The sequence below is a fragment of the Coregonus lavaretus genome, assembly GCF_964263955.1.
Source record: "Coregonus lavaretus genome assembly, chromosome: 19".
Lineage (NCBI taxonomy): Eukaryota > Metazoa > Chordata > Actinopteri > Salmoniformes > Salmonidae > Coregonus > Coregonus lavaretus.
In genome coordinates this window covers 38,663,411-38,734,248 of record NC_140006.1, presented here as the reverse complement: position 1 = coordinate 38,734,248, position 70,838 = coordinate 38,663,411, and the positions used below count along the sequence as shown (strand labels likewise).

Sequence of the window (70,838 nt, the reverse complement as noted above, 5' to 3'; positions counted from 1 at the left end):
TGGGGAGCCAGAAGTGTCGAACGAGGACAGGGAGGTGCTCGAGACGCTGAGACTCGAAGGGGCCAACATGATCACGGTGGCCGGGATCCTCACGGACCTCCACGGCAAGTTCCGGTCCATGTCGGCCTACTCGGAGAGCAGCAACTCCTCATGTGGGGAGAGCGGCTACACCACGTTGTCTGACTCAACTACCCCAACCATGACCCCCTCTGCTACTCCAATTCCTGGACAGTTCAATGCCACTCAACAGCAGTGGGGAGGAGGGGCGCCTCGGTCCCCAGTAAAGCGACATCAGTGCATTTACGACGGCTGTGACAGAGTTTATGGAAAATCGTCTCATCTGAAAGCCCATATCAGAACCCATACAGGTACAATTATATAGCTGGCTGTTATACTGCTTTAACTTTATAAATTGTTTGGGAATTAGCTATAGTATCAACAAATGTCATTTTATTAAGCAAGTTGTTCCAGAACTTCAAGTTTGTCCATACTAACTAAGCACTCCCCCCTTTGTGAGTCACTCCTAGCTACAATTATCATATTTTTGCCTGAAGAAATGTGTTTTTCTTCACAGGGATACACTGTCGATTGGGTGGGCGAGACAAGTCGTTTACCCGCGCGTTAGTAACGTTACAATACTCCCCGAACAAAAGGGGGAAAAACTCAGGGCTCATAACAAAGAAGTAAACGAACAAAAGAATGGGGCTGGACGAAAAAGCCTAGTGACGAACATGCTACATCTAGGTTGGATTTGCATACGAAGTAAGTTCGAGATTAAATGTAACGTTCGGGGCGTTTGCGCAGATTCGGTAGTTCGTTTAGCTCAAACTGCCAAATCTTTTAATCCCAGCTCGCATAAATGTGGCCATCATGTAACAGTCACGTCTTTCTCGAAAAACTCAATTTTCTTGAAATCAGCCATAGCTGTCATAGTTTTCCCAGTCAAAATTGTATGTTTAGCGCTGCTACTTTGTATACATGCATCAGGTGTCCATTGCCCAGGTGTCCGCAGAGTCGGGGGGGGGGTGTTCAGGGTCAGTGAACAACAGGCGCGGTTGGGTTAGAACAGGAAAGCGTGCTGAATAGAACAAATCGTTAGGGAACGCCCACAAAACGGGAGTGAGTGGGTCATTGCTAGAAGGCATACCGGTTTTGTAAAAGTTACGTCATAGTCACGTTCACTACAACGAGAGTTTGCGTCTTAACAGCGTCGAGTTCTACAGCAGACTGGACTTGATTTGCTTTCCACAGAATCACTTACTAGCTAAAGTCGGTATCCCTTCTAGACATGACCAGTGAGTGGGAGTGTGGCGTGTTGCAAAACGCAGATCCGCTTTGCGGTCTTGAATATAGCTCCTGGCACCCTCTCGCCTGTACTGGGTTGACTCCTATTAGCTATGTTACTGTATTGTACTAGGGCCACAAAATAGGCGTAGGAGGCTGCACATTGTGGATACCCTCATGAATAAAAGTCGAGTCAACATAAAGGTTGTCCTCAACGGTGGAAAATCCTTTATGCGCAAAAATGTATATAATAACATCACATCGATGTGAGCTTGTAGTCCCACTACGACTCGGGAAAGCATGCAGTTTATTTGTCTACATATTAAATCAATTATGATTAACTTCACAGGGTGGTGAAAGTGCCAGGTGTTGAGCTTGATGTTCCGTCCCAATAAATAACGAGGGTCTTATTCTGTTAACATGATGATCGATGCTTGGCTATTGCTCTTATCCATATCATCATCTAGGTAGCGTATCTGCGAGGTGTTGGCTAGAGCGCATGTGCCAAGACCAGAGTGGGCACATTTGCTATATAAAGCAACAGTTTTTGTGACAAAACCATAAGTAGAACTGAAAATGCGATGGAAACCCATTGACCTTGTATTTTTTATTTGGTGCACCACAAGTTATTTTTATGTGCACTACCTCATCACGCACAGACTTTTATCCGTAATAAATCAGTTTGTTGGAAACATCTCTGGTGAGAAAATGTTTTATGCCGATTTTAGAATATTCACATGAAAACCGGTAATTGGATGGAAACCTAGCTTGGGAGCTCCATTTATCCTTTGTAGCTCAATAGTGTATGGTGCTTGTAAAGCCAGGGTAGTGGGTTCGATTCCTGGGACCACCCATAAGTAAAATGTATGCACGCATGACTTTGGATAAAAGTGTCTGCTTTATTGAGGCCATCTCCATTTTGAAGTAGTCAATTTTCTTCTTCTACCACTTCTGAGTTGGCAAACAAACTCAAAGGGTGCACACTGCCACCTGGAGTGTGTTGTTTGACCAGGTGTAAAGCCAAGGTTGGCGATTTACTGCCACCTACAGTTATGGAATGTTTCCTCACAAGTATAATTCATAGGCTGATCTCTCCTGGTGACCTGGATGGAATTATGTGATTCTTCCTTGACCCATAGGAAGTCCTACCCAGTTGACTACTTGTACCCCCCCTCAATGACTCGGTACCAGTACCCCCTGTATATAGCCTCGTTATTTTATTGTGTAACTTATTGTACAGAAATACAATTTTATTTGATACTTCAAAATGGTGAAAGTCCTCAATGGCGCTGCCCATGCTAAAATAGGCTTTTGGGCACTAGAGTCCTCTATCTATCTCTATGCGATGTGTTGAGGGCGCCTCTCTAAGATGGCCTTATTCTGCCCTACGAGTGTCAATATCTATTGCCGTCTACGTTTTGCATTCACTTTTCAAAATGTCTCTCTTCAATACCCATATGAACCATGACCGGAGTATAATTTTCTTTTTAACATAGGTTGTTTTTGGTGCATTAAATAGAGCAGAGGAGTGGATGAACTTTTTGAGTTATAAAAAAAATGGCTGCTGATAATATTATACACTTTCTACTAACTTGATGGGTATACAGGGGTCTGCCAAGAATCTAGCTTACTACCGATGTCTGTATATCTTTTACAGGGGTCTGCCAAGAATCTAGCTTACTACCGATGTCTGTATATCTTTTACAGGGGTCTGCCAAGAATCTAGCTTACTACCGATGTCTATATATATGGTGTTAGTGACTGGAACGAGCAGGGCGATACTTGCCAGTCTGACATTTGTGCCATACTCAGTATGTTCAGTTGAATGTCTCTCTTTCTGTCTCCCTTCATCAGGTGAACGACCCTTTCCCTGTACCTGGCCCGACTGCCAGAAGAAATTTGCCCGTTCGGACGAACTGGCTCGCCACACGCGCACCCACACTGGCGAGAAGCGCTTCCTGTGCCCGCTGTGCGACAAGCGCTTCATGCGCAGCGACCACCTGATCAAGCACGCCCGCCGCCACCCTGACTTCCAGCCGTCCATGTTGGGCCGCAAGGCCTCGTCCCCAGGGGGACAGGGGGCGTTAAGCCCCACCATGGGCCAGTAGAGTGCAGGGGTCAGTGGGTTCACTCCCACGTCTAGGGCTGGGGTCAGCAAGGGTCACAGGGAGTGGTTCTAACCAGAGGTCCTAACCAATCAGATCCACTAGCCAGGCCTCAGCCTGTCCGTCACAACTCACCACACAACAGGATCTGGGTGGGGGCACATTCACCACCCACCCACCCCGATGGATGAAGACGACACCAGTCTCAACACAACCTAACCTCCAAACCTTTAACTGAAAAACACTCACACATGCAGGGAATTCTCAACGTCTTCACTCCGCAGTCTCAGCACACGCATCAGCCAAATGTTTTCCTCCTTTCTCTGCTTTTTTTAGAGAGATGGTGCTCCATGCTTTTTTACTGTGGCTGTTTCCTTTCTTGCTAGCGCCATTTAGTGATATTTAGCTAGAGGTGTAGAGAGGCTGAGGTCAACTAGAAGTGTAGCAGCTTTGCTGATGACATGTTCTCCGTTTCTAGAGGTTGCACATTCCATGCATTTTTGTCATTTGAATTTAGTTGGCTTAGTTTTATGTATATATTTTTTGCAATATCGTATTTGCTGCATTATTATAATTTGAAATGCAGGTCAACTTCACTTTCAGTACTGATGATGAATGGTTTAAACCGCTAAAGACAAGCAGGTTGCACACCATCCTTATTCATTGTAGATCAACTTTTCTTTTTACCATCCATTAAACGTTGACGCATGATACACGTAGTATTATGGCCGATACGGATGCAAATGTATATAACTTTTAAGCTTCTATTGTAGAGAATATCGTAAAAAAAAATATTATTAGAGGAAGTAATACTTGTGATGAATTGTAGTCCTTATATTAGGGGTGACAGAGTATACGCTTGGATAGGATAGCGCTGCTTGTGAGTATGCGCGTGTCTCTAATGACATTTTTGTTAGAGAGAGAGAAGAAACTTTCTACTGTTTCCACTGTCTGTCCAGCTAAATGGACACAATTACTTTATTATCTCAGTGAACGACACTTCAGGAAATTCAGAAAGCCTTAAACTATTTCATACTTATTTTTGCACCATGTTTACAGTTTGAATCATTTCTACAGGTTTACGCCGACTCGTCGGCACATTACAAATACACATATGTAATATGGCACTTTTTCTTAGAGGTTGTTTTTAATGCTAGCTACTTGGCAAATTTTTGTGATAGGTATTCACTGTATTAATATGCTTCTACAGTTGAACACTGTGGAATTTGATAAAGATACATGTGATCTCATTATACTTATTATAACCAATGGTTAGGTTAGTAAGCCAGATTTGTCCAAGTGCTTTAGGAAAGTGCGATAAAGGATAGATTGGGGTTATTACGTGTTTGTTTTTTAATTGCTTCTTTGCTGGTCATAATGTCTTGGTTCTATGTTATCGTGTCTTAGAAAAGCCACATACAACATACTCTATGCTCTCAGACCCTTGTTATAATTGTCATTGCTTCCACAGAATGATTGAATTGCATGACTAAGGCACCTCCCTCGTCATACAGTCCCTCCAATATCTTCCTTCTCTCATGTCTTTACTAACAAACTGACTTTAATTGACCATTCTTGCTGCATCATTTGATCACTGATAGTTCCATTGTAATGGGATGTACCTGTATTCAACTTTTACATTGAAACGCTTTTTCCATTTGTACACATTTTCACAAGTTCTTATAATCTGTTGACAGCTCTTGGTAACTGCTGGCAGTTATCGAACAAAAATGGACTATTTCAAACAAAGCCACAATATGACTTAGTAAGAGTATTTGCTATGTTTTCAAATGAATTGAAAATGTCTCCATGGATCTCATCATTCTCCAAATGTATTTGTTTAATTTTTTGACAGCAAGTCTGCTCGCGCCAAAAGTATGATTATTTCACAAAGGGTAACAATTTACCTCACCATTTTTGTGTAATATTTGTCTTCCCTTGGAAACTCACCCTTTCTCATGAACTGCTTCTAAACACAATCAAGCCTTAGGTTTGAACTTCTTCTGTTCTTCAACTGAAAACTACACTCTGCCAGGGAAACATCTCTAGTTGTCTTGTCTATATTCCCATGTTTGCTCTGTGTACAGAGTTTTGACTGTGCTTAACACTTTTTCATAGTATATTATGTACCCGTGGTGTTCAGTAGTGCTGATCGTCAGTTTTGGCATCTCACAAGTGTGCAGTTTGTATCACTACCCTTCATGTTGCACAATGCTACTGATATCAGTTTAGTTTGGACCTACTGCGTTAGAGATGTATCAATAGATACATTTTGTAACACTTCATTTCAGTGATACCTACATAAGGACTTAAACACATTCATAAGCAGTACATGAACATTGCATAAATGCTTATGTTAACAAGTTGATATTTCAGTTATGTCACTATTTGCAGTTGTTAACAAACATAAGCATTTGTGCAATGTTCATTAACTGCTTATAAATGTGTACTGTATGGGTTATAAAGTCTGTATGTAGGTACCCTTCAGATAAAGTTACCAATCAACCAATATACATTTTACAAAGCAGAAATTCTGGCTTGGAGGGGGGCACAACCATATCTCAAACAATTTAATTCATTACGCTGAACACCTTATAGGGTATGCTATGCTAATTGTTACCCACTGTACACTAATTAAACAAATATACACAGCTGCATTGTTTGTATAGAACCAATGTTTTTAGAATTTTTTAAGCCACATTTTTACATCAATAACTCTTTAAGAAACCTCTTATTCGAGCTTTGGTTAGGTCGATAAGAGGAACTGTGGAACTAATTTAATAAATGCTGCGACATGCTCTTTGATATTTATACTCAGGTGTCTTTTAAAAATTGAGCGGTGGAACTTCCATATTTCCTGTGCAACACCCAAGTGTAATCATGTATTGTTTCTATTATTTAATGGATTAATTTATTACGATTTATAATTTCCGTGGTTTAATTCTTTATTTTTTCATAGCTTATTATTTTGTGATATGGAACATATACTAATAATTTGGTTCCATTGTTTGCTTGATACAAAACTGCCAGTGCTTTTTAGTAATAAATAAAAACCTTAAGTTGAATGTTTTGTGTGTGGCATTTTCTTGTTAACAGGTGACATTCATTTGTATCTGTATTTAAATGTTGAGTTATACTTGATATATCCACTTTTTTGTGAATATTGTTAAGTTAAAGGGAAGGTTGTCTGTAGATGGCTTTCAAAGTAAGGACAATTTGATCAATCCCTTGAAAATAATATTTCACCCAAATTACAAAATGGCATTGATTTCCTTACCCTGTAAACAGGTTATGGACAAGGTATGACCACAATCCATGATTTGGTTTGTTTACTTGGCCACTGCTTACAGTTTTTAGCATCTGTGGCACAAATCCAATGCAAGTCAATGGTACCTATGTAAGCATTTTATCGCGCCTCATGTCCAAATGATCTATAAGTAAATTCATTGAGAGTTTTAGATACTTTAGGATGATTTGGACATTCAGCTAGAAAAATGCTAATATCAGTACCATTGACTTGCACTGGATTTGTGCCACAGATGCAAAATAGTTAGCATTTGGAAACAGTGGCCAGGTAAACAAAACCAAAACATGGATTGCTGTCATACCTTGTCCATAGACTGCTTACATGGTAAGGAATCCAATATGTAATTTGGGTGAACTATCCCTATAAAATATTGAATATGTGTGTATCCCATAAACTAATACAATCAGCTGGAATGTTTGCAGACAGCTAAAAGGCATCATTCTTTAATCCCAATTATACAACGGGTGTGTCTAATCCTGAATGCTGATTGGTTAAAAGCGCATTCCAGCCGGTGTCTATTCCACGAGTTACCTCCGCTAAATCTATGACGTTAAAATGCCTATTTACTCTGTTCCATCTGACTGCGCAATTCACTGTCACATCAGCCCAGCCAGGCAAGTTATAAACTTGATATCCACTATAAAAAGCATCTAGATAATATCTCACATTACTTTTAGACTAACATTTCGTTTTCAACAGCGGAGATTTGTATAAACCTTGCTGTCTGTCTCCGACATTTGCAACATTGTTTCAATATTCAAATTCGATCTCCAGCTGTCCCATAGTAATGAACGTGTAGGGGTCGGGACCAGACAGACAGGCAGGCAGCGTTTCTCAGCCAGTCGAAATCATGAATCAGCTGGCATCATTTTTATGGATACATACAAAGAAATGTCCATTGAAAAACGAAACGAAGTGCAGCTAGTTTGCAGTCTTTCCAGCTTCCGTTTGAAGTGACTGTGTTAGCTGTGCTGTTGGCTAGCTCATCTGAACAACAGTGTCCTCTATGAGAGAGCACAATCTCATTTTATATGCCAGGCGAAATCGCGCCTCATTAGCTCATTGTTATGGATGTATCACTATAAATGTCACTATAAAAACTGCTTAAACAAATGCAAATGCAGGTACTGTTGTTATTCTGTCTGCACTGTTTGACGTGACTGTAAGTTAGCTGTAGTTGGCTAGCTAGCAAGCAAGGGATAAGAACGTTGCCAGCCAGTATGGCAATGGAAGATTTAGAACGGACGACTGGGTCATGTCCATAGATACAAAACAAAAAGACTGAACGACTGGGTCGCATCTCTGCAACCCAATAGAACGAACGTCCAGCCGGCTTTGTATCGGGACTATATCTTGTGGAAGGATGAAATAGTATGAATAAATTCATCAAAATAAAGTTTTTAATGAAAATATGTCAATCATTATTTGAATATGTTGGTAACCCGTTGTATAAAAGTGATAATGCCCTCGAAGCCGGTGTTTGGAGGATATATTGGCATGGTTTGCCGGCCCTCAACTTCGTCTCGGGCCTAACAACACCCGTGCCAATTTATCCTCCAAACACCGGCTTCTCGGGTATTATCACTTAATTAACTTGCAGTATACTTTCACATTCCATTTGTAGCTTTCTTTCAAATCCAAACATTCTATAAAATAAAATACAAACATTCTTGCCTTTTTCACCACAAGCTTCCCCTCCTCAATAATTTAGGAAATGCCAATCGGCACTGTGGGGAGAAAAGCATGGTACAAATAACATGACCAAGAATTGAGACAAGTGGGCCATGTGTGTCTGCATGGGAGAGAAAATACAGTGAAACATTTTTCTTCTCTTGGCTCTATACTCAAAAAGTTTGGATTTGAAATCAAACAATGACTATGAGGTTAAAGTGAATACTGTCAGCTTTAATTTGATAGTATCATAGTATCATCCATATCAGGTGAACGGTTTAGAAATTACAGCACTTTTTGTACATATTCCCCCCATTTTAGGGCACCAAAAGTATTGTGTATTAAAAAGTGAAGTATGTAGCACGCAATGACTACATCAAGTTTTTGGCTCTACAAATTTGTTACATTTTAGTCATTTAGCAGACGCTCTTATCCAGAACGACTTACAGTTAGTGAATGCATACATGTTTTTTTTTTGTTTTGTTTTTTTCATACTGGCCCCCCGTGGGAAACGAACCCACATCCCTGCCGGCCAAACCCTCCCCTACCTTGGACGACGCTGGACCAATTGTGCGCCGCCCATGGGTCTCCCGGTCGCAGCGACAGAGCCTGGACTCGAACCAGGATCTCTAGTGGCACAGCTAGCACTGCGATGCAGTGCCTTAGACCACTGCGCCACTCGGATGTTAGATGCATTTGCTGTTGGTTTTGGTTGTGTTTCAGATTATTTTGTGCCCAATAGAAATGAATGGTAAATTATGTATTGTGCCAATTTGGAGTCACTTTTATTGTAAATAAGAATATAATATGTTTCTAAACTCTTCTACATTAATGTGGATGCTACCATGATTACGGATAATCCTGAATGAATCGTGAATAATGATGAGTGAGAAAGTTAGACGCACAAGTATCATATTTGATTTCAAATCCAAACTTTTGAAATATAGAGCCCAATAATTACGTCTTTCAGAGAGAGGGTGATGTAGAATATATTAGCCTGTTCCTGGTTCAGTTTGTGCTGTATTGCCAACTTCTATGATCGTTGTCATACAATAATCATAGGAGTAACGTGTGTGTTTGTGTGAACTCAACTCATCAGAGTTCATCTCTTTGTTTGCTGGCAGACGAGGGTGGGGGCACGCCTCCTCCTTCCTTGACGATGCCTGGGGGCATAGGCCGTCCCTGGCCGTCCTGCTTGCTGCTTCGCTGGGTGTTCTGCCGGTCCCAGTCGGTGGTTGTGGCCTCATCGTCCCAGATGGTGGAGGTCTCTGTGTCGCTGAAGTAGCCCGGCTCGCCAGTATAGTGGGTGGGGAAGAGGAGCAGCGGCTCCACAGAGAACGCCAGCAGGTCCCTCTGCTCAAACTGGGCCATGTACTCCTCCCTGAGGGCAAGGAGAGTTGAGGAGAGTTAAGAAACAACAACACATGCCCGGTCTGAAAACAACCCCTTCCCTTAGATCTGCCTGGAACCATCACCATATTGTTTGCACTGTTTTGGTCGCTACCTGGTCTCTTCAGATCAGCAAACACTGGGTTTGCAGGGACAAATGTCACTCAACAAGCATGTGCTTGCTAAATAAGGTGCTTGCGGGAGAGAGATAGCGTGAGAGAGTGGACACTGCAGTTAAAAGAGCAAAAGCCTGTATGCAAATTCACTTTGACCATTGGAACTCACCTTGGGTGCTTGTTGAACATGACAGGCAGGTACTCATCCACAGGTAGCATCTTGCCCAGGGGCCGGGCTCCCAGGAGCCTCTTGGCCCCCTGCAGGGAGAGGGCGTAACCCAGGGTCCAGTAGGAATAGTCAGGGTGTACCAGGTTACTGACCCCCTCCACCCAGCGCTCCGGCTGCTTCACCTGCAGCCGTTTACGCCCCACGTAGCTGAGAGAGAGAGGGAGAAGGAGAGAGAAACATCAACCTCTTTCCGTTCGTTTTATAAAGCATTCCTAGAAAAATAAGCTATTTTAGACTATTAAGCTGCATCCTAAGATCAGACACACGTTGGCATCCTGTCTGTCTGTCTGTCTGTCTGTCTGTCTGTCTGTCTGTCTGTCTGTCTGTCTGTCTGTCTGTCTGTCTGTCTGTCTGTCTGTCTGTCTGTCTGTCTGTCTGTCTGTCTGTCTACCAGCCTGCCTGCCTGCCTGCCTGCCTATGTTCAAGTGTGTGTGTGTGTGCAGCCAATCAGCCCTCACATCAGATCCCAGTCCAGTCCCACTCGGTCCACGTTCTCCATGATGGTCACCAGTCTGCTGCGGAACCGTGGCTCAAACCTCACATCGTCCTCCAGCACCAGCACAAGCTGCAGTCCCTGTTCCACCACCTAGGGGGAGCCAGGGTTTGAATCTCCAAATACTTGATACATTAAAACAAATGACATTGCCTTCTATCTTCTATCTTTACATCTATCAAGCAACAAACTAGTTGTAGTAAAATAGTTTGAGCACTGTTACAGATCGTTAACCTTTTACGGCAGTGGGCTAAATCAGGGTCACACAGAGTGATTTTTGGTAGTCTTAAACAAATCTACTTTGAAACAAAAGTATACACCTCACACACATGGTTATGGGCTTTAAAAGAAGAAGACACATGTACCATGTCAGATATAGAGTTGTAATGTATTAAGTTTTCAGTTTATATCCCAATATTAAACTTTATATACATCAAAGAAGACTTAAATGCAACAAAACCGTTTCACATAAAAACACTGGATTTTCGTCCAAAAAATAAAAACTTTTATTAATTATGAAATTATGAAAAATATTACTAACATTCCACCCATGAGGCCACTAGAGGGCGATTTGGTCATTTGACTGCAGGAAAGGATATACCATTATCAATAAAAGTGGCAGCTATCAAGATTTATTAGGATTTTTATGCAACGTTTTGCAGGTGTATAGAATCGATTTTCATGTATAGACTAGATGTGCACCTGTTTCCAGATGTTGTAGTGACTGAGGAAGCAGCCGATCTCCCCTCGCGTCAGTACGCGCCCCGAATACGGGTCTTTGTACCCAGGCAACATGTCTATGCCCATCGCTTGCAGCTGGGAGGAGTTCAGGGCTCTGAAGAAAAGAGAAGAAAAGAAAAGATGAATAAAACATAATTAAATGTTCAACCCCAGCCCAGGTGCTTAGGGCTAGATTAACTACAAGTTTGCACCTGTGCAGTGTTGGAACCTGTTCTTTTTCGGACTAAATTCAGAACGGTAGAACAAAATATCAAAGGAAAATTAAGATACAGATAATATATAGAAGTTTCATGTTTGATGAATCCATGCTCACTAAGTGGAACAATAGTGGAGTGGAGTGAGGATTCAGTTTGGATAACAGGCATTGTATTTTATACCCTTCTGAAATAACAGGTGCAGACGTTATGTAAAGTGCTTTTGGATTGTTGTGTCGTACTTGCCATCCACCGCCTCTGTCAGTGTGATATCGATTCCCAGAACGGAAAGGGTGCTCAGCATTCGATCCCGCCGGTCAATGCGATGCTTCAGATTAATCAGAAAGATCTAGAATGAAGGTGGGGAGAACAAGTTACTAAAATCAGACTATTCCATCCATTATCAACTTTCTCATGATTTGTATGAAATCTGTGATTTCTTTCAAACAATGACAGTGGATGACTAAAGATATACTGTAGATATACTGTAGATTTACTGTAAGTGCATTCTCAGTACCTCATCAAATCCCATCTTTTCCAGAGGTTTAGGTGTATGGTGCATGTATTTGGACGGCTTCATGAGGTAATCGACTGAAGACAAATACCTGTATTAGACTCTTATTACTAGATAAAAGATAAAAGCAGATCACACTGTGTTAAGACATTTGCCATCTATGATTTGTAAGGGAATTCCTCAGTCATTAATGACCAGTTTGGGGATACTCTAAAGAGAGAGGGAGTGATGGAGGAGCGAAAGAGATAGCGAGTGAGCTATCACGGAGAAGTGAGAATTCTGACAAGGCTGTGAAAGTGAAAGTCTAACGGCATCACAGAGACTGGTCTGTAGGAGAGGGAACAGCAGGAAAGAAAGTCAAGGGTGTGTGGGTGTGTTGGTGTGGGTGGGTGTGTGGGTGTGTGGGTGTGGGTGGGTGTGTTTGTATGTGGGTGTGGGTGTGTGGGTGTGTGTGTGTGTTTGTAGGTGTGGGTGTGTGTGGGTGGGTGTGGGTGTGTGTGGGTGTGTGTATGTGGGTGTGGGGGTGTGGGTGTGTGTGTGTTTGTAGGTGTGTGTGGGTGTGTGTGGGTGGGTGTGTGTGTTTGTAGGTAGGTGTGCGTGGGTGTGTGTGTGTGTGTGTGTGTGGGGGTGTGTGTTTGTAGGTAGGTGTGTGTGGGTGTGTGTGTGTGTGTGTGTGTGTGGGTGTGTGTTTGTAGGTGTGTGTGGGTGTGTGTGTTTGTAGGTGTGTGTGGGTGTGTGTGTTTGTAGGTGTGTGTGGGTGTGTGTGTTTGTAGGTAGGTGTGTGTGGGTGTGTGTGTGTGCATCAGAGTACTCACTCAGAGCCTCAGTCATGGTGTGACTAAAGCTCTCCACCTCCTCCTCCAGACTCTGCTCTTGCTTCAGGGGCAGTGGCAGATACCCATAATGCTCTCTGTTACATATGTACATCTGCACATCTGTATGGAGTCACAGGTTTAACATTAGACACATAAAACATAATACATATAAATAATAATTGAGTGTTTGATTGAACCTGCCTGGAGTGCCACATAGCCTGGCTATTCCACTGGTTCCATTGCGCCAGGCAAGCTCAATCAAGCGCAACTAAAGTATTTGAAAGAAAACAAATACTATTTGAACCCAGATCTGACACCCATTCAATACACAGTAAGGAAACTGCGCATTTAAACACAATTCATTATGACTCTATGTCTGACCTGCCCGCCGTGCAGAGAAGGCGAAGACCATGATGTCATCCAGGGGGAAGGTGTAATCGTGGTGTGGAGGATGGAAGACCAGCGCCCGGGTGGCGCTCCGCCTCAGGTCCACCAGGAAGGTAGAGTGCACCATGGGAACAGCAAAGCAGCCCTGGCGTTTCCAGTTCCTGATGGGGATGTACTCAGGGGTGCGCTTGTAGTAACCCTAAGAGGGCAGGGAGAGACACAGTGGATCAGGGTAACTTAAATAGAGTCCCCAGGGACAGCTGGTGGCGGTGGAAGACTTGAATTATTTAAGTCTTCAAATACAATGGTGAGCGAACACAAAAGCAAGATGGTATAATACAATTAATGAACAAAAGAAAACACATTTAATAAGCATTAATTGTATAAATCATCATGGGTTACAAAGATTCTTGACATCTACACTCTGTGGCCAGTTTATTAGGTATGCCCATCTAGTAGCGGGTCAGAAACATTGCTTAATTGGTATCAAAGGACCTAACGTGTGGCAGGAAAACATTTCCCACACCATTACACCACTGCCACCAGCCTGTACCGTTGACACCAGGCAGGATTCTTGCCATTCTCCTTCGACCTCTCATCAACGAGCTGTTTTTGCCCACAGGACTGCCACTGACTGGATGTTTTTTGTTTTTCGCACCATTCTCGGTAAACCCTAGACACTGTCGTGCGTGAAAAGTCCAGGAGGCCGGCCGTTTCTGAGATACTGGAACTGGCTAGCCTGGCTCCAACGATCATACCACGCTCAAAGTCACTTAGGTCACTCATTTTGCCCATTCTAACGTTCAACCAAACAGTCTCTGAATGCCTCGATGCCTTTCTGCCTGCTTTATATAGCAAGCCAAGGCCACGTGACTCACTGTCTGTAGGAGCGATCAATTTTCATGAACAGGGTGGTGTACCTAATAAACTGGCCTATATCTAATAAAGACACACTCGCTAATTAAATTGACTGTCAATGCCATAGAAAACTGTGAATGCTAATTGAATTGACTATCAATGCCATAGAAAAATGTGAATGCTAATTGAATTGACTATCAATGCCATAGAAAAATGTGAATGCTAATTGAATTGACTATCAATGCCATAGAAAAATGTGAATGCAAATGACACTGAAGTGGCAGACAAACCAGAAGAAAAAAATGGGAAAGAACAGAAGGGCCAATCATACGGTCATATATCACTAAGGGAAAGTGGCTAGGGGAGTGGTGGTGCGAAGCAACAAGATGGCAGAAGGCAAATCATCACAGAGGAATGGCTCCATCTGTTTCCCTGCCCCTACCAAAACCCTTTTCACCATGACACTGACAGAGCCAGGCAGCCAGACAGACAAACTTGGCAGACAGGAAGACAGACTGACAAGCTTGGCAGACAGACAGAGAGATGAGCTTGGCAGACAGGCAGACAGACAGACAAGCTTGACAGACAGGCAGACAGACAAACAAGCTTGGCATGGCAGACAGACAGACAAGCTTGACAGACAGGCAGACAGACAGGCAGACAAGCATGGCATGGCAGACAGACAAGCTTGGCAGACAGACAGAAGGACAGACAGACAAGCTTGGCAGACAGACAGACAGACAAGCTTGGCAGACAAACAGACAGACAGGCAGACAGACAGGCAGACAAGCTTGGCATGGCAGACAGACAGACAAGCTTGGCAGACAGACAGACAGACAGACAGACAAGCTTGGCAGACAGACAGACAAGCAGACAGACAAGTGCAATGCTTCAGATTGAATAAACATTCGGATGGGAACTAAACAATAAAGTTGTCTTCTGAGAAGGGGGCCAGTTGTGGGCCAAATAAAGTTGGAGAAGTTTCACAATGTGTGAAATAAATAGAAATGAAGGAAGGGTGTACCTGTGGGGTCACGCCACACCAGAAGTTGGAGTAGAGGACGCGGGACTCCAACATGGGCGCTACCACCGTTAGATTCTCTGCCATCATCTCAGTCAGCACCCGCCGGTTGGTCAGCAAGTTGTCAGTGTCCACAAACTGGGTGAAGAAGAAATCATCTCAGTGGAAATTCTGTAGTTCTGGGGGCTGGCTCAAGTGAAGTGAGGTGAATTCACATTCGGCTATTTGTGGTACTTTCGTCCAGTTACAGCTTGTGAAGAAAATGAAGGTGTCGTTACTGTAACAGTAAACAGTGCCTAAACAAAACAGTTTGCCATCTCAGAATTTGACGCCTCTGCACCTAATACCACCTCCTACTGAGTGTTGTTATCCCACTGGGTTGAGTTGTGGGTGACCTCACCAGTATGTAGTCAGCCCAGAGAGCCCTGGCTGATCTGAGAGCAGCCTGTTTTAGCTTCATCACGTGGGTGAACCGAGAGTTAGGCCAGTGCTTCGGCCCCAACTCACCCACATGCGAGCTAGGGGAGAGGGGGAGATGGAAGGAGAGAGATGAGTGGAGAGGCCTTTATTCTTGACTTTTGTTGACATAGATATTGAATGACAAGAGTGCACAATATGGGTCCTTGATAGCTATGGACCCCATCTTTACAGGGAAAGGGTGGTCGTCTGAGAAGAAAACATGTAAAGTGAATGTGGAGAAAATGGAAGCATGTATTTCAGAGTGTGCTCACCTTGGTTCCTCCACGGGTGTCCACTTCACAGAGTGGTACTGGCTCTGCACCCCTCTGATCCACTCCTGCAGCATGGCTGTGGTGTTGTCCACACTGTGGTCTGCAGCAGCACTGTAACAAAGTGGCTAGAGCATCAGCCCACTAGAGCAACTGGCTGGATCAGATAGCTCAGTTGGTTGGAGCATGGTGCTTTCCACACCATGGTTTTAAGTTTGATTCCCACATGAGCCTTGGGCCGGTTTCCCGGACACAGATTAAACCTAGATTTAAGCATGACGAACAGAGATTCTCTGTGTCCAGGACACCAGACTTCTACATAGCATGTAGATAAAACCTGACTGTATTACATCAGCATATACTTCTTTATTCTCTTATTCTCTCTCTCTGCCTGGTCGCTGTCATTCACAGTGCTGTGCCACTCCACCTCACATCTCACCCTCTCTCTCTGCTCCAAGACCACTATTTGCTCTTCTCACATCTCTGAATATTTCGGTAGAGAGGTAGAACTCAGGTCACTTAATCCACTGACAGCAACTGGTTTTGAATAGGTTTTGCCCAAATGAAAGTGCCCTCCATTCAGGGATTGATACATATTTTATTAATTTATTATGGTAAAATGCAGTTACCATTAGCCTATAGGGCTGGGTAATAAATAATCTATCGAACTCCAGCTCAGTAACATCCTTAGTGGAACTGAGGAATTTTTCAGTTCAAAATTAAAATCTGGTGTCTTCTGGAACTGATGGGCACCAATGTGACAATATGTGACTGCTTTAGTTTACATCACTTAATGAGCTAGCCATAGATATGATAAATAATTTAAAGGGTTTTCAAAAGGTTAAATATCTAAAAGTAAGAAACAATGTGGAACAAAATATTAAATTGCACGTGTTTTACCAGATGGCGATACGATCCTTAGGATACTCCAGCCTGTCGATGCACCCCAAAAAGTAGGGAAGACTGTGCTCCGCATTGCGCGCAAGGATACTGATCAATACTTTGGGCTTCAGCAACGAAGACTCAGGCAGGACAGGTTCTAGGGGTTCAGTTATCAAGTCTTCTGTACAGGTGTTGTATGGGAGTATCCCGGTCAAAATCACGAAAAGCAATCCGAAACCCACAATTTCAAACGGCATTATTTCCTTAAGTGTGCTCTATCTCCCTCCTGAACTCCACGTACTGCAGCTGAGAATGGGTAAATGGTGCAAGTCGAGTATGTGGCACTGATCTGGTAGGTGAGATGCAGACAGTGTGAAGACAACCGGTGAACGGCTGGTAAACCGACTATCCATCCACCCAAATATTTGAATTATTTATGTTTTCTGGGGGGTTTCTTTGCAGGGTAGGGCTATCAAATTAGGCATATTCCAGCTAACAACAAATGTTCCCACAACTTTAGAGAACGTTCCCTAAAGAGTCTCATTAGGTCATTACCTAACGTTTTCATAGGACATTTCCAGTGATGTGCAAGGACCATTTCCAAGAGACCATTCCCTCAATGTCAAATAGAATATACCTAGAACGTGGTTACCATGTTCTCAGAATATAATATATTAATGTTCTAGACATGTTTCATGGGAACATTGCAAGAACAGTCCTGTGTTCATGATGTTGAAAAAGTAGGATGTTCGGTTATGGTCCTCTGGAGGTTTTTGTCTAGTTCCCAGCATGTTCCTGCAACGTCCCTAAATACATTTTTACAATGTTTCCAGATGGTCCCAAAGAAACATTCTCACCCCCCCAAAAAAAATCTCTTCACATGCCACCCCTTGTTACTGTTGCCAAGCCGATCAAGGCCCTGATTGGTGAACCACTGATCCACCCACAGCTTGTAATTTACAATGTTTTCAACTTACATATTTAACACACTTTAACATACATGATTACATTGTGCATGTTCATGTGTACACAGTAATTTTTATTCAACATGTCCTCACCTGGGATTTGAACTCAGAACCTCTTGGTTCACGGTATTCCGATCTTCCTGCTACACCACCATGTCTGGGTCAGTTATCAGTTAATCTCACTATTATCTAATTGATTATATATACTTATTTCAGCAATTTTAGGGTTGTCTAATGTTGGTGGGCTATTGTAAAGTGGATTTTCAGTTGAATAAAAGAGAAGAGCAGTCGTGGATATTGTTAATCATAAATCACGTTTAATAACAAGTTGCAAGAGGGAGACACCTCCAGCACAGAAGCAGAGAAAATGTCTAACGGTCCTTCTCTGAGAAGGCACTTTATATTTTAATCAGACAGTAACAAATGTTCTGTAAACACCAACTCGGGAGGCTGGGAGGAAGACACAACATCAGCGGCTACAGAATCACACAGTGTCACATTATCAGTGTGCCCTCGGCTCAGTGTGGCGTCAAACTTTAACCATAACATTCAACACTGGCTGATATTTGATACTGACAGTTTAACAGGTCAAAAGTACCAACATCAGTACTTAGTTATAGTACATCAAATACAGGAGAGGAATTAATCAAATAATTCCCCATTACAGGCATATTACTATGTTTTAAAGGGATAGTTCATTAATTACAAAATGGCACATTGGTTTCCTTACCCTGTAAGCAGTCTATGGACAAGGTATGACAGCAATCCATGCTTTGGTTTAGTTTCCCTGGAACTGTTTCCACATGCTAACATTTTAGCATGTGTGGCACAAATCCCATTCAAGTCATGGGACCGATATTAGCTTTTTCGTGCATCATGTCCAAATCATCCGAAAGTATCTACAATTGATTGTGAAGCTCAACAAAGTCACTTATACAGTGAGGGAAAAAAGTATTTGATCCCCTGCTGATTTTGTACGTTTGCCCACTGACAAAGACATGATCAGTATATAATTTTAATGGTAGGTTTATTTGAACAGTGAGAGACAGAATAACAACAAAAAAATCCAGAAAAATGCATGTCAAAAATGTTATAAATGTATTTGCATTTTAATGAGGGAAATAAGTATTTGACCCCTATGCAAAACATGACTTAGTACTTGGTGGCAAAACCCTTGTTGGCAATCACAGAGGTCAGACGTTTCTTGTAGTTGACCACCAGGTTTGTACACATCTCAGGAGTGATTTTGTCCCACTCCTCTTTGCAGATCTTCTCCAAGTCAGACGTTTGGCAACGCAAACCTTCAGCTCCCTCCACAGATTCTCTATGGGATTAAGGTCTGGAGACTGGCTAGGCCATTCCAGGACCTTAATGTTCTTCTTCTTGAGCCACTCCTTTGTTGCCTTGGCCGTGTGTTTTGGGTCATTGTCATGCTGGAATACCCATTCATGACCCATTTTCAATGCCCTGGCTGAGGGAAGAAGGTTCTCACCCAAGATTTGACGGTACATGGCCCCGTCATCATCCCTTTGATGCGGTGAAGTTGTCCTGTCCCCTTAGCAGAAAAACACCCCCAAAGCATAATGTTTCTACCTCCATGTTTGACGGTGGGGATGGTGTTCTTGGGGTCATAGGCAGCATTCCTCCTCCTCCAAACACGGCGAGTTGAGTTGATGCCAAAGAGCTCGATTTTGGTCTCATCTGACCATAACACTTTCACCCAGTTCTCCTCTGAATCATTCAGATGTTCATTGGCAAACTTCAGACAGGCCTGTATATGTGCTTTCTTGAGCAGGGGAACTTGCGGGCGCTGCAGGATTTCAGTCCTTCACGGCGTAGTGTGTTACCAATAGTTTTCTTGGTGACTATGGTCCCAGCTGCCTTGAGATCATTGATAAGATCCTCCCGTGTAGTTCTGGGCTGATTCCTCACCGTTCTCATGATCATTGCAACTCCACAAGGTGAGATCTTGCATGGAGCCCCAGGCCAAAGGAGATCGACAGTTCTTTTGTGTTTCTTCCATTTGCGAATAATCGCACCAACTGTTGTCACCTTCTCACCAAGCTGCTTGGCGATGGTCTTGTAGCCCATTCCAGCCTTGTGTAGGTCTACAATCTTGACCCTGACATCCTTGGAGAGCTCTTTGGTCTTGGCCATGGTGGAGAGTTTGGAATCTGATTGATTGATTGCTTCTGTGGACAGGTGTCTTTTATACAGGTAACAAGCTGAGATTAGGAGCACTCCCTTTAAGAGTGTGCTCCTAATCTCAGCTCGTACCTGTATAAAAGACACCTGGGAGCCAGAAATCTTTCTGATTGAGAGGGGGTCAAATACTTATTTCCTTAATTAAAATGCAAATCAATTTATAAAATTTTTGACATGCGTTTTTCTGGATTTTGTTGTTGTTATTCTGTCTCTCACTGTTCAAATAAACCTACCATTAAAATTATAGACTGATCATGTCTTTGTCAGTGGGCAAACGTACAAAATCAGCAGGGGATCAAATACTTTTTTCCCTCACTGTAGGTGATTTGAACGGTTCCCTCCATCTCCCCTGGAGAGCTGCCAGTGGGCCCTCAGGATGGCACACTTCTGGCTGTGAACAACGGTACCCCTAGTAAGCTGCCTATCAGTAATGAGGTGCTGACCACCAGAAACACTTTGCTTCTTTAAGTAGAGTCCTCCACCAGCCTCTCCACTGCTACAGGTGGGAGGAAGAAGGCTGGAGGAACCGGCTGCTTCCAGGGATTCTGGAGAGCACTGAGAGGGGGGCAGAGGAAAGGAGAAGGAGCCTGTAAGGAGCCTGTATTACTAGTCACTTTTACAGTTCCCTAATATTGTAGCAAGACATCCTGTAAACACAATGTTGAAAAGACAAAGTTGTGAATAACTGTTTTATCCTCTTCTTTTTTTGTATTTCTTTTTCAGGCTCACTGAGTTGCTCAGGCAGATGAAAAACAGATACCCCTTCCAAGCAAAAGTTTATTTACTTTTTATCATTGTTTCTAGCATGTTTTGAACATTAAATGTGTCATTTCTTTGCAAATGTGTTCTGTTTTTCACTGAAACCATAAGTATTGACTATCTAATAAGAGAAAGCACACTTACTACAATAAATAAATTGGCAAGTAGAATAGCAATGCAGGTTTTCAGTAAGAAGTTACTCTCCCAAGGCATAGATTGAACTAAAGAGACTCAGATCTATGAGAAGAAGCACCTGCCTGTCTGGTGCTGCAGACCAGGGCCATGATTAGGTTGTCCATACTAACCGCTTACTGAAGTTTTACAGCTAATCAAATATTTGATTTAGTTAGTTTAACTTTTTTTCTTCACACAGTTTATCATAATTTAAACACATCTCCATATCTACCTAAAGAAAGGGAGTTAGAAGTGCCCCGGAACTTATAATACCGGCAAAAAACATTTCCCCGGACACTTTACATTGCAGTACCATAGCGTTCTAAATGACAGTGAGGCATTTTCACGTTGTCAAACCCACAGTGGGTGTGTGGGATTTAAAGTGATTTACAAAATATAGACGAGGAAATATGTCGGAGTTGACGAAGAAAACAGACGAGGATGTAATTGAGAAACCACTTCCCCCTAACTGGATTTTACAGCATCCAATGGTAAGTGCCAAATGCGATCAACAAACATAATGACCTAGCTAACGTTAGGCATGAGCAACAATAATAACTGATGCAGTACTAGCTAACGTTTTAAACTTTTACCCTCATGCTCATAGTACCAGCATCTGATAAACCTAGATGTTGGAGACAGTGCTCAAGTGCATGCAGCTTTCTTGGTGTACCTGGATCTTGCTGAAGGTGAGTTAACCATGAATTGGATGCACAATCTCTGTTTTGCATCATCACAAGCTAGCTACTAGACCTTTCAGGTGAGTGCTACCGTAGCTCTCGAGAACCCAAGGGGGCTTACAGCCGGCCCCACTTTTGGGTTCTCAGCTGAAGGTATGGAGGACAGCTGGCTCAATGTGAACTACAATCCCGACGCTCTGTTTTAACGTTTCAAAATGCTTGCAATACGGTTTTGGAAACATTTGTAACTTAACTTTCATACCACCAAGAAATAATCTTTCAAATACAAAAGATACACATACTGTACGGAGTTTAGCAAAGTGACACCCGGCTGTAAGAGCCTCCAGCCGATATACGACACATCCTCTCCCCTTGCGCTCACATTTCCATTGGACCATTCCATTCCACATTTCCGGCCAGAAGTAGGTGTTACTCCTTGATCACACCGACAGTCGATTTTGCAACCAAAGTTCAACATTCACCTTCTGCTACCATTTCTGTCAAGCACTCTACGCATACAGTTTGACATAGGTTCGATAAATCCAACGTATGCACCACACAGAACACACTGCAATTGCCTCTACAACGCAACACTGCAGTGTAAACGCAAAGTTCCATTGGAAATGAATGTACTTCTGGTGTACCAAAATGCAATAATGCGGTCAGTGTGATCGAGGCGTTACTCAAAGCACAGTCGGGTGCAACTTTGCTAAACTGTGTGCAGTAAGTGTATCTTTTGCATTAAAATAAAAATATTTCTCACTCATATGAAAGTTAAGTTCCACATGTTTACAAAATCATACTGTGGGCGAGGTGTATTTGCGTTTAGTCAGAGCATTTGGGTAGCGTCGGGGCGTTTCCCTCACAAGGCAAAAGGGGACATGCAATGACCCAATGCAATGGAATCAGGGTCATGATAAGGGCTAGTGCTACAGATGACATCAGTTGGATAAACCTACCTAGGCTACATAAAATGTCAACTAAGTTCTTTACAATGACAACCTATTATTCGCCAGGTGTACCAAGTGTATAGCTAGCTACGTATCATGCTCCTGACTGTGCCCACATTAGCTAGCCAGAAAGTAATCTCTGTCCTTTCCACTCCAGTGCGTCAATGGAAGGAGGTGAGTGGAGTGGGGTGCTCTGAGCTGCGACTGGTGTTGCTGGAGGGACGGGAGAAGGAGGGAGAGCCCGCTCAGACGGTGCTCCCACTACCTGTACACAGAGGCCTGAGCCACAGAAGGTGAGAGAAGACTGGGTCTCCTTATTGAATACCCACTCCGCTATAAGACCTCCAGATGCATTTAAAGGAATTAATTTAATGTACAAAAAGACAACAGACTGATGCTATGCTACGCTACAGGGTTGCGTTCAATTCCATTTAAATTCCAGTCAGTTCAGGAAGTACCCTACTTTTTAATGAGGAATATTTGGAATTTGTTTTACTGTCCGAATTGACTGTCATTGAAATGGAATTGACCCAACATTAGATTACGCCACAAATCAACATTTTGCAACACTTGCGGATAATGAACGCAGCCGGCTCCAAAGAATGTAGGCGAACTGAAACTGGAGTGTGATTACTGTGTATTTTCTTCAATGTAAGATAATTTCTTTACACATATCTATGATTTGGTCCATCTCGGACCTCTTCTCCTCCCTCTCCCAGTGTGCGGTCAGTGCTGGCCAGAGGCTCACCCATGCTGCTGTGTGTGGTGGCGTCTGACTCCAGCCTGGTCTACCAGAGGATGTGTGACGGCCTGCTGACCCCTGACCCCCCCGTGGGCATCCAGGACCAGGGCCGCCGGCAGCACCGCAAAAGACGCCAGCAACGTTGAACCGCAGAAGAACCACAGTGAACGTTAGTAGACCACTATGGTCTGAACTCTGCAGTGACCAGGAGACAACCACAGACTGAATGGCAGGCTGTTGTGGTCTCGTAATGATGAACCAAAGTGCACCCGGGATACTATTTATTTAGAATTTGCCAGTGTCTTCCTACCTTAAAATTGGCAGGGCGTGCCTATCTTCGTTGCTCCCTTCCCGAACTGTTTTTGGGAACCTGGGCATAGTGACTTTCATATGGCTCAACAGCTAGCCTACATTAAGTATGACAGACACTGAGAGACTGCGTAAAGAGAAATGACAAATATTACGATGGCTGTAACTACCTTTACAAGGTGCTACAGTCTCTGTGGGCCAGAGGGTTTGTGTTATAGCTTCTCGGACAATTGACAGACAATCGATCATCAGACACTGGTTTGCAATTGGACATAAACTTGCCAGAGAGGATACATAAGTTGCATTGAATTAAATGTCCATACAGTACATCCATGAAGCAATACATGTTTATGTAGCAGACTGCAGTAGGCTACTTACATATGGCACCACTCAGAACTCGTTCAGCTGGTTATTGTTAATGTAACACTGTTTTGTTTCGTGATGACTCCATACCCATTTACTTTAAATGCAGTTGTGATTTTTTTACTGTAGAGGGCAGCACGAAAGCTACCATGAATGCCTCATTGATATCATTGCTACGCCATCATTTGACATTGACAGATAAAGACTACAGTAAACACAATGTTGGCTGTGCCTGTGCATTGTTAGGTAATAGTAACAACACAAGGACTGTATGAGCAACCATTTTGTTTTGACAAATTATATTAGTGACCTGAAAACACGTATTATTTTACTAGAAAAACTAAAATTGAAAATGAAAAACAAACAAGCAAAAATGAGCATGACAACAAATGCGAAGAGCACTACATAATCTGGCTATGCTCCTTATACAGTATATTGTCTTTAGATTTAACACTGATGTGGTCTTACTAACAGGTAAGAACAGATACTGACAGCAGGGTGCTGTGTGTGTGTGTACAACAAAGCCTAATGAAGAGGTAGGCTCGACTACAAAACGACAATGACTAGAACACTTCAACCCTGAGCATTGACATTAAACAAGAATACCCTACATGGTAAAGTAAGGAGACGTAGGCCAACTATGAGTCACATACAGTGCATTCGGAAAGTATTCAGACCCCTTGACTTTTTCCACATTTTGTTACGTTACAGCCTTATTCTAAAATTGATTACATTGTTTCCCCCCCCTCATCAATCTAGACACAATACCCCATAATGACAAAGCAAAAACAGGTTTTTAGAAATTGGTTGCAAATTTATACAAAATAAAAAACGGAAATATCACCTTTATATAAGTATTTAGACCCTTTACTCAGTACTTTGTTGAGGCACATTTGGCAGTGATTACAGCCTCGAGTCTTCTTAGGTATGACGCTATAAGCTTGGCACACTTGTATTTTGGGAGTTTCTCCCATTCTTCTCTGCAGATCTAATCAAGTTCTGTCAGGTTGGATGGGGAGCGTCGCTGTACAGCTATTTTCAGGTCTCCAGAGATGTTAGATCGGGTTCAAGTCTGGGCTCTTTGGCCAGGTGATGAGTGGTGCCTGGTTTCCTCCAGACGTGACGCTTGGCATTCAAGCCAAAGAGTTCAATCTTGGTTTCATCAGATCAGAGAATCTTGTTTCTCATGGTCTGAGAGTCCTTTAGATGCCTTTTGGCAAACTCCAAGCGGGCTGTCGTGCCTTTTACTGAGGAGTGGCTTCCGTCTGGCCACTCTACCATAAAGGCCTGATTGGTGGAGTGCTGCAGAGATGGTTGTCCTTCTGGAAGGTTCTCCCATCTCTACAGAGGAACTCTGGGAGCTCTGTCAGAGTGACCATTGGGTTCTTGGTCACCTCCCTGACCAAGGCCCTTCTCCCCCGATTGCTCAGTTTGGCCGGGCGGCCAGCTCTAGGAAGAGTCTTGGTGGTTCCAAACTAATTCCATTTAAAGAATGATGGAGCCCACTGCGTTCTTGGGGACCTTCAATGCTACAGAAATGTTTCGGTAACCTTCCCCAGGTCTGTGCCTCGACACAATCCTGTCTCGGAGCTCTACGGACAATTCTTTCGACCTCATGGCTTGGATTTTGCTCTGACATGCACTGTCAACTGTGTGGGACCTTATTTAGACAGGTGTATGCCTTTCCAAATCATGTCCAATCAATTGAATTTGCCACAGGTGGACTCCAACCACGTTGTAGAAACATCTCAAGGATGATCAGTGGAAACAGGATGCATCTGAGCTCAATTTCAAATCTCATAGCAAAGGGTCTGAATACTTATGTAAATAAGGTATCCGTTTTTTATTTTCAATACATTTGGTAAAATGTCAAAAAACCTGTTTTCGCTTTGTCATTATGGGGTATTGTGTGTTGATTGATGAGGAACATGTTTTACTTAATCAATTTTAGAAGAAGGCTGTAACGTAACAAAATGTGGAAAAGAAGATTCAAAAAGTGTCTTGGAATGCAGGAAGTAAGTAACCGCGGTTTCCCGTCCAGGGTGTGTTCATTGGAGTGACACGCACGCTCATAACATTGCAGATAGAAATACGCTACATAGAGAGAACTGATAAGAGAATCAATGATAGAAATACGCTACATAGAGAGAACTGATAAGAGAATCAATGATACAATACATTGATGGGAGAATCCCCAGCTCTATTACTTAAAAGTTTCTATCTGCAATGCGCAGAACGTTTGAGCCACCTGGATTGCATTCATTAAGGCACACCGTAGCAAAATGTTTACAATGGAAAACGTCAACTAGCGTTTCTTATTGGAAGTTCTTCCCTGTTTCAGTCTGTTTTCTTCCATTTGATGCCTAATGAATACCACCCAGGAATAATTCCCAGATTCATTTTCCTCTGCCCCCCAATGACCTCCACTGTTCATCATCCAATCAGATGAGGAATGACAAATGTTCCTTTAAGCCACTACGAATAACCATGATGGACTGGTGGTACTGGTCTCAGTCAATCCATGAGTTCAAAATGACTGGACCGCCAGTGTCTTTTAATAGACCACAGTCACAGAGTCGAGCGGCCGCTGTACTTATTGTCCATGGTAACCATGGCGACATACTTGGAGAGCCGTTCCGTATTATAGGCCTGGTGCTGGAAGAAGTCCCGGCCATGTCTTGTAACATGCTCCTTTGGGGGAAAAACATTGTCGCATTGGACTCGTACATCTGTTACGGGGAGACAGGGTTGTAGATATAGACATGGGCTAGGCAAATGTGCTTGGTTTGGGTCAATGTGTCTCCCCCTCCATCCTCGAAATAGTCCAAAAGGAAGAGGGCCCTTGGGTAAGGGTTATGTGGTACAGTCCGTCCATGCCATTGGACAAATCCAGTAGAGGGAGATTTTAATGGATGGAATGGCTCATTGTAATGGTTGGAATGACACCAGCCTCCACTGGACAAATCCTTCCTCTCAGGGGAGCAGATAGAGGACCTCAGTGCTATGTCATATCCTCTTCCTCTGAGCAGTAGTCCTGCCCCTGAAAAAGCAAAGCAGAAGATCGAGTAGAATGAAGTCATCCCCAGACACTGATCTAACCCCCCCCCACACACACAATGATTTCAGCTCTGAAAATAGCTAAAATCACAGATCCAGGCTATCTCTCCTCACCTTCTCTATCTTCTCATCCAGCATCCTGAAGAACTCTTGCTGGCTCTCTGAAGAACGGATCCTGTGGAGAAAGAAACAAGTCAGTCCCATTTCAACTCTGTTATTTCAGGGGTGGAAGGGGAAAGAACACTGCATTGCGTGTGACACAATGACAACAAAAATAGTTTTGTTGAGCTCACTGTGTCTTCCCATTTGATCCTGCGTCGTCTGTTTGTTGGACCGTGGTGAGCAGGGCAGTCTTCTCCTGAAGCACACACAGGGTTATCACTGATACATGCGTTTTGGCCGATTTTATATCAAGTATGCAAAGTTTGTAATGGAACACATCTCCTTTGAGCTTACCCCACCCTTTATCGGACAATTTTTGTTAAAACGATTTGAAAAAGTGTGTGTCAAAACTGTATGATGAATGAGTCTCTTAACATCACTCTTTCTCACCGTACTGTCCTGGTTGCAGTTGTTTAGTCTGTCCTCTTCTCCATTTATATACTTCACACTTTCCACGCCTTTCTTGTACTCATCTGTAAGAAATAGTGGGGGATATGAGGGATTTGGGTTAAAAAACACATGCGTGCATTTATATTTTTGCCATTGTTAACACTACCAGCAACATCAACTTATTTTTGCTTGTGACGATACATTTTTATTTGATATCTACACGCTTCAGATTGGAGCATGACTGATTAGAGAACCCATTCATGACAGTCCCCATCAATTAGATTGATCAGGAATCGACTGTTCATCCAGATATGAGGAGAGGAGCTGCAGTAATCAGCTGAATAATCAGTAGAATCCAGGTCAATAGTTATTTCAGTCCAATGCTTCACAAAAATAATGACATGCTCAAATTAACAGTTCAAAGAAGATCCTCTTTTCACAATGGTTGGAAAGCAGGACAGCTCCTAAAAAATGTTGGTCCTTTCCACTGTTCCGACCAGCAAAATAAAGTTCTGAACCGGTTCGAACCTCAAAAAAGTAACGGTTTATATCATTCCTTTCTGTTGCTTCTTCTTTTTTTTCTCTTTTTTTTTAAAAACATTTAGCTCATTAAGCTGCTGCTACTCTGTTTATCTTATATCCTGATGCCTAGTCACCTTACCCCTATACATATATACCTCCATCACTCCAGTATCCCTGCACATTGTAAATATGGTATTGGGACTGTACAGTGCATTCGGAAATTATTCAGACCCCTTGACTTTTTCCACATTTTGTTACGTTACAGCTTTATTCTAAAATAAAAAAAATGTCCTCATCAATCTACCCACAATACCCCATAATGACAAAGGATTTTGACGGGACATAAGTATTCAGGCCCTTTACTCAGTACTTTGTTGAAGCACCTTCGGCAGCGATTACAGCCTCAAGTCTTTTTTGGTTATGACGCTACAAGCTTGGCACACCTGTATTTGGGGAGTTTCTCCCATTCTTCTCTGCAGATCCTCTCAAGCTCTGTCAGGTTGGATGGGGAGCGTCGCTTCACAGCTATTTTCAGGTCTCTCCAGAGATGTTCGATCGGGTTCAAGTCCGGGGTCTGGCTGGGCCACTCAAGGACATTCAGAGACTTGTCCCGAAGCCACTCCTGCGTTTACTTGGCTGTGTGCTTAGGGTCGTTGTCCTGTTGGAAGGTGAATCTTCGCCCCAGTCTGAGGTCCTGAGCGCTCTGGAGCAGGCTTTCATCAAAGATCTCTCTGTACTTTGCTCCGTTCATCTTTCCCTCAATCCTAACTAGTCTCCCAGTCCCTGCCGCTGAAAAACATCTCCACAGCATGATGCTGCCACCACCATGCTTCACCATAGGGATGGTGCCAGGTTTCCTCCAGACGTGACGCTTGGCATTCAGGCCAAAGAGTTCAATCTTTGTTTCATCAGACCAGAGAATGTTGTTTCTCATGGTCTGAGAGTCCTTTAAGTGTCTTTTGGCAAACTCCAAGCGGGCTGTCATGTGCCTTTTACTGAGGAGTGTCTTCCATCTGGCCACTCTACTATAAAGGCCTGATTGGTGGAGTGCTGCAGAGATGGTTGTCCTTCTGGAAGGTTCTCCCATCTCCACAGAGAAACTCTGGAGCTCTGTCAGAGTGACCATTGGGTTCTTGGCCAAGGCCCTTCTACCCCAATTGCTCTGACCAGGCGGCCAGCTCTAGGAAGAGTCTTGGTGGTTCCAAACTTCTTCCATTTAAGAATGATGGAGGCCACTGTGTTCTTGGGGACCTTCAATGCTGCAGACATTTTGGTACCCTTACCCAGATCTGTGCCCCGACACAATCCTGTCTCGGAGCTCAACGGACAATTCCTTCGACCTTGTGGCTTGGTTTTTGCTCTGACATGCACTGTCAACTGTGGTACCTTATATAGACAGGTGTGTGCCTTTCCAAATCATGTCCAATCAATTGAATTTACCACAGGTGGACTCCAATCAAGGATGATCAATGGAAACAGGATGCACCTGATCTAAATTTTGAGTCTCATAGCAAAGGGTCTGAATACTTATGTAAATAAGGTATTTCGGTTTTTTATTTGTAATGACTTTGCAAAAGTTTCTAAAAACCTGTTTTCGCTTTGTCATTATGGGGTATTGTGTGTAGATTGATGAGGGGAAAAAAATATTTTATCCATTTTAGAATAAGGCTGTAACGTAACAAAATGTGGAAAAAGGGAAAGGGTCTGAATACTTTCCGAATGCACTGTATATAGTATGCTTATTTACTTATTATGTTCTTAATATTTCTTCTTTCTCGTGTTTCTTTTTATTATTGCAATGTTGGGTTTTGAGTTTGCAAGAAAGGCATTTCACTGTACTTCTGCATGTGACATTAAAACCTGAAACTAAATGACTTCACCAATCAGTGGGGATAGAGCAGGCAAGCTAGTTGTTACATGTGTGATGGACAGACAAGTGTAGCCTATGATGAAAGAAAATGTTGCAGGTGGGGAGAGAGTGAGAGAGGGTTGAGGAGGAGGCGTGAAGCGCTGGGCATCTTGTTATGACATGAATTACCTGAATTAGGCCCACATAATTATACACAGAGGAGCTGCTTCTATGGGGGAACTTTTAATGTACTTTGAGCTAGCTAGCTAGCTAAACACGTCATACCTTTTTGTAGTTAATAAATCCAATGTGAAACGTGATAACTAGGCCTATATTATCCTTAACTAGCATTGAAAAAGTGAATCCATTCTTCTCTAGCTAATAAAGAATCTCTCTCCCTATCTTCTGAATCACGCTTGTAAAGTCAGTACAGTAGCCTATGCTTCGGAGGGGGAAAGGGCAGGTAGCCTAAACATGCACACACACTGGCAAAGATTTTCAGCTTGCAGGCAGACAATGGAATACGTTTCCGAGTGACAGAGTGAGGGCTTTGCATAGGCGCTTTGTTGCAGAAAAAAATGCCTAGAACGTTATTAACCAGTTCCCATGCTTTTAAAATAACGGTTCTGTTCCAGAACAGTATGGATCACTTTCGTTCCCGGTTCCGTTCCTTGAAAATGTTCTTTATTTTCCGGGTTTCTGTTCCCGGAACCAGTTCCAACCCCTGTTAGGAACTCCTCCTGGTTTGAATAATTTACTTGAACTGCTGTTTCATTGTAATGACCCAAGCCAAGTGAACCCTATTGGGACTGTGTGGATAGCGTGCTTGGGACCGAATGGTTGAAGGTTTGACTCTCCTCAGACTACTCCCTGAGGTTGCTGCAGCACCAATAGAAACGATTTGGTTAAAGTAGGAGTAGGGTGAAGTTGCTCCTGGACGCTGATCTTGGGTCAGTTTTTCATTTTACCCACTAATGGTTAGGTTATGATTGGGGGAGGGGAAGCTGATCCTAGATCTGTACATAGGCGAAACTTCACCTCGGAGCGGTAAAGCACGTTGGCACAGTATGCTGTCTGTAAATCAGGGGTGTATTCAGTGAGGCGAAACGTTCCTAACGTTGCAGAGAGAATTGTAACAAATGAAACTAACATACAATTCCATATTCTACTGACACGCATATTTGTTTTACAGCATGTTCCGAATATGAATGCATTGTCTAAGCCTCCTGAACGCAACCCAGGTGAATGTGTTTCCAGCACTGACCAGAGAGAACATCCCCATTGCTGTAGGCTTTACTGCGGCCCTCCTCACCACTGGCCACGGCCAACACCTGCTTGGCCGAGGTGCAGCCCATCTCCTCACCCACACACATCACAGGCTGACCTAGGGGGAGAAGGAGACCAAGATATGAATAATTCGTTGATTGGACTTCATATAGCGCTTTTCTAGACACCCAAAGTGCTTCACATACTATAGTAAGGAGGAAGCTCACCTCATCCACCACCAATGTGTAGCACCCACTTGGGTGATGGACGGCAAACAATTTGCACCAGGACGCTCATCACACATCAGCTATCAGTTGGAAAGGTGAGGAGTGACATATGCCTATTAGGAATGAGGGTGATGATTAGGTGCCCATTATGGAAATATGGCCAGGTTGGGAATTTAGCCAGGACACTGGGGTTAACACCCCTACTCTTACGATAAGTACCATAGGATTTTTTGTGACCACAGAGAGGCAGGACACCCGTTTAACGTCCCATCCGAAAGACGGCACCAGAGACAGAAGAGGGAGCTGTTTCAATGGAAGTCAATGAACTAAGTAGACCAGACCCAGCTGCTATTGCATGGGTGTCTATGGGAGAGCCACCCCCTTAAGTAGACAGGAACTGACACTTTTTTTTCCAATGGTAAACCCCTGAGTTGAACTATCTTCATTTATCCACCATCTTTGACAGCACCCTACGCAGGGCGATGTCCCCATCACTGCCCTGGGGCATTGGGATTTGATCTTTAGACCAGAGAGAAGACTTTCCCCCTACTGGCCCTGTAACACCACCTCAGCGGCATTTGGGACTGACCAGGACCGACCCTGCTTAGCTTCAGAGGCAAACAAAGAGGCGTAATGGCTTCGCACTCAAAAGTATGTCACATAAAGCTTACTTCATTATTCAGTGTTTATTTGTATTTTTTTTACAGCATCAGGGATAGCGTACACAGACGTTTCGGCTTTACAGCCTTCTTCAGTGTGTAGGTCAAAGGCAAGCCAGAAGTGGGATGCAGGCCTGGGTGGTATGCTGCTGGAAGGGTGGTGGGGAAGAGTATAAATTCCAGATAGAATTGGCCCATATCCACAGATCTGAACATAACCATTAGGAGGATGGGAGAATATCTGACCTTGTGTCAGTGGCTAGGCAATTAACTTGCCTATTAGCAGTCCACGCAAATGAACACTCCACCATGATTAAGTAAACATATACATTACCAGTCAAAAGTTTGGACACACCTACTCATTGAAGGGTTTTTCTTTATATTTAAAATTTTTGACATTGTAGAATACTAGTGAAGACATCAAAACTATGAAATAACACATATGGAATCATGTAGTAACCAAAAAAGTGTTAAACAAATCAGAATATATTTTATATTTGAGATTCTTCAAATAGCCACCCTTTTCCTTGATGACAGCTTTGCACACTCTTGGCATTCTCTCAACCAGCTTCATGAGGTAGTCACCTGGAATGCATTTCAATTAACAGGTGTGCCTTCTTAAAAGTTAATTTGTGGAATTTCTTTCCTTCTTAATGCATTTGAGCCAATCAGTTGTGTTGTGACAAGGTAGGTGTCACGACTTCCTCCGAGGCTGCCTCCTCTCCTTGTTCAGGCAGTCTTCGGCGTTCGTTGTCACAGGCCTTCTAGCCACTAACACTCCTCATCTCATCATTCCATTTGTTTTGTCTTGTTTATTACACACACCTGGTTCATATCCCCTCATCAGTACCTGTATAAGTGTTCCCTATGCCCCCTTGTCTTTGTGTGTGATTGTTTACTGTGGAGGAGAGAGAAGCTTGGTGGAGCTCCGTGTATTTTGTATCGCCGGGAATATTCCCTCTGTGCCTTGTTTTTCCAGTGCGCCTGTTTTGCGCACTGGAGTGTTTTTAAGCATTACTGCGTAACTCTGTCGTTCAGAATAAATCCTGTTATTCTGTGATTTACCCTCTTGCGCCTGACTCCTTAGGGCGGCAGGTAGCTTAGTGGGTAAGAGCGTTGTGCCAGTAACCGAAAGGTCGCTGGTTCTAATCCCCGAGCCGACTAGGTGAAAAATCTGTCGATGTGCCCTTAAGCAAGGCACTTAACCCTAATTGCTCCTGTAAGTCGCTCTGGATAAGAGCGTCTGCTAAATGACTAAAATGTAAAATGTAAAAATGTTAAAAATCACCTCATCACAGTAGGGGGTATACAGAAGTCCATATTATGGCAAGAACAGCTCAAATAAACAGAGAAATGACAGTCCATCATTACTTTAAGACATGAAGGTCAGTCAATACTGAAAATGTCAAGAACTTTGAAAATTTCTTCAAGTGCAGTTGCAAAAACCATCAAGCGCTATGATGAAACTGGCTCTCATGAGGACTGCCACAGGAATGGAAGACCCAGAGTTACCTCTGCTGCAGAGGATACGTTTATTAGAGTTACCAGCCTCAGAAATTGCAGCCCAAATAAATGGTTCACAGAGTTCAAGTCACAGACAAATCTCAACATCAACTTTTCAGAGGGGACTGTGTGAATCAGGCCTTCATGGTGGAATTGCTGCAAAGAAACCACAACTAAAGGACACCAATAAGAAGAAGAGACCCGCTTGGGCCAAGAAACACGAGCAATGGACATTTTTGGTTCAAACCGCCGTGTCTTTGTGAGACGCGGTGTGGGTGAACGGATGATCTCCACATGTGTAGTTCCCACCGTAAAGCATGGAGGAGGAGGTGTTATGGTGTGGGGGTCCTTTGCTGGTGACACTGTTTGTGATTTATTTAGAATTCAAGGCACACTTAACCAGCATGGCTACCACAGCATTCTGCAGCGATACGCCATCCCATCTGGTTTGGTCTTAGAGGGACTATCATTTGTTTTTCAACAGGACAATGACCCAACACACCACCAGGCTACGTAAGGGCTATTTTACCAAGAAGGAGAGTGATGGAGTGCTGTATCAGATGACCTGGCCTCCACAATCCCCCGACCTCAACCCAATTGAGATGATTTGGGATGAGTCAGATGGCAGAGTGAAGGATAAGCAGCCAACAAGTGCTCAGCATATGTGGGAACCCCTTCAAGACGGTTGGAAAAGCTTTCCTGGTGAAGCTGGTTGATAGACTATCAAGAGTGTGCAAAGCTGTCATCAAGGCAAAGGATGGCTATTTGTAGAATCTCAAATATGAAATATATTTTGATTTTTTAAACACTTTTTTGGTTACTACATGATTCCATATGTGTTATTTCATAGTTTTGATGTCTTCACTATTATTCTACAGTGTAAAAAATAGTAAAAATAAAGAAAAACCCTTGCATGAGTAGGTGTGTTCAAACTTTTGACTGGTACTGTATATCCAAGAATAACCCACTGGCCAAGGCCTTCACTAAGTCTAAATGAATATATGAAGAGGCCTTGGTTTTGAATTGTCCAATCACAACACACGGTTTAGCGATGCGCAGTCGTGAGCTCCAATCACAACACATGGTGTGCCAGCTCCACCTCACACCATGGCCCATTCAACGCGCGGGATAGTCTCCTGCGGGACGGATTGGGCGTTCGTGACCCAATCAATTTACCTGCCAAATCTTGTGAATGGTAGACGAGAGAATATATAAATAATGGCTGGTTGTGTGTGATATTGAGGCATTGTTGTTGATGGTCAAGGGCACGGATACATTTTTTATAACATGAGCCCTCGAATGGAGACGGGTCTGACCTGATTATTGGACAGACGTATTGTTTGTAGTGCATACATGCAATAGGCTATATTAGGAAATCTATATGGTTATGTAGGCTATGCTATCATCAGGCTATTTCAGTGCATCGAGGATGCTATCAATAGAGCTTTATTTATAGGCAGGCTATAGCAACCATTATTATTTTATTTAATAAGCGAGAGCTGAAAAAACGGGACCAAAATTGAATCGAATGTAAATGAATAACTGAAGAAAGCTGAATATCAGCTTTTGAATATAATAACAAAAGAAAATACAATAAGAACACGGTTCCATTGCACAACGATTCCCTATACAAAGAGCCAGCCAACCTCAACACAAACAAAACGACTGGACAAGACGAAATACAAATATCAAATGTTATCACAAGGGCAAACATGAGCAATTTACCATTTTTTACAGGATCTGTCCATGGTTCTGCCTGTATTAGTTCTTGGGGTTCCGAACAGCTTCAAACGACAGCCGCCGGCATCGGGGACATCTGCATCGCTCAATACACCTTCAGACATTAGCAATCGAGATGCTATCCGTCTGGCGCACTGTCTGGTCCGGTCTGGAGGATAATTTGTGTAAGTGATGGCACAAATTGTTCTTTGGTGAAGATCTTCAGATATTACACAGAACAAAGGAATAACTACAACTATATAAATATATAAATATAATCGAACTGCAAGAGACAAAAAAATTATAATACAACATATTGTCGTTTTTTTTTGCAACAAATTATGTTGCGTTTGTTATTGTATAATTTACAAAAGATACAGTTATGGCTATTTGTAAGAAAGTTGGTAAGAAAAAAGTATTTGCAGTCGGACCCAATTCCAGGGCGCAACAACAAGGACTTCCGGCCAGCTCACACATCGAGCTTCCCTCCAGTGCGTCAGATTTGACAGCAGAAGCTACGCAGCCAAGTTTATTGGAAGTTTTTGCACAGCCAGCGAACACCTACAACTCAATCTGTGGTGTGAATTTGAGAGGTTTCGATCAAGATGGTTTTGCTGACAATGATCGCTCGGGTAGCAGATGGACTGCCGCTTGCTGCATCGATGCAAGAAGACGAGCAGGTTTGAATGAACAAAATGTGTTTCCTAGTTAACGTTAGCCCTCGATCATGACTCAGTGTCATTATACTACACGTAAGTCATTGGACGAAGGCATCTTCTGTATGGGGGTGTTTTTTTAAGAGCCCGGTCGCTCAATCTGAACATTAACACACGTCGTTTGCGGTACGGTTTTGGAAGCATAAGGACCTTGTCTTTCATATCAGCTAGAAATAATAATAATAATAATAATAATAATAATAAAAGGTTAAATTGATACACACCTTGATAGGGTTAGTGTTCCCACATGTCCATGGTACAGCACTTGTTTACTGAAAACATACTGAATTAGATAACTAGCTAATTAAAGTTAGCTAGTTATCTAGCATGCTCTGAACACATGTGTGTAAGTGTGACTCGGGACGTGTAGTGGAAGTGTAGGAAGCTGTATGGATCTCTACTAAACTGCTACAGTAAGTGTATCTTTTTTATTTGAATGATTCTTTGTTGCTGATGAAAGATAAGGGCCATATGTTTCGAAAGCAATATTGCAAGCAATGATTATTGACGTTTCTAAACGTTAAAACACAGTGTTGGGATTGTAGTTAACCTGAACCAGTCGTCGGTGAAGCTAATGGCTGAGAACTGTAGTGAGAAGGCAGAATGCTACCTAGAGTTTGAGAGCTATACTATACAGTTTATTTGGAAAGTATTCAGACCCCTTCAGTTTTTCAAAATGTTGTTACATTACAGCCTTATTCTAAAATGGATCCCAATTTTTTCCCCCCTCAAACTACACACAATACCCCATAATGAGGGCTCTCTGAGTTTGGTTTCAGGAAAATAACCTCTCACTCAATGTCAACAAAACAAAGGAGATGATCGTGGACTTCAGGAAACAGCAGAGGGATTACCCCCCTATCCACATCGACGGGACAGCAGTGGAGAAGGTGGAAAGTTTTAAGTTCCTCTGCGTACATATCACTGACAAACTGAAATGGTCCACCCACACAGACAGTGTGGTGAAGAAGGCGCAACAGCGTCTCTTCAACCTCAGGAGGCTGAAGAAATTTGACCTGTCACCTAAAACCCTCACAAACTTTTACACATGCACAATTGAGAGCATCTTGTCGGCTGTATCACCGCCTGGTACGGCAACTGCACCGCCCACAACCGCAGGGCTCTCCAGAGGGTGGTGTTGGCTGCACAACGCATCACCGGGGGCAAACTACCTGCCCTCCAGGACACTTCCAGCACCCGATATCACAGGAAGGCAAAAAAGATAATCAAGGACAACTACCACCCGAGCCACTGCCTGTTCACCTCGCTATCATCCAGAAGGCGAGGTCAGTACAGGTGCATCAAAGCTGGGACCGAGAGACTGAAAAACAGTTTCTATCTCAAGGCCATCAGACTGTTAAACAGCCATCACTAGCACAGAGAGGCTGCTGCCTACATACAGACTTGAAAATCACTGGCCACTTTAATAAATGGAACACTAGTCACTTTAATAATGTTGACATATCTTGCATTACCCATTTCATATGTATATACTGTATTCTATACTATCTATTGCATCTTAGACTATGCCGCTCTGACGATGACATTGCTCATCCATATATTTATATATTCTTATTCCATTCCTTTACTTAGATTTGTGTGTATTAGGTATTTGTTGTGGAGCTGTTAGATATTACTTGCTAGATATTGCTGCACTGTCAGAACTAGAAGCACAAGCATTTCACTACACTCGCAATAACATCCGCTAACCATGTGTATGTGACCAATAAATGTGATTTGATTTGATTTTGACAAAGCAGAATGTTTTTTTTATTGCAAATGTATTAAAATTAAAAATCACTTATTTACATAAGTATACCCTCAGAGCACAAACCAAGCCATGAAGTCGACGTAATTGTCCGTAGAGCTCCGAGACAGGATTGTGTCGAGGCACAGATCTGGGGAAGGGTACCAAAAAATGTCTGCAGCATTGAAGATCCCCAAGAACAGTGGCCTCATCATTCTTAAATGGAAGAAGTTTGGAACCACCAAGACTCTTCCTGGAGCTGGTCGCCCGGCCAAACTGAGCAATCGGGGGAGAAGGGCCTTGGTCAGGGAAGTGACCAAGAACCCAATGGTCACTCTGACAGTGCTCCAGAGTTCCTCTGTGGCGATGGGAGAACCTTCCAAAAGGAAACCATCTCTGCAGCACTCCACCAATCAGGCCTTTATGGTAGAGTGGCCAGACGGAAGGAAGCCACTCCTCCGTTAAAGGCACATGACAGCCCGCTTGGAGTTTGCCAAAAGGCACCTAAAGAACTCTCAGACCATGAGAAACAAGATTCTCTGGTCTGATGAAATGATGAAACCAAGATTGAACTCTTTGGCCTGAATGCCAAGCATCATGTCCAGAGGAAACCAGGTACCGCTCATCACCTGGCCAATACCATCCCTATGGTGAAGCATGGTGGAGGCAGCATCATGCTGTGGGGATGTTTTTCAGCGGCAGGGACTGGGAGACCAGTCAGGATCGAGGGAAAGATGAACAGAGAAAAGTACAGAGAGATCCTTGATGAAAACCTGCTCCAGAGAGCTCAGGTCCTCAGACTGGGGCGAAGGTTCACCTTCCAACAGGACAACGACCCTAAGCACACAGCCAGGACAACGACCCTAAGCACACAGCCAAGACAACACAGGAGTGGCTTCGGGACAAGTCTCTGAATGTCCTTGAGTGGCCCAGCCAGAGCCCGGACTTGAACCCAATCAAACATCTCTGGAGAGACCTAAAAATAGCTGTGCAGTGATGCTCCCCATCCAACCTGACAGAGCTTGAGAGGATCTGCAGAGAAGAATGGGAGAAACTCTCCAAATACAGGTGTGCCAAGCTTGTATCGTCATACTTAAGACGCTTCAACAAAGTACTGAGTAAAGGGTCTGAATACTTAAGTAAATGTGATGTTTCAGTTTTTTTTAAACATAAATATGCAAAGATGTATTAACCTGTTTTTGCTTTGTCATTATGGGGTATTGTATGTAGACTGAGGGGGGGGGGGACAATTTAATCAATTTTAGAATAAGGCTGTAAGGTAACGAAAAGGTGAAGGGGTCTGAATACTTTCTGAATGCACTGTACATACACAAGTATGTGGACTTTCAAATGAGTGGATTCGGTTATTTCAGACACATCCGTTGCTGACAGGTGTAAAATTGAGCACACAGCCATGCATTCTCCATAGACAAACATTGGCAGTAGAATGGCCTTACTGAAGAGCTCCATGACTTTCTACGTGGCACAGTTATAGGATGCCACATTTCCAACAAGTCAGTTAGTGAAATTTCTGCCCTGCTAGAGCTTCCCCGGTCAATTGTAAGTGCTGTTATTGTGAAGTGGAAATGTCTAGGAGCGACAACGGCTCAGCCACGAAGTGGTAAGCCACACAAGCTCACAGAACGGGACCGGTGAGTGCTGAAGCGCGTAGCGCATACAAACCATCTGTCGTCGTTTGCAACACTCACTACAGAGTTCCAATCTGCCTCTGGAAGCAACGTCAGTACAAGAACTGTTCGTCGGGAACTTCATAAAATGGGTTTCCATGGCCGAGCAGCCGCACACAAGCCTAAGATCACAATACGCAATGCCAAGCGTCGGCTGGAGTGGTGTAAAGCTCGCCACCATTGGACTCTGGAGCAGGGGGAAACGCATTCTCTGGAGTGATGATTCATGCTTCACCATCTGGCAGTCCGACAGGACGAATCTGGTTTTGGTGGATGCCAGGAGAACACTACCTGCCCCAATGCATAGCGCCAACTGTAAAGTTTGGAGGAGGAATAATGGTCTGGGGCTGTTTTTCATGGTTCGGGCTAGGCCCCTTAGTTCCAGTGAAGGGAAATCTTAATGCTACAGCATAAAATGACATTCTAGACAATTCTGTGCTCCCAATTTTGTGTCAACAGTTTGGGGAAGGCCTTTTCCTGTTTCAGCATGACAATGCCCCCATGCACAAAGCGAGGTCCATACAGAAATGGTTTGTCTATCGGTGCGGAAGAACTTGACTGGCCTGTACAGAGCCCTGACCTCAACCCCATCTAACACCTTTGGGATGAATTGGAACGCCGACTGCGAGATAGGCCTATTCGCCCAACATCAGTGCCCGACCTCACTAATGCTATTGTGGCTGAATGGAAGCAAGTCCCCGCAGCAATGTTCCAACATCTAGTGGAAAGCCTTCCCAGAAGAGTGGCGGCTGTTATAGCAGCAAAGGGGGGAACAACTCCATATTAATGCCCATGATTTTGGAATGAGGTGTTCGACAAGCAGGTGTCCACATACTTTTGGTCATGTGGTGTATTTTAGTAGGCTATACGTAAAGATCAGATTAAATTGAGAATAGTCTGAGAATATTATCAAGTTGTTGTCAAATTGTGAATTAGAGACCTGAAGTGTGTGCAGATGTTCGACGAGCAGGTGTCCTCATACCTTTGGTCATGTAGCATACTTCCTAGCTAACTAACTTAATCATGTTTGTCAAGTTAGCAAGGCTGTTACATCATTCTGCTGAATACTACTAGCTAACATTTATATTTACCATTTGCATTCTATCAGATAAAGTGTTGCTGTTTGTTATAATATAATATAATATATAATATGCCATTTAGCAGACGCTTTTATCCAAAGCGACTTACAGTCATGCAAAAACTGCAAAAATGTGTGATTTTTATACCCTTTTTATCTCGGCTATGTTTAGTCAGGAAGAGACTTGCAACACTACCAGAGCCAGGCTAAGCAGCTGTGTCGTAAACTCAATGCCCAGAGCCCCAACAGATGTACCCTGGAGGCTGGGGTCATGTCCTTCCAGTAAGTATTGTTAGAAGTGGATTTTCTTAATATATTAAGTTTTATATATCTTTTACATTGATCTGAAATAATATCAGTCCCTACTGCATCCAGAGTGATATTGTTGCGGAAGGTTACTACACTGATCAAAAAATATAAACGCAACATGTAAAGTGTTGGTTTCATGAGCTGAAATAAAAAAATCCCGCACAAAAAGCTTATTTTTCTCAAATTTTGTGCACAAATTTGTTTACATCCCAGTTAGTGAGCATTTCTCCTACGCCAAGATAATCCATCCACCTGACAGGTGTGGCATATGAAGAAGCTGATTAAACAGCATGATCATTATACAGTGTGCTGGGGACAATAAAAGGCCACTTGAAAATGTGCAGTTTTGTCACACAACACAATGCCACAGATGTCTCAAGTTTTGAGGGTGCGTGCAATTGGCATGCTGACTGCAGGAATGTCCACCAGAGCTGTTGCCAGAGAATTGAATGTTCATTTCTCTACCATAAACTGCCTCTAACGTTGTTTTGGAGAATTTGGCAGTACGTCCAACCGGCTTCACAACCGCAGACCACGCACGCGTAACCACGCCAGCCCAGGACCTCCACATCCGGCTTCTTCACCTGCGGGATCGTCTGAGGGGGGTTGCTGAGGAGTATTTCTGTCTGTAATAAAGCCCTTTTGTTGAGAAAAATATATTCTGATTGGCTGGACCTGGCTCCCCAGTGGATGGGCCTGGCTGCCAAGTGGGTGGGCCTATGCCCTCCCAGGCACACCCATGGCTGTGCCCCTGCCCAGTCATGTGAAATCCATAGATTAGGGCCTAATGAATTTATTTCAATTGACTGATTTCCTTATATGAGCTGTAACTCCAGTAAAATCTTTGAAATTGTTGTTTATATTTTTGTTCAGTATAATAAGCTAATGAAGATGAATTTCTCTTTCACACTCACAACCAATTATATCAAGGTTGGATGGACTAGACACACACTCTACAGGCTCTCCTAGGCTGAACATGCAAAATTGTGCTTATTAATTGAGTAACTATTGATTGTAACCCATGATAACTAACCAACTAATAACCGGGCTGATGAGGCCTTAAGAACACATCCTTGTTTAAACATTAATAACCAGCATAATACTAAAAACACTAACACTTAGTAACAAAGCAACACGTCTGCTGACATTTTCCAGACATGATTAATCTTCTATGTACAAATGTCATTAATATTTTGCATACGGCCTACCCACCGTTCTATATTTACCAATCAAGTAGCGGTCTTGTGTGACAATCAAAGGAGGAACTCTCTAGGACCTCCTCCTGAATCTGTGTTTATAATACTGTCGTCATCATCATTGTGTATTTTTGTGGTGTTAAAGAAGTTAGTGATGTTCCGATTGTGACCTCGCCCTTCTTTTAGTATGCACTCTGCAGTTTGTCTGCTGTGTCATTCAGGGCCCAGAGTTTTTCGTTTGTAAACTAGGCAAGACTGGTAACGTGGTAAGGACTAACTCTGGAGACTTGCCCTTTTTACGATAACTCCCTAGACTGTCACTGGACGGATGATGTGGGTCCGTGTGAAAATCTCAATCAAGCTTCACTTTAACTCTGTTACTTTCCACTAACATACTAATGTCTGTCTCCCCAGCTATGTAATAGAACCTGGCGTGTGCTACTTGTCTGTCTCCCCAGCTATGTAATAGAACATGGCGTGTCCTACTTGTCTGTCTCCCCAGCTATGTAATAGAACATGGCGTGTGCTACTTGTCTCCCCAGCTATGTAATAGAACCTGGTGTGTGCTACTTGTCTGTCTCCCCAGCTATGTAATAGAACATGGCGTTTCCTACTTGTCTATCTCCCCAGCTGTGTAATAGAACCTGGTGTGTGCTACTTGTCTGTCTCCCCAGCTGTGTAATAGAACATGGCGTGTGCTACTTGTCTGACTCCCCAGCTATGTAATAGAACATGGCGTGTCCTACTTGTCTGTCTCCCCAGCTATGTAATAGAACCTGGTGTGTCCTACTTGTGTCTCCCCAGCTATGTAATAGAACATGGCGTGTCCTACTTGTCTGTCTCCCCAGCTATGTAATAGAACATGGCGTGTCCTACTTGTCTGTCTCCCCAGCTATGTAATAGAACATGGCGTGTCCTACTTGTCTGTCTCCCCAGCTATGTAATAGAACATGGCGTGTCCTACTTGTCTGTCTCCCCAGCTATGTAATAGAACATGGCGTGTCCTACTTGTCTGTCTCCCCAGCTATGTAGTAGAACATGGCGTGTCCTACTTGTCTGTCTCCCCAGCTATGTAATAGAACAGGGCGTGTCCTACTTGTCTGTTTCCCCAGCTATGTAATAGAACATGGCATGTGCTATTTGTCTGTCTCCCCAGCTATGTAATAGAACATGGCGTGTGCTACTTGGCCTTGTGTGAAGCTGTGTTTCCCAAGAAGCTGGTCTTTGGGTACCTGGAAGACCTCCAGACAGAATTCCATGAGCAGCATGGAAAGAAAGTTCCCACAGTCTCCAGGCCGTACTCTTTCATTGAGTTTGGTGAGAGGTTTTCTTTTTTCACCCATAATCGTCCCATTAAGACATACCAGGCAAACAAAAATAATTTGAGAAGCAAGGGGTGCATCATAATTCCTTTCCTTAATCCACACTGATGTAAATACCAACAACTAACAGTTAAAGTCTGGCAAAAGCAAATTCCTCGCTATATTGCGTTCCCCAATCCCATGTTTTTCAATGTGCCGTTGAGCAAGGTAACTAACCCTAATTGCTCCTGTAAATTGCTCTGGATAAGAGCGTCTGCTAAATGACTTAATGGAATTGAGATGCACCATAAACCAACACTTAGTGTGTAATTACATGTCATCCTTCCCTCTGTCCTCAGACACGTACATCCAGAAGACAAAAAAAAACTACATTGACAGCAGGGCACGGAGGAACCTGGGCAGCATCAACACAGAACTGCAGGACGTCCAGCGGATCATGGTGGCAAACATTGAAGAGGTCCTGCAACGAGGAGAGGCCCTATCGGGTAATTATAATAATCATACCTCGTACAGTACACAGCCCTGGCATCAGACCTGCCATACAGACATAAAATACACAGAAATAATTTAAAAGGGATAGTTCACCCCAAAATCAAAGTTTGTCAGATGTTTTCATACATAACGTTATCTAAAATGGAGCTGGGTCCATATTCCGTGACATCAGTTGAACCACAATATCTATTAAAGGGCAACCACCACATTTATACATCAGTTATCTCCAGCACAATAACAGTTTCAGCATGTGAAAAGGGCACATTTCTAAGTTTTGTAGAAAAAATGTTTAGTTAAAGTTCTACCCGATGACATCATCAGAAGTTAAAACAGTGATTTTCCAAACACTGAGATTCGCAGTTACGTGGTGAGCAAGAAAATACGCTACCTTGTATTTGAAACTTGTTGCACATTTAGAAAATCAGTTATTTACTTTTAATCCTACTCTGATGTCACAGAGAAGCATTTTTTTTAGGACCTTATCTTTTTAACCACATAATAGAACCGTGCTGTTTTCACACATGTATACACAGGTTTTGAGCAGGAGATGGTGGTTGAAAAGTAGCAGAATTGCCCTTTTTCCATCTTTCCCATTAATTTACGATTGAAGCATGCATACATACACGGTTAGATATAATGCCGCTATTGGTTACATTACGGTCCTAAATATTCATCTCTCATTTTTTCCCTCCAGCTCTCGACACCAAAGCCAGCAATCTGTCCAGCCTTTCAAAGAAGTACCGCAGCGATGCCAAGTACCTCAACACCCGATCCACCTATGCCAAGATAGCAGCTGGGGCAGTCTTCTTCATTACACTTATCGTCTATGTGCGTTTCTGGTGGATCTGATGCGTAAGGACTGTGAAAGAGGAGATGGTCTGGGTTCCCTTTGTAACCAAATATTAAAACTGTCAATTATAATACATTTATGGTTTCTGTTAACAGCTGTAACCAAATATTAAAACTGTCACTTAGTTATAAAATATTAATGGATTCTGTTAAGAGCAAAGTTCCTACATGGGTGGGACCTTGTACATGGGTGGGACCTTGTACATGGGTGCCTTAGGGGAGGGTGGGATTTAGTCTGTGTATTGCATGAGTGGATGGACTTGTGCCTGTTTCAGCTGCGTGTCATGTCGCATACCTGTATGGATGCATACTGACCTGTGGTTGCTAATGTGAGCGTAGTGGAGCTTTCTGTGCATCCATAGTGTTAGTATAATCCGATTTGCTGGAGTATAAAAGGCATTGGAAATGCATTATCCATGTTTACATTACGAGGTGGGGGTCCTTTACGATGTCTCAGAAGGAAAATTCTATATGCAAATTGACTAAAGTGTGAAAGGACTCGTTACCGTGAGTTTGTTTACAAAACATGCATAACTGTAAGTCATTATTTGTTGAAAAGTATATTTACCATCTTCTCAATGTTTATTTGATTATTTATTTTTAAACACCATGTTGAAATGAGAGAAAACACTCCAAAAAAATTGTCCCACACACTTGTACGGTCAAAATAAACACACACACACATACACATGCTCACACTTGAAATGCACACACAAGCATGCAAGCCACTTCAATGACCCCGTCGGTCAATAGGTCTATACCACAAGATCAAAGTCATCCCTCTGAGAAAAAAAAAGACAACAAGACGATCAGAATCCCCATTTGTACAACACTATTTACCATCATAGACTAGACCATCTTCAACCAAACATATGCCCAGAACTTTTGAGCTCTCAAACATAGTCAAGATGAGTGACAAAGTGCAGTTTATGTTTGATAGTAGTCTCACCTCATCATTGTAGGTCATGACATGCAGTTTGATCTTTGAAGAGTCAACCCAGGTTACAAAGTCTTCCATATTTCTGATGAAATAAATAATTTAGGATTTGGGGACAGAGCAGCTGGTTTGAACACTGACAAGATGTTAGAAAGAAAGAAAAAAAGTAATCAGACAAAATCAAAACCCAACACTCACCTCGTGACAAGGAAAGCTGGGTCTGTGACAATCTCTGGTCCCACATATACATCTAAGGTACAGTCAAGACCACAAAGCACTAAATACTGTAGATAATCACAGAAGCACAATCTAATTGACATTTCAGAGGGTAAAAACAACAACATTGCCACAGCACACACACAGCTCTACATCATTCATGTACTGTGACCGTATGACGGATATGTCCCTGCTCGATGAAGGTGATGGCTGTCATCAGGTTCTGAGCCATTTGTAAGCTAACCATTATGGTGGGCAAGATAGGCTGGAGGCATTATCATCTAGGGGAGGCACTAACATCTAAGGGAGGCATTATCATCTAGGGGAGGCACTAACATCTAGGGGAGGCACTATCATCTAGGGGAGGCATTATCATCTAGGAGAGGCATTATCATCTAGGGGAGGCACTAACATCTAGGGGAGGCACTATCATCTAGGGGAGGCATTATCATCTAGGGGAGGCACTAACATCTAGGGGAGGCACTATCATCTAGGGGAGGCATTATCATCTAGGGGAGGCACTAACATCTAGGGGAGGCACTAACATCTAGGGGAGGCACTATCATCTAGGGGAGGCATTATCATCTAGGGGAGGCATTATCATCTAGGGGAGGGACTAACATCTAGGGGAGGCACTATCATCTAGGGGAGGCATTATCATCTAGGGGAGGCATTATCATCTAGGGGAGGCACTAACATCTAGGGGAGGCATTATCATCTAGGGGAGGCACTAACATCTAGGGGAGGCATTATCATCTAGGGGAGGCACTAACATCTAGGGGAGGCATTATCATCTAGGGGAGGCATTATCATCTAGGGGAGGCATTATCATCTAGGGGAGGCATTATCATCTAGGAGAGGCACTATCATCTAGGGGAGGCGGGTAGCCTAGCAGTTAGAGAGGCGAGCTAGCAACTGGAGGGTTTCCAGTTCCGAATCCTGGGTCTGATGGGAAAATCTGGCGGGAAGTGAGCTGGCACTGCTATCAAATCCTAGATGCCCTTGAGCAAGGCACTTAACCCCCCATCCCCCACCCCCACAACAACAACTGTTTCAGGGGTGCCCAATGTGGCAGCCACCTGCTCCAACCTGTATAAGAATGCGTGTCTTTTGGAAGGGTTGGGATAAAGCAGAAATCAAATTTCAGTTGGACCTTGTGTACAATTGACGAATAAAGTGATCTTTATCTACTTTTACTCATACTAATGTTATTGAGAGATGGAATGGGTTTATTCACCTGCAGAATGAAGAGGCTTTGACTTTCTCTGTGAGAGCCAAGTTCTGTTTGGTAGGGATCAGCCCAGTGCCGTACCTTTAAGAAGAGATGGAAATGTTAGACACCATCATCACTCTGTAGTAAATCTGTGTTACCCACACTTCATTTTAGATGACAGTTTCCTATGGGCACAAGGGACCCGAGTTTGAATTCAGCAGGTCACAGTGATACTCACAGTTTCTCAAGCAGTTGACCTGTGCTGTGAGCTCTGAAGCCATCCTTCTCGTCCAGATCACGGATCTTCTGAGCTCTCTGATGTTACGGCTCAGCTTATTGTACCTGTGGAGATGGTAGACTGCAGGTAATGGGACTATGCTTTCCATTGCGTGTACAGCATAGTCACACATTTTTATATAGAAAAAACCCCTAAACATCCCTTGTCTGTCACGAATGTTGAATACAATTTTATTTGAACTTATTCTGCCAATTATCCGTGGGGTTGGTTCTTATTCGGGTAGAATTTATTTTATTTGTTATTTTTTGTAAATGGCTTTTTACCTTTTTTCCTCCCCAATTTCGTAATATCCAGTTGGTAGTTACAGTCTGGTCCCATCGCTGCAACTCCCCTACGGACTCGGGAGAGGCGAAGGTCGAGAGCCGTGCATCCTCCGAAACACGACCCTGCCAAGTCGCACTGCTTCTTGACACACTGCTCGCTTAACCCGGAAGCCAGACGCACCAATGTGTCAGAGGAAACACCGTACAACTGGCGACGGTGTCAGCGTGCATGCGCCTGGCCCGCCACCGGAGTCACTTGAGCACGATGGGACAAGGACATCCCCCGGCCGGCCAAACCCTCCCCTAACCCGGACGACTCTGGGCCAATTGTACGCTGCCTCATAAGTCTCCCGGTCGCAGCCGGCTGCAACACAGCCCAGGATTGAACCCGGGTCTGTAGTGACGCCTCAGGCACTGCGATGCATTCGGGTCGAAATTTGAGACAAAATATCAACAGGAAAGTATTATTATAAACAAACCGACTAAAACGCAGATCTCTCTGTCTGGCAATCAATATATGTTTGCTCATCACCTAAGGCAGTGTTTCCCAACTCTTCAACTCTTGTTGCCCTGGGGAAACTTACCTGATTCAACTCATTGAGGGCTTGATGATTAGTTTACAAGTTGAATCCGTGTGCTTGTCCGGGGTGACAACAATATTGTGTGCTGTTGGTGGTACTCAAGGACTGGAGTTGGGAAAAACTGACCTAAGGCACATGCACAAGACAGGAGTACATACACCCGATGCATGCATACTAATTCAAGTCGTGCAGGTGTTTACATGGTTTTGTGCATGTGGCAGCTGATAGAAATCTCAAATGGCAGTACCGGTGCTCTAAAAAGTCAGGTAAATAATACTTTCCTGTGGATATTTTATCTCAAATTTTGACCAGCTGAAAGACCAACAGCACAGACAACCGGTAGACTAAGTTCAAATTTAATTTTATTAAACATTCTGGTTTGTAAGGAAACGTTCCAAGATTTTGCAGTGCTTAGTTTCAGGCTGTGTAAACAGAAAGTTGGTATCACAGTCTAGTAAATTAAGGTTACGTATGTAACCACTTTTATGTGAGCTATATGGATCCCATCAATATATTGGTATCACTCCGCGGTGGAGGGATACATCCAAGGTGAGGATTTACAGATTTACTCCTGTACACCTGTGTCACGGCTGGGGTCCGCCCCTATATATAGACCCCATAGACCACACGTTCTCTACATCATTTTTGAGGCGCATCTAGCACCGTAGAGGATTGGAGTGATCCATATAGCTCACATAACCGTGGTTACATACATAACCTTCGTTATGTTTCACTATATTGGATCATACCCGTACCTGATTTAGTCGGTGCTAGAGGGACCTGGCCAGCCAGCGGCGAAGTCCCAGCGCGAAACCGAGACGCAGGGGCCGTCAATGTGGAATGGGGGTCCCGGCACAGTCCCCGGAAGGGGAGGCGACGCCCAGGACAGCTGAACCAACCACAGAGGGAGGTGCCACATTTACCCGATAGTACTTAGTAAAGGTACAAGAGGAAGCCCAGCTGGTCGCGGCACAGATATCACCTTGTGTTGAATATGCCACCACAGATCCCAGCATTGGCCTGCCAGCCAGGCGGTATGCTGTCGTAATCGTGTCCATGATCCAGTGAAACAAAGAGCTGGTCTGTTGTTCTCACTGACCGTGTCCGCTCCACATAGTCAGCCAGTGCCCGCACAGGGCACATTATGCCGGAGGGAGGCCCAGACTCCCCCGCCACTGCCGGGGGGTCGTAAGCAGACAGGATAAAAGGGATGTTCACATGCCTGTCTGACAGAACCTTCGGGAGGAATGAAGGGTTGGGGCGGAGAGATATACTCCTCCCACCGGGGTCCATCCGGTAGCACTCAGAACTTACCGAAAAGCATGGAGCTCACCCACCCTCTTCATGGAAGTAATCGCCACCAAGAAAACCACCTTCATAGAGAGGTGTTTCAGGGAGGCAGACTCCAATGGTTCGAAAGGCGGCTTTGCTAAAGCTGCCAAGACCACATCCAGATCCCAGCTCGCCATTGAGCGGGTCCTAGCTGGAATCAGGCGACAAACCCCCTTCATAAACCTGGAGACCAAGGGATGGCGCCCCACTGGCCTGTCCATCCACCCCACATGGCAGGCAGATATAGCGGCCAAATACCCTCTCAGTGTAGAGGCTGCCAAGCCCTCATCCAAGCGAGACTGCAGGTATTGGAGGACATACTGCACCCCGCATGACTCGGGCACAACCTCAATACCAGTGCACCAAGAGCAGAACAACCGCCAGCACAACTGGTATGCCGCGGTTGTAGCCGGTGCCTGTAGTCCTAACATGGACCATTGGTGCCGTTCAGTGGCCAAGCCCACAGACTGAGGCGGTGCGGTCTCGCATGCCACAGAGTTCCAGCAGGTCGGGTCTCAGGGGCAGTTGCCAAGGTGTCAATCGTGAGCCAGAGCATCCAAGCCCAGAGGCCCTGGTGGCTCCAACATGGAGTACCACAGGGGGCAGTGTGCATTGCCCAGAGAGGTAAACAGGTCCACCTGCGCCCTCCCAAACGTTGATGATGTTATGTGCGGATAAGTGATTATTAGAGAGTGGGTAAAAGTGAAATAATATATGAGTGCTGGCTTGTGCGCCCAAACACGTAGACGTACGTGGGGGGTGGGAGACAGTACATAGAGCGTGTGGTAGAAAATGTTAAGCAGTATAATAACTATCTATCATTTCGGGAGCAGAGGTGATATAGTAAAGGAATTGTAGTAAATTAGGGGGGAAAAGCATAATCCATTTGATTAAATTCGTTAGATCTGTTACCAAATTAATGAATGTAGAGTTGACTCGTTGACTGCTAAATTATAAGTATGGTATGTGCAAGAAATAAGAACTACAGACCATTTTAATTAGGATAAAGGAGGATTTATTTGTCATTCCAATAAAGCATAGTCCTGCATTACTGACTAAAATCTAGGTTTTCTGGTTATTTACATTTTAGCAGACGCTCTTATCCAGAGCGACTTACAGTTAGTGAGTGCATACATAATTTTTTCATTTTTCATGGGAATCGAACCCACAACCCTGGCGTTGCAAATGCCATGCTCTACCAACTGAGCTACATCCCTGCCGGCCATTCCCTGTAATTTTGAATATTGAATTGAACATGGGTGTGAATTAAATGTATGCTTGCAAGTATTTGTTTTATTAATTAGAGCGTAATCAGAAAGGACAGTCACATAAATTGAATAGTGGACTGGCAATTGCGATAGAGCTGGGGCCAGGATTTGAATTGATAACAAAGGAAAGTAATTTAGTAGGGAAGTTAGAATTGCAACGGTGAATTGTATGGGTAGACAGAGGAAAGTAATGTATTTTAATAATATGAATGCAAATATACTATTAGTTATTGGTGGTTTGGGAATAGACTTTACTAATGCCATGTTTTAGTTCGCGGGTAAAAGAGAGACAGACTAGCGAGTACGAATCGAGCTGTAAAGGAGATTAATAATAGAAATCTAGATAGGAGAATTTAGGATAGGGATTAGCAGTCCAGATATAAACAAGGAAAAGGGAGAGTTGAAAGCCAAGGTTTGTGAATAAATGCCGAGACGAAGATTAGAAAGAGAACCACGGGAAAACAGATACAAAAGTTCAGATACGGGGAAAATAGAGTACGTTAGTACAATGGGAGGGTTTTAGAAAAGTAGAGTAACGAGGATATTGATCGGGGAAAGTAGGGTGTGGTCTAGTGACCTAGAACCAATAGGGTGCTGGGAAAATACCTAGAGACAGGAAAAGTCTCCAGGGCTATTTTATAGGTTTGGGATAAGATAAGGGAACAAAGGAAAATAAGAGTATAGTTCGGAAGCACAGGGGAGCGAGTGTCTTATTTTAATGGGAGATGAGACAAGGGAACAAAGGATAAGAAGAATATTAAAAGAAAGGATAGGGATAACATTTCATTTTTTCGAAAGAAGAAGAAGAGAGAGAGAGAGAGAGAGAGAGAGAGAGAGAAATCTTGAAAATATTCTGTGAGGAAGGAAAGAGTTGGAGGGACAGCATAGCAAAGGCTAGAAGGATAATGATGGAGAGGGAGAGTGAACCAAAAAAGGCTGGCTTAACTACACCACCACCATACACAGAAGGGGGGCAGTATTCTCAGGTCACAGGTCTAGTCTCAATAACAGGGAATGTAGAGATAGAAGAGGTAAAAAAGGAAGCAGCAGGTTTCCACACCAGGAAGAGGAGAACAATCACATTTAGATATAGACTATTGTGGAGGACTGAGGGGCATGTTAACGGAACTGGAAAATTATGGGATAGATGAACAAGAGTATGCTGGGCAAAGAGGTGGGGGGAATACAAGTGATGAGGAAGGTGAAGAACTTAGACAGTATGCTAACTCTGATTAAGGACAGACTGAGACAGAAGGACTAACGTCAGAATCACGTCAGAAATACAGGAGGGATTAATGGAAATTGGCCAAGCAGTGGAGAGAGATTATGAGAAAACTGGGACAGTTGCAGCTGGAAGAACTGACAAGAAAGGACAAAAATTAAAACACAAGCTACACCTGTTCTCCAAGGAGGTCAACAGATAACGCCTCAGCAGCAAGACCAAAGAGCTCCTGCCTTACAACTATCCCCTGGAGAGTGGCAAAACAAGAATAATGAAAAGAGACCCAAGAATCAATAGTACCAACCACAGCATCAGACACACCAGAGTGGTGGACCAAGAAGACCAGGTGTCTGCTGGAGGTGCAATCAATCAGGACATATGAGAAGGGATTGTCCTACCAAGCCGTGGTGGCCTAGGCAACCACAACAGGGTAATTGGCAAAGAAATGGCACCAGCTAAGATGAATGGCAGCAGTCTTAGAACTCATGGGAAGGACCACATCAGGGTAGCTAGAGGAGCATTTATTTTGGACTAGGGGACAGGACTAACTTTTTGTAGGTTCTGGATTGATTGCACAACAATTTATATTTTTACTAAAATCAATGCAGCAGGTTGAAATGATTAGAATACTGGAAAGTGGTTATGGGTTTTATGTTATAGGTGTATATTCTACTTAATGGAACAGGATGATGTCTGATGTGTCTTGATTGGGAGTCTTTTTTCTGGGATTGATGGAAATCCCCTACAGGAATCCCCTACAGTATGAATGATGAGGGAGATGTAGAAGACACACATCTCAAACAACATTTTAATAGAAACTTGGGATCAAATATCACTGATTCCTTACACTGAGAAATGGACTATATTGGTGACAGGGAAAAGTATTAAATTCAGTGGAGTTAAAGAATCCTTCCGAGGGTCAAAGATAATGGATTCTGAAAGGTGAAATGTAAATTGACAGTATGTACAGTGAAGGAAAAAAGTATTTGATCCCCTGCTGATTTTGTACATTTGCCCACTGACAAAGAAATGATCAGTCTATAATTTTAATGGTAGGTTTATTTGAATAGTGAGAGACAGAATAACAACAAAAAAATCCAGAAAAATGCATGTCAAAAATGTTATAAATTGATTTGCATTTTAATGAGGGAAATAAGTATTTGACCCCCTCTCAATCAGAAAGATTTCTGGCTCCCAGGTGTCTTTTATACAGGTAACGAGCTGAGATTAGGAGCACACTCTTAAAGGGAGTGCTCCTAATCTCAGTTTGTTACCTGTATAAAAGACACCTGTCCACAGAAGCAATCAATCAATCAGATTCCAAACTCTCCACCATGGCCAAGACCAAAGAGCTCTCCAAGGATGTCAGGGACAAGATTGTAGACATACACAAGGCTGGAATGGGCTACAAGACCATCGCCAAGCAGCTTGGTGAGAAGGTGACAACAGTTGGTGCGATTATTCACAAATGGAAGAAACACAAAAGACCAGTCAATCTCCCTCGGCCTGGGGCTCTATGCAAGATCTCACCTCGTGGAGTTGCAATGATCATGAGAACGGTGAGGAATCAGCCCAGAACTACACGGGAGGATCTTGTCAATGATCTCAAGGCAGCTGGGACCATAGTCACCAAGAAAACAATTGGTAACACACTACGCCATGAAGGACTGAAATCGTGCTGCGCCCGCAAGGTCCCCCTGCTCAAGAAAGCACATATACATGCCCGTCTGAAGTTTGCCAATGAACATCTGAATGATTCAGAGGAGAACTGGGTGAAAGTGTTGTGGTCAGATGAGACCAAAATCGAGCTCTTTGGCATCAACTCAACTCGCCATGTTTGGAGGAGGAGGAATGCTGCCTATGACCCCAAGAACACCATCCCCACCGTCAAACATGGAGGTGGAAACATTATGCTTTGGGGGTGTTTTTCTGCTAAGGGGACAGGACAACTTCACCGCATCAAAGGGACGATGGACGGCGCCATGCACCATCAAATCTTGGGTGAGAACCTCCTTCCCTCAGCCAGGGCATTGAAAATGGGTCGTGGATGGGTATTCCAGCATTACAATGACCCAAAACACACGGCCAAGGCAACAAAGGAGTGGCTCAAGAAGAAGCACATTAAGGTCCTGGAGTGGCCTAGCCAGTCTCCAGACCTTAATCCCATAGAAAATCTGTGGAGGGAGCTGAAGGTTCGAGTTGCCAAACGTCAGGCTCGAAACCTTAATGACTTGGAGAAGATCTGGAAAGAGGAATGGGACAAAATCCCTCCTGAGATGTGTGCAAACCTGGTGGCCAACTACAAGAAACGTCTGACCTCTGTGACTGCCAACAAGGGTTTTGCCACCAAGTACTAAGTCATGTTTTGCAGAGGGATGAAATATTATTTCCCTCATTAAAATGCAAATCAATTTATAACATTTTTGACATGCGTTTTTCTAGATTTTTTTGTCGTTATTCTGTCTCTCACTGTTCAAATAAACCTACCATTAAAATTATAGACTGATCATGTCTTTTTCAGTGGGCAAACGTACAAAATCAGCAGGGGATCAAATACTTTTTTCCCTCACTGTATGGGTGACAGCGCGAATGAGGGTTACAAATAGTTAAATGGTGTATCATGCTGCATTTAAACAATCGCTGGAAGGGTTGAATTTGAGTGTTGTGGAATGTAGTAAAGTGGTATGGGCGTCGAATGACGAGGACACTAATGGGCAAAACCCTCATCACATTAGTAAACTATTTTGGTAGAAGAGAAGCCACAGGGCTTCGGCGATGTCATTTACAAAATAGCCTCCAACACTCTACTCAGCAAATTGGATGTAGTCTATCACAGTGCCATCCGTTTTGTCTCCAAAGCCCCATATACTACCCACCACTGTGACCTGTACGCTCTTGTTGGCTGGTCCTCACTACATATTCGTCGCCAAACCCACTGGCTCCAGGCCATCTATAAATCACTGCTAGGCAAATCCCCGCCTTATCTTAGCTCATTGGTCACCATAGCAACACCCACCCGTAGTATGCGCTCCAGCAGGTATATCTCACTGGTCATCCCCAAAGCCAACACCTCCTTTGGCCGCCATTCCTTCCAGTTCTCTGCTGCCAATGACTGGAACAAATTGCAAAAATCTCTGAAGCTGGAGACACTTATCTCCCTCACTAACTTTAAGCATCAGTTGTCAGAGCACCTTACCGATCACTGCACCTGTACACAGCCCATCTGAAATTAGCCCGCCCAACTACCTCATCCCTATATTGTTATTTATTTTGCTCATTTGTACCCCAGTATCTCTATTTGCACATCATCTCTTGCACATCTATCATTCCAGTGTTAATACTAATTGTAATTATTTTGCACTATAGCCTATTTATTGCCTTACCTCCATAACTTGCTACATTTGCACACACTGTATATATATTTATTTCTGTTGTATTTTTGACTTTGTTTTGTTTTACCCCATATGTAACTCTGTGTTGTTGTTTTTATCGCACTGCTTTGCTTTATCTTGGCCAGGTCGCAGTTGTAAATGAGAACTTGTTCTCAACTGGCTTACCTGGTTAAATAAAGGTGAAATAAAAAATAAATAAAAATGTGGGAAAGTACAACCAACGAGGCAAGAGATAGCATATTTGGGGATTTGAGTTTTCGTCGTCACGAAGCATGTTGGGCGTGATCGAGTGGTAGCAGTGCGACTAGGGAAAAGCCTAGGGGTTTAAATCTTATTGGATTTTATTTCGTTTTATGTGCACTGGATTGTGGAATTCAACGGGGAAGGGAGCAGTCACGAGTTATGTTCTTGAGGGTTTTCTGAGTGAGGGGATCAGGAGATGTGGCAATAGAGAGTGAGAATTTCGAATTTAAATTGTTTGGACTGATTAAGAGGTATCAAAATGGAAGCTAACTAAATGTGTACCTTTTCTTCCAGGTAAAAGTGGGGAGTGATTTTCATAGACTATAAATAAGGCCTGGACATTTTTTGTTTGTTTATTGTTTTACTATATGGTGTTCAAATAACCACAAACAACCTACTTAGTATAAAATGTTAGCTGTATAGGATTTTTTATTTTGGGCTTTCGTTTCACGGGGTAGAAGTGGTATGTCTTAAGGGGGAAAACACATGTATTTTGGGCTTTTATTTACTGAATGATAATTAACTACGTGTGATTTCTTTTGAAAAGAGCTGTACTAAGGACTTAATGTATACTTGGTATACACAACATTTATGAGATGTTTTGAATGTTAGTAATGTTTAGTATACTATTGGATGGAACAATTCAATGAATGATTTCAATGACCTCTGCAATCTTTCCTGGCTTTATAGTGTGACTTGATCACCCGCACTGTAAATCCTAGAGGCATGCTGAATTGGGGGTTGGTTATAATAAGGAATTGTGAGGAAGTATATAATTTGGCATTAATCCTATATATCATTCCAAACAGGACAAGGATGAAGTGAGAGAGTTAGTCCGGAAGGAGAGATATTCCTTGAATAATGTTATGGAATGCAAGTAGGTTAAGATATTATCAAAGGTTGTCATTTTAAGTTCAGTTATTATTTTTGGTTTAACAGGCAATATTGTTGTTGTTTTGGTTTTTGAACACATGAATCACGATGTGATGCACGTGTCCAAAGGGGGGAAGTTGGTTTTACAGGGGTTTTAATGTTTTTAATGTTTTTGGGTTTTACAGGGGTTTTTAATGGTTTTAATGTTTTTGTATGTTTTTGTGGTAAAATATGCAAATTGTATTAAGGATATGAGCAGTAGTAATAATGTGTTATGGGTTAGGTTAAATCTTTTTTGTTTTTGTGATAGGAGGCAGGGTGTAGAGGCGGTCTGTCTATGAAATGAGTGGACTACAACGAGCTGGAAGCAGGTGCGCTTCATAATCTCAAGGCTTCTCCTGACGGATGAGAGGACATAAGTAGCATACTGTGTCTCACCTAACCTAACAATGTTCTTAAGATTTTCTTTTCATGGGTGAAGATAACTCTGCCCAACTGAGTAGGAGAATCTGAGCATTTTCTGCGCCCTGGAGACTATGTGATGGTAAAAGTGGGAGAGATAGATACTTAGATCCATGTTTTCCCACTATAGGAGTGTTCCAACCCCAGGAGAGGAAGACGGCCCCGCCATTGGGTAGCATTGTTGTCTTTTGTGTGTGTCTGTGCTTGTGTGTCCTTGCAGCAGTAACTCCGAGCTGCCCTATGGGTGGGCTGATAGAAGGACACTCTTCGCAGACCAATGTCGATAGATTGAGAGGGACTCTGGCTGATCCAGAGACCCTAGTGACGGAAGAAGGTTAACAGCTGTCACCCTCGTTGAATACAGGATTGGACCAAGGTGCAGTGTGGAATGCATACATGTTTATTAACTCAGTTCACACACGACAAAACAACAAAAGCAACGTAACGTGAAGCTCACAATGGCTACACACAAACAAGCCAAACAAGAGTCAAGATCCCACAACATAGGTAGGCAAAATGGCTACCTAAGTATGGTCCCCAATCAGAGACAACGATCGACAGCTGCCTCTGATTGGGAACCACACCCGGCCAACATAGAAATACAATAAGATAGAATCTATACATAGAAATTCACACCCTGACCAAACCAACGAGAAACAACAGGCATTTAAAGGTCAGGGCGTGACAGTACCCCCCCCAAAGGTGCGGACTCCGGCCGCAAAACCTAACTTAACAGGGGAGGGTCCGGGTGGGCATCTAGCCTCAGTGGCGGCTCCGGCTCCGGGCATGACGTCCTCTCCCTTACTGCCTCCCCGTTGCATCCCTGGTCCGGTCTGGACCTCGGCGCGATGCTTCCCCTCTCAGTCCTCCCACGATGCACCAAGCCCTGTCTGGCCCCGACCCTGGAGAGGGGCTGACGTAAGGGCCTGGACCGGCAATCCCCCCGCGATGCACCAAGCCCTGTCTGGACCCTGGTGTGGGAGGCCCCGACCCTGGAGAGGGGTTGACGTCTGGTTCTGGAGTGGAGCCGCTGACCGGAGCTGAACTGGACCCCGGTGGAGCGGACTGCTCTGGCTCTGGACTGGAGCAGCAGACCAGAGCTGGACTGGGCACCGGTGGAGCGGACTGCTCTGGCACTGGAGTGGAGCAGCTGACCGGAGCTAGACTGGGCACCGGTGGAGCGGACTGCTCTGGCACTGGAGTGGAGCAGCTGACCGGAGCTGGACTAGGCACCGGTGGAGCGGACTGCTCTGGCACAGGATTGGAGCAGCTGACCGGAGCTGGACTGGAGACGCGCACCACTGGTTTGGTGCGAGGAGCAGGCACAGGGCGTACCGGGCTGGCAACACGCACCACTGGTTTGGTGCGAGAAGCAGGTACGGGCCGTACCGGACTGGATACACGCACCACTAGTTTGGTGCGGGGAGCAGGTATGGGCCGTACCAGGCTGGAGACACGCACCACTGGTTTGGTGCGGGGAGCAAGTACGGGCCGTGCCGGTCTGGAGACACACACCACTGGTTTGGTGCGAGGAGCAGGCACGGGCCATGCTGGACTGGAGACACGCACCACTGGTTTGGTGCGAGGAGCACGCACGGGCTGTGCCGGACTGGGAACACGCACCACTGGTCTGGTGCGAGGAGCAGGCACGGGCCGTGCCGGGCTGGATACATGCACCACTGGTTTGGTGCGGGGAGCAGGTACGGGGCGTACCGGGATGGGGACACGCACCACTGGTTTGGTGCGGGGAGCAGGTACGGGCCGTACCGGACTGGATACACGCACCACTGGTTTGGTGCGGGGAGCAGGTACGGGTCGTACCAGGCTGGGGAGGCGCACTGGTGACACAGTGCGTAGAACCAGAGCAGGATATACTGGACCGTGGAGGCGTACTGGAGGTCTGGAGTGTAAAGCTGGCACAACCCGTCCTGGCTGGATGCCCACTTTCGCATGGCACGTGTGGGGCGCTTGTCCAGGCTTTTTGATTTTCCTGGCCACGCTGCTTGGTCCGTTGGTGGTGGGATCTTCTGTCACGCTTGTTGAATACAGGATTGGACCAAGGTGCAGCGTGGAATGCATACATGTTTATTAACTCAGTTCACACATGACAAAACAACAAAAGCGACATAACGTAACGTGAAGCTCACAATGGCTACACACAAACAAGCCAAACAAGAGTCAAGATCCCACAACATAGGTAGGCAAAATGGCTACCTAAGTATGATCCCCAATCAGAGACAACGATCGACAGCTGCCTCTGATTGGGAACCACACCCGGCCAACATAGAAATATAATAACATAGAATCTATACATAGAAATTCACACCCTGACCAAACCAACAAGAAACAACAGGCATTTAAAGGTCAGGGTGTGACAACAGCTAAAGTGACCATACATCATCGTCCAGGTTACACCAACGGCGGTACGGATAGAGGGGAGCGTGACCTGGTATCATCTAAACCATTGTACCAGAGTGAGGGAACCGATGACTGAGAGATGAGAGAGTTGAGGATGCTGGCGAGAATCAGATGGGGGAGGATGGCAATTACTGATGAGCTACGTGTTCTTGCTGAATCCCTCGGCGGAGGGGCAGATCTTCGAGACATTCAAGACCTTCGAGACCTTTGAGACTTTCGAGATCTTCGAGACTTTCAAGACCTTCTAAATCTTCGAGATATTCCAGACATTCAAGACGCACCAGATATCCCCATCATTGATTTCTCTGCACTTGACTAGATCCCTGAGAATAAGGGGAATGGGGTACTGATAATAGTCAAGAGCAGAAGAACAAGACATAGAAGGGATATAGACAGGATTAAAATGTATATTCCTGCACAGGCAGGAACCATAACTAAAATACAAGGGTTAACTGGTTATTGGTGTGGGAGGAACCAGCACAAGGATTATGGGGAAATCACATGGGGTAACGGTGACCTTAAAATAATAAAAGAAAAAGACAGATGGATCATAGACATAAGGATAACAGTTCAAGACTTAGATAAACAATTTGATGTAGTACTTAGTGTTAGAGTTCCAGGGGGAAGTGTTGTTGGAGTAGTTATTCCTTGGGAAAGTGCACTAAACCATGTATACAGTGAGGGAAAAAAGTATTTGATCCCCTGCTGATTTTGTACGTTTGCCCATTGACAAAGACATGATCAGTCTATAATTTTAATGATAGGTTTATTTGAACAGTGAGAGACAGAATAGCAACAAAAAAATCCAGAAAAACGCACGTCAAAAATGTTATAAATTGATTTGCATTTTAATGAGGGAAATAAGTATTTGACCCCTCTGCAAAACATTACTTAGTACTTGGTGGCAAAACCCTTGTTGGCAATCACAGAGGTCAGACGTTTCTTGTAGTTGGCCACCAGGTTTGCACACATCTCAGGAGGGATTTTGTCCCACTCCTCTTTGCAGATCTTCTCCAAGTCATTAAGGTTTCGAGACTGACGTTTGGCAACTCGAACCTTCAGCTCCCTCCACAGATTTTCTATGGGATTAAGGTCTGGAGACTGGCTAGGCCACTCCAGGACCTTAATGTGCTTCTTCTTGAGCCACTCCTTTGTTGCCTTGGCCGTGTGTTTTGGGTCATTGTCATGCTGGAATACCCATCTACGACCCATTTTCAATGCCCTGGCTGAGGGAAGCAGGTTCTCACCCAAGATTTGACGGTACATGGCCCCGTCCATCGTCCCTTTGATGCGGTGAAGTTGTCCTGTCCCCTTAGCAGAAAAACACCCCCAAAGCATGATGTTTCCACCTCCATGTTTGACGGTGGGGATGGTGTTCTTGGGGTCATAGGCAGCATTCCTCCTCCTCCAAACACAGCGAGTTGAGTTGATGCCAAAGAGCTTGATATTGGTCTCATCTGACCACAACACTTTCACCCAGTTCTCCTCTGAATCATTCAGATGTTCATTGGCAAACTTCAGACGGGCCTGTATATGTGCTTTCTTGAGCAGGGGGACCTTGCGGGCGCTGCACGATTTCAGTCCTTCACGGCATAGTGTGTTACCAATTGTTTTCTTGGTGACTATGGTCCCAACTGCCTTGAGATCATTGACAAGATCCTCCCGTGTAGTTCTGGGCTGATTCCTCACCGTTCTCATGATCATTGCAACTCCACGAGGTGAGATCTTGCATGGAGCCCCAGGCCGAAGGAGATTGACTGGTCTTTTGTGTTTCTTCCATTTGTGAATAATCGCACCAACTGTTGTCACCTTCTCACCAAGCTGCTTGGCGATGGTCTTGTAGCCCATTCCAGCCTTGTGTATGTCTACAATCTTGTCCCTGACATCCTTGGAGAGCTCTTTGGTCTTGGCCATGGTGGAGAGTTTGTAATCTGATTGATTGATTGCTATGATTCAATCACAACTTTTGGCATATTTAGGAAACCCTAAATATAAACAATTTTATAATCACCCAGGATGGGGAGAGAAGGGTAAGCAATTAGTTGTTAGAATAGGAACAAGGAAAAGGGAAACGCCAGAGTAATGTCAAATAGACCATGAGCAAATTATATAGGAGTGGTACAATAAAACAATTGGGTTATAGAAGTTGGAAGAATTCAAGGGAGAATGTGAAATTATGTGGCATTTATACAGATAGCCTTTGGAATGCAGGGACCCCTTAAGGAAAAATCTATCAGGCAGCAGGATCATGTATTAGAAATTGGTATTAAGAATGAGTGGTGAAACATAAATGATTTGTCATATAGTCAATGTTAATAGGGATGTTTTGGATTGGAAATTAACTCAACTAAACTGTTATGATTTGTCCTTTCTTGAGGTTGCTGTGGATGGTGTCTTAATGCAAAACAGAGATAATTCGATCCAGAACGGTGTGAACCTCAATAAAAACAAAAAACCCTCTACCTGGCTGAAGAGGAGCAACAAAGGCGTTGAAGACGTTCCTGTCCAGCACCACCTCTACCAGGAGACCTGAATCAGAACCAGCATCAAATCAAAGCAATACATTGCCTTATCTTTTATGCCTTTTCTCTCAAGAATGTGACAGGAGTCCATGTGGAGTGAGCAGGAAGAGAGACCTATTCAAATACAACATTTATCATAGTTTGGGTATACTGATTAGCAAAATGGACAAAACAGAATGGAGGTAGAGTTGGGGCAGCTCAGGTGTGACATTGGAATTGGGACATTGCCATGGGCAATCCAAGATGAACTATGAAGCTATCTGAAGAACAAAATGAAGAGGCCAGAAGATTAAGTGCCGGGGGAGGAAGGGATTATTATTGGAGGTAGTAGGTTGATTAAGGAGGTATTATACACTGCTAAATTTATGGTAATTTAGACTAGGAATGCATTGAGATACTGATCTGTTGTAATTCTCTTTATGAGGAAGATAATGCTAAAATTATGGATAATATAAAGGTACATTCTGCCAGTGTCAGTATGTGCCAAGGTGAGAGTTTTAACTTTGAATTATGGAACCAAGGTGACTAACTAAGAATTGTCATTTTAAATTTGTTTTGGGTAATTTGATTACGATTATGAATTGTAAGATGAATGATTGAACTGAATGAAGATATGTGAGTTAAAGATGTTGACACTATTCTTAAACATGTCCTAGGTAGTATGGTTAAAACAATGCTACGTTAGTTTTAATGTGTTAGGATACTAATACTTATATTGGAATTATTTTGAGTAGGAATAGTGATATTTGTATTATGAGTATAACCTTGAATGCAAAGATTGTGATTGATAGCATAAACATAATATACTTTTGTAAATTTATGGGATTAGTAATCCCATTAGGAGGGATATGATGTGTATTTTTAATGGATTATCAGATAAAACTGGGTTAATCACGAACATAGAGTTAGAATTATTTGTTACTGGGCCAGGAATTTAATTGGGTCATTTCACTGTGTGTGTGGTGGTAAAGAGGGAAGCTGACCCAGGGTCAAATTGCTTGCTCTTACTTAGATCCATGGTTGTCTTATCATATCAAAGACTGAAACTGGCTTGGGCCTATTGTTTCTATCTTCAAACACAGTGAAAAGAGCCGGGGTTGAACAGAGTTTAAACTAAACATGAGTGTTTTTGCAAGATAAGGATTAATTGATTGTAGTACTCTGAACTTAATGAAAGTCGAATTTAGCCGCCCTCAGAGACAAAGGAAATGGGCGGAGCAATAAAAGAGCGGGAAACTGAAGAGGGGACTATATAAAATGGAGGGAGAAAGTAAGAGGGGGTTCCAATCTGCAGATTGACCTGGCTTTGTTGAATTAAAAATAAAGCCATTCTTGATGCAACAAAAACTCTGTAAGACCTTTAATTTTTAATAAAGTATAGTGGTTATTTTCCACAACACTATCAGGCTCATTTTCTCAAGTCAAACCTCTTACTCAAGCAGATTTGTTCTCTGATAACATTTTGTGGCAAGATAAATATTTGTTTTTCAAACAAACTCCCATCAAAGTCAATAGGTACGCAGTCGATATGTATCCTCCCCATTGCTCTTAGAAAAGTATCCACATCAGCATTTGGACTTGGGTTTTTCTTCTGCCCTGAATATACAGGTATGTGGCAGGCCTGCGTGGGTAGCTAGCAGTAGCTCTGTACTCGTGGCATAGTCAAGAGCTTATTTTTGAATCAACAAAATTGTTTGACCAGTTTTTGTACAGTCATAGTATAGTTCCTGGCAAACACATACAAATTACTAAAAAATCCAGAAAAACATCTTCCACTTCCTCTGCCATGCTACTTGTAGTGCCTATGTGTCAGGTGGTCTTCCTTTCACGTGTGTGTGAGTGTGTGTGTGTGTGCACACATACAGTACATGTGTATGGGCGTGACTGTCTGTCTGTCTGTCACTGTCACCCCAGTAATTGAGTGAGATCTATGTTTGGGATGCTCCGAGGGAGACACTGACAAGAAATCAACCCGTTTGCGTCTGTGTATGGGAGGAATTACCAATAAGACTTTCAGTGGATTTTAATAATACATGGAGCCGCTGACCGGAGCTGGACCAGGCACCGGTGGAGCGGACTGCTCAGGTTCCGGACTTGAGCCGCTGACCGGAGCTGGACTAGGCACCGGTGGAGTGGACTGCTCTGGCTCCGGAGTGGAGCCGCTGACCGGATCTGGACTGGACCCCTGTGGAGCGGACTACTCTGGCTCCGGAGTGGAGCCGCTGACCGGAGCTGGATCAGGCACCGGTGGAGCGGACTGCTCTGGCTCCGGAGTGGAGCCACTGACCGGAGCTGGACTAGACCCCGGTGGAGTGGACTGCTCTGGCTCCGGACTGGAGCAGCTGACCGGAGCTGGATCAGGCACCGGTGGAGCGGACTGCTCTGGCTCCGGACTGGAGCAGCTGACCGGAGCTGGATCAGGCACCGGTGGAACAGGCATGGGCCGTGCCGGACTGGACACACGCACCACTGGTCTGGTGCGAGGAGCAGGCACGGGCCGGACCGGACTAGGAACACGCACCACTGGCTTGATGCGAGGAGCAGGAACAGGCCGGGCCGGACTGGCGACGCGCACCACTGGCTTGATGTGAGGGGCAGGAACAGGCCGGGCCAGACTGGCGACGCGCACCACTGGCTTGGTGCGAGGGGCAGGAACAGGCCGGGCCAGGCTGGCGACGCGCACCACTGGCTTGGTGCGAGGAGCAGGAACAGGCCGGGCCGGGCTGGCGACGCGCACCACTGGCTTGGTGCGAGGAGCAGGAACGGGCCGGACCTGACTGCGAAGGCGGACTGGAGGGCTGGAGCGGAGAGCTGGCACACCCCGTCCTGGCTGGATGCCCATCTTCGCACGGCACGTGCGTGGTGCAAGCACAGGACGTACAGGACTGTGCACGCGCACTGGCGACACAGTACGTAGCTCCGCATAACACGGAGCCTGCCCAGTCACACGCTTCCTCACGTGAGTACGGGGAGTTGGCTCTGCTCTAACACTAGGCTCCGCCAACCACCCTTTTAGCCCCCCCAACATTTTTTATTGGGGCTGTCTCTCGGGCTTCCTCCTCGACCGGCCTCCTCCGTGTTGCCGTTGCTCCTCTCCTGCCTGGGCATCTAACTTAGCCCATGGTCCTTTCCCCGCAAATATCTCCTCCCATGACCACAAATTGGCCACCTGTGACATGGCATTCCGCTCCGCCTGGACACGCTGCTTGGTCCTCGTTTGGATCTTCTGTCACGTTCGTTTACTGACGGGACGGACCAAGGCGCAGCGTGATCTACGTACATGTTTATTTAAATGAATAAACAACCGACAAAACAACAAACCAAACCAAACGTGAAGTCCAAGGTACAACAAACAACATACCTCACACGGAACAAGATCCCACAACTTAACGAGTGCCAATAGGCTGCCTAAGTATGATCCCCAATCAGAGACAACGAGCTACAGCTGCCTCTGATTGGGAACCACACCGGCCAACATAGAAATACACATATTAGATCAAAACATAGAAAATACAACATAGGAAATCACACCCTGACTCAACAAACAAGAGTCCCCAGAGTCAGGGCGTGACATCGGCCTATAGTAGCCTAGACAGTGTTTCCCAACGCCAGTCCTACAGTCCACCCAACAGCACACATTTTTGTTGTAGCCCCGGACAAACACACCTGATTCAACTTTGTAAGTCGCTCTGGATAAGAGCGTCTGCTAAATGACGTAAATGTAAATGTACGCAATGGTTATAAATGAAGCCCCTGGCCTTATAGGGAGGATGAAAACCCTGTCAAACTGAAGCAACCTTTTACATGTTCATATGAATTATATTTTAAAACTAGACTAACAAGGGGGCTTCCGTTACCCAGACAGAGACAACTGCGATTAGACAATATAACTTTTTTTTTTTTTTTTCACCTTTATTTAACCAGGTAATTCAGTTGAGAACAAGCTCTCATTTACGACTGCGACCTGGCCAAGATAAAGCAAAGCAGTGCGATAAAAACGACAACACAGAGTTACATATGGGGTAAAACAAAACATAAAGTCAAAAATACTACAGAAAATATATATACAGTGTGTGCAAATGTAGCAAGTTATGGAGGTAAGGCAATAAATAGGCTATAGTGCAAAATCATTACAATTAGTATTAACACTGGAAAGATAAGATGTGCAAGAGATGATGTGCAAATAAAGATACGGGGTGCAAATGAGCAAAATAAATAACAATATGGGGATGAGGTAGTTGGGTGGGCTAATTTCAAATGGGCTGTGTACAGGTGCAGTGATCGGTAAGGTGCTCTGACAACTGATGCTTAAAGTTAGTGAGGGAGATAAGAGTCTCCAGCTTCAGAGATTTTTGCAATTCGTTCCAGTCATTGGCAGCAGAGAACTGGAAGGAATGGCGGCCAAAGGAGGTGTTGGCTTTGGGGATGACCAGTGAGATATACCTGCTGGAGCGCATACTACGGGTGGGTGTTGCTATGTTGACCAATGAGCTAAGATAAGGCGAGGATTTGCCTAGCAGTGATTTATAGATGGCCTGGAGCCAGTGGGTTTGGCGACGAAAATGTAGTGAGGACCAGCCAACAAGAGCGTACAGGTCACAGTGGTGGGTAGTATATGGGGCTTTGGTGACGAAACGGATGGCACTGTGATAGACTACATCCAATTTGCTGAGTAGAGTGTTGGAGGCTATTTTGTAATGTTTGGCAGCATGAGTGAAGGAGGCTTTGTTGCGAAATAGGAAGCTGATTCTAGATTTAACTTTGGATTGGAGATTCTTAATATGAGTCTGGAAGGAGAGTTTACAGTCTAACCAGACACCTAGGTATTTGTAGTTGTCCACATACTCTAGGTCAGACCCGTCGAGAGTAGTGATTCTAGTCGGGTGGGCGGGTGCCAGCAGCGTTCGATTGAAGAGCATGCATTTAGTTTTACTAGTGTTTAAGAGCAGTTGGAGGCTACTGAAGGAGTGTTGTATGGCATTGAAGCTTGTTTGGAGGTTTGTTAACACAGTGTCCAATGAAGGGCCAGATGTATACAAAATGGTGTCGTCTGCGTAGAGGTGGATCTGAGAGTCACCAGCAGCAAGAGCGACATCATTGATATACACAGAGAAAAGAGTCGGCCCAAGAATTGAACCCTGTGGCACCCCCATAGAGACTGCCATAGGTCCAGACAACAGACCCTCCGATTTGACACATTGAACTATCTGAGTTGGTGAACCAGGCGAGGCAGTCATTTGAGAAACCAAGGCTATTTAGTCTGCCAATAAGAATGCAGTGGTTGACAGAGTCGAAAGCCTTGGCCAGGTCGATGAAGACGGCTGCACAGTACTGTCTATTATCGATTGCGGTTATAATATCGTTTAGGACGTTGAGCGTGGCTGAGGTGCACCCATGACCAGCTCGGAAACCGGATTGCATAGCGGAGAACGTACGGTGGGATTCGAAATGGTCGGTGATCTGTTTGTTAACCTGGCTTTCAAAAACTTTCGAAAGGCAGGGCAGGATGGATATAGGTCTGTAACAGTTTGGATCTAGAAGTCACCCCCTTTGAAGAGGGGGATGACCGCGGCAGCTTTCCAATCTCTGGGGATCTCAGACGTTACGAAAGAGAGGTTGAACAAGCTAGTAATAGGGGTTGCGACAATTTTGACGGCTAGTTTTAGAAAGAAAGGGTCCAGATTGTCTAGCCCAGATGATTTGTAGGGGTCCAGATTTTGCAGCTCTTTCAGAACATCAGCTGTCTGAATTTGGGTGAAGGAGAAGCGGGGGGGGGGGGGGGGGGGGCATTAGGAAGGCCTGCTCGCTAAAGTGTTTTAGGGAGCGTTTGACAGTGATGAGGGGTGGTCATTTGACTGCGGACCCGTTACGGACGCAGGCAATAAGGCAGTGATCGCTGAGATCCTGGTTGAAGACAGCTGAGGTGTATTTAGAGGGTAAGTTAGTCAGGATGATATCTATGAGGGTACCCATGTTTACGGATTTAGGGTTGTACCTGGTAGGTTCGTTGATCATTTGTGTGAGATTGAGGGCATCTAGTTTGGATTGTAGGATGGCCGGGGTGTTAAGCCTTACCTCGGGGTACCACCCGGAGAGCAATGGGCAGGTAGAACGAGTGAACCAGGATGTGGGTAGGTTTCTGAGATCGTATTGCCAGGGCCGGCCGGAGGAGTGGGCGAGGTATATTCCCTGGGCAGAGATGGCACAGAACTCTCTCCGCCACTCCTCCACCAACCTAACCCCTTTCCAATGTGTGTTAGGGTACCAGCCGGTTCTGGCACCATGGCATCAGAGCCAGATCGAGGCCCCTGCGGTGGATGAGTGGGTGCGGCGCTCAGAGGAGACGTGGAACGCTGCACACGTCCATCTGCAGCGGGCCATCCGTCGACAAAAGGCGAGCGCCGATCTCCACCGCAGTGAGGGGCCGGTGTACGCACCTGGAGATCGAGTCTGGCTCTCGACCAGAAACCTACCCCTCCGCCTGCCCTGCCGGAAGCTGGGTCGGCGGTTTGTGGGGCCTTTTAAAGTCCTGAGGAGGTTGAACGAGGTGTGTTACAGGTTACAACTGCCTATTGATTATCACGTTAACCCCTCGTTCCATGTGTCTCTTCTCAGGCCGGTGGTAGCTGGTCCACTCCAGGACTGTGAGATAGGAGAGACTCCTCCGCCCCTACTGGACATCGAGGGGGCTCCGGCGTACACAGTTCGGTCCATCTTGGATTCGAGACGTCGGATGGGGGGTCTCCAATATCTTGTGGAGTGGGAGGGGTACGGCCCGGAGGAACGGTGCTGGGTGCCGAGGAGGGACATCTTAGACCCGTCTCTCCTGACTGAGTTCCACCGTGGTCATTCCACGCGCCCTGCTCCGCGTCCTCCTGGTTGTCCCCGAGGCCGGGGTCGGCGCACGGCTGGAGCCGCGCGTCAAGGGGGGGGTACTGTCACGGTTTCGGCCGAGGCTGCTCCTCCTCCTTGCTCGGGCAGGCTTCGGCGGTTGTCGTCCCCGGAGTACTAGCTGCCACCGTTGTATGTTTTCGATGTTTGTTTGGTTTTGTCTTATTTGTACACCTGTTTCCGTTTAGTGTTAATTATGTGTCCTATAAGTTCTCGTTTTGTTCCGTGTTGGGTTGTGTTTGTTATCAAGGACTTCACGTATCGTTTTGTTGTTTTTGTTCGTGTGGTGAATATATAATAAAGTATGTTCGCATTCCACGCTGAGCATTGGTCCAATCCTTTTGACGATCGTGACATAAGGATACGGCTAAAGGCTTTAAGAACTGGTCTTCTAGTGCGTTGGGTACAGAGAATAAAGGGGCCAGATTTCCGGGCGTTGTAGAAAAGATTCAGGGCATTATGTACAGACAAGGATATGGAAGGATATGAGTACAGTGGAGGTAAACTTAAGCGTTGGGTAACAATGAAAGAGATAGCATCACTGGAGGCACCGATTGAGCCGGTCTCGGTGTGTATGGGGGGTGGAACAAAGGAACTATTTGAGGCAGTTTGAGAGGGACTTGGGGTTATACAGTGAAATTGTATAATAAGAACTAACTGGAACAGCAATATGCAAGGCATATTGACATGGGAGAGAGGCATAAAGCAATCACAGGTGTTATTAGAGAGAGCTAAGACAACAACTGGTAATGGCGATAAAGTTTGGGCTGAGGCTAAACAGAATGAACAGGACAGGGTACCGTGTAAAGGAACAGTCCAGCAGGCATCAGCTGTGCAGCTGAGTGATCATAAGGTCCAGTGAACAGCAATATGTGAGTCCGAGAGCAGTTAAAATTGGTGCTTCAGCACAGCGAGCAGGCAGCACGGTTGTAGTTTGCGTGTGCTAGCGGGCCGGGGCTAGCAGATGGATCTTCGTGGTCGTCGCAACGGGAAGCCTGTTGAAACCACAGACGATTACGCCGGCAGACCAGTCGTGAAGGATTGGCAGGGCTCCGTGTCGACTCTAGGAGGTCCCGTCCGGTTGACAGAGAGGTAGATAGCCGGGAGATGTGCTTGACTAAAGGCTAGCTCAAGGCTGATTAGCCAACAACAACGTTCATATGGTTGCAGCTAGCTAGTTGCGATTATCCAGTGTTAAAGGTCCAGTGATTCAGTGATTCCGGCAGAAAATCCGATAGGTTCTGGGTCGATAACTCGCTGTGCAGACAGTGCAGACTGGCCGATAATAGTCCAGACTAGAGCTGGCTGGTAGGTAGTGCAGGCCACGGACAATGGAGAAAAAGCAGCTAACGGTGGCTAATAGCAAGTAGCTAGTTAGCTGGTTAGCTGGCTACTCCCGTCCGGTAGACACTGTTCGAGACTGTCCCATCAACGAGACATTAAGAACTGTAATATACTATGCTCTTTGGAGTCATGGCTGAACAAGGACAATATACAGTTAGCTGGGTTTTCTAAGCATTGGCAGGACAGAACAGCAGCGTCTGGTAAGATCCGTGGGGGTGGGGTGTGTCTCTGTCAACAAAGACTGGTGCGTAATGTCTAATATTAAGGAAGTCTCGAGGTTCTGCTCGCCTGAGTTAGAATAACTCATGATAAGCTGTAGACCAAGAAAGTTTATGTAGATTTTTCATAGCTGTCTATTTACCACCACAAACCGATGCTGGCATTAAGACCTCTGTAGTATCGAGTAAATGCTGGCAATTATTGCTGATAAACAAAGGAGTCTGCTCATACTGAACCTTTGATCATAAGTTTTATTCATATCACAAGATTTCAGCATAAGTGACGGATGTCATGACCACCCGGAGAGCAGTGTCCTCGAATTGTAATGTCTGCTCTAACCTCTTCTTCGTCCAGCATATACTTATAAACAATGCAAAAATGTGGGTTGCTCCCTCTGCTGTCCAATCACCTGTCTCCCCTGGGGCGTCACCCTACAAATGGCTACTTTTGAACTAAAATAAACATCCGTTCAGTTCCACATGAAAAACATTAACAAAGACATAATCCTAATA

General features: G+C 44.3%; 5 protein-coding genes and 1 pseudogene across 9 annotated transcripts in view; 3 read left to right on the top strand and 3 right to left on the bottom strand.

Annotated features, from left to right (window-relative positions):
• Window positions 1-6,446, top strand: part of LOC311146423 (Krueppel-like factor 9) — a 6,843-nt gene extending 397 nt beyond the window's left edge. The window contains exons 1-2 of the mRNA XM_084182929.1: window positions 1-368; window positions 3,139-6,446. The exon at window positions 1-368 is cut by the window's left edge and continues 397 nt beyond it. Coding sequence (XP_084039055.1) covers window positions 1-368; window positions 3,139-3,392 — 622 coding nt within the window. The 3' untranslated portion in view covers window positions 3,393-6,446. The remainder of the gene's footprint in view (window positions 369-3,138) is intronic.
• Window positions 6,447-8,079: 1,633 nt separating this feature from the next.
• LOC311146401 (procollagen galactosyltransferase 2-like) lies at window positions 8,080-16,991 on the bottom strand (the record flags this gene model as incomplete). Its single annotated transcript, XM_084182903.1, has 12 exons — window positions 8,080-9,748; window positions 10,042-10,248; window positions 10,560-10,687; window positions 11,297-11,429; window positions 11,772-11,878; window positions 12,047-12,120; window positions 12,859-12,978; window positions 13,240-13,444; window positions 15,128-15,262; window positions 15,525-15,642; window positions 15,856-15,966; window positions 16,753-16,991. The coding sequence occupies 12 exons, from the start codon at window positions 16,989-16,991 to the stop codon at window positions 9,463-9,465; spliced, it is 1,863 nt and encodes a 620-aa protein (XP_084039029.1). The 3' UTR covers window positions 8,080-9,462.
• Window positions 16,992-21,148: 4,157 nt separating this feature from the next.
• On the top strand, window positions 21,149-26,862 carry tsen15 (TSEN15 tRNA splicing endonuclease subunit). The gene is made up of 4 exons (XM_084182937.1): window positions 21,149-21,328; window positions 21,445-21,526; window positions 22,625-22,760; window positions 23,187-26,862. The coding sequence occupies exons 1-4, from the start codon at window positions 21,248-21,250 to the stop codon at window positions 23,353-23,355; spliced, it is 468 nt and encodes a 155-aa protein (XP_084039063.1). The 5' UTR covers window positions 21,149-21,247; the 3' UTR covers window positions 23,356-26,862.
• Window positions 23,848-35,430, bottom strand: LOC311146434 (uncharacterized protein C1orf21 homolog). 4 transcript variants are annotated; one of them, XR_014614669.1, is made up of 8 exons: window positions 35,242-35,430; window positions 31,355-31,467; window positions 31,126-31,245; window positions 27,491-27,573; window positions 27,232-27,296; window positions 27,053-27,113; window positions 26,023-26,921; window positions 23,848-24,593 (listed from the first exon to the last, which is right to left on the bottom strand). XR_014614669.1 is itself a non-coding variant. In XM_084182939.1 (7 exons), the coding sequence occupies exons 3-7, from the start codon at window positions 31,232-31,234 to the stop codon at window positions 26,883-26,885; spliced, it is 357 nt and encodes a 118-aa protein (XP_084039065.1). In that variant the 5' UTR covers window positions 31,235-31,245; window positions 31,355-31,467; window positions 35,242-35,430; the 3' UTR covers window positions 23,848-26,882. The 4 variants fall into 4 exon arrangements, 2 of the variants coding, with proteins under 2 accessions (XP_084039065.1, XP_084039066.1); XR_014614670.1 differs by lacking the exon at window positions 31,355-31,467 and having other exon boundaries at window positions 23,848-25,975; window positions 26,018-26,921; XM_084182939.1 differs by having other exon boundaries at window positions 23,848-26,921.
• Window positions 35,431-35,679: 249 nt separating this feature from the next.
• LOC311146429 (vesicle-trafficking protein SEC22b-B-like) lies at window positions 35,680-45,211 on the top strand. The gene is made up of 5 exons (XM_084182935.1): window positions 35,680-35,915; window positions 40,637-40,746; window positions 43,126-43,286; window positions 43,630-43,776; window positions 44,478-45,211. Exons 1-5 carry the CDS (start codon window positions 35,841-35,843, stop codon window positions 44,630-44,632), a joined length of 648 nt encoding a protein of 215 aa, XP_084039061.1. The 5' UTR covers window positions 35,680-35,840; the 3' UTR covers window positions 44,633-45,211.
• Window positions 45,212-45,387: 176 nt separating this feature from the next.
• Window positions 45,388-49,433, bottom strand: LOC311146293 (U3 small nucleolar ribonucleoprotein IMP3-like; annotated as a pseudogene). Its single transcript has 7 exons — window positions 49,240-49,433; window positions 47,237-47,340; window positions 47,023-47,097; window positions 45,966-46,050; window positions 45,768-45,819; window positions 45,582-45,654; window positions 45,388-45,414 (listed from the first exon to the last, which is right to left on the bottom strand). The product of its transcript is annotated as a U3 small nucleolar ribonucleoprotein IMP3-like (transcript).
• Between the last annotated feature and the right edge of the window lie 21,405 nt (window positions 49,434-70,838).

Bases quoted from the DNA above. Each gene is read 5' to 3' on its own strand.
- tsen15 (XM_084182937.1), top strand. From the start codon at position 21,248: ATGTCGGAGTTGACGAAGAAAACAGACGAGGATGTAATTGAGAAACCA. The intron at 21,329-21,444 runs GTAAGTGCCAAA...TCATGCTCATAG, and splicing joins GGATTTTACAGCATCCAATG to TACCAGCATCTGATAAACCT. The intron at 22,761-23,186 runs GTGAGAGAAGAC...TCCCTCTCCCAG, and splicing joins AGAGGCCTGAGCCACAGAAG to TGTGCGGTCAGTGCTGGCCA.
- LOC311146434 (XM_084182939.1), bottom strand. From the start codon at position 31,234: ATGTGTGTGGGTGAGGAGATGGGCTGCACCTCGGCCAAGCAGGTGTTG. The intron at 27,297-27,490 runs GTGAGAAAGAGT...TGTGTGCTTCAG, and splicing joins ACTGCAACCAGGACAGTACG to GAGAAGACTGCCCTGCTCAC. The intron at 26,922-27,052 runs GTGAGGAGAGAT...TTGCTTTTTCAG, and splicing joins TGGATGAGAAGATAGAGAAG to GGGCAGGACTACTGCTCAGA.
- LOC311146429 (XM_084182935.1), top strand. From the start codon at position 35,841: ATGGTTTTGCTGACAATGATCGCTCGGGTAGCAGATGGACTGCCGCTT. The intron at 35,916-40,636 runs GTTTGAATGAAC...GGCTATGTTTAG, and splicing joins CGATGCAAGAAGACGAGCAG to TCAGGAAGAGACTTGCAACA. The intron at 40,747-43,125 runs GTAAGTATTGTT...CTGTCTCCCCAG, and splicing joins GCTGGGGTCATGTCCTTCCA to CTATGTAATAGAACATGGCG.